The sequence below is a fragment of the Typha angustifolia genome, chromosome 14 (assembly GCF_048772165.1).
Source record: "Typha angustifolia cultivar Huaian chromosome 14, ASM4877216v1, whole genome shotgun sequence".
Taxonomy (NCBI): Eukaryota; Viridiplantae; Streptophyta; class Magnoliopsida; order Poales; family Typhaceae; genus Typha; species Typha angustifolia.
The window spans coordinates 6,865,439-6,937,527 of record NC_133252.1 but is presented as its reverse complement, the minus strand read 5'-3'; the positions used below and the strand labels follow the sequence as shown (position 1 = coordinate 6,937,527).

Genomic DNA, 72,089 nt, shown 5'->3' with positions numbered 1-72,089 from the left:
TGGTGGTGACAGGTGGAGTGGATGTTAGAGTTATAAATGATAATGGAGATGAGGGTAGATGGTTAATATTGTTTAAGAGATAAAGACAAAGGGGAATAAGTGGTCGAGATCTCAAGGAAGAGGGAGGACTCGATAGATGAGGAAGATTAGAAGTTAGGAGAAATCTTACCAACAGTAGAGGTGGTAAGTTGGTGAAGAATGAGGAGAGAGATTATGATAGAGAGAATAGAGAGAAGATAGGAGGTAAGAAATCAATAATCTAATAGCATAATGAATTTAGCTGCCATCCATACCTTTATAGTGGCTAGCCAACAAGCCCTAATAATAATAATTAACCCTAATCCTAGTGGAATCCTACCGATTACGTTTGAACGTACAAAAGACGTTCTCTGTATGTGCGAACGCGATGCATGTGTTTAAATACACCCGACCACGTTCGAATGCACATTTTGCATTCTCTGTTTTTGCAAACCTGATGCAGGCGTTCGCAAGGGTATTTGAATGCGACCCTTTCTACGTTCAAACGCAACCTACAAGAATTTTATTTTAATGAAAGTAAACAACTAATATAATAAGAAAAGACCCTGACTAAATGTATCAATAGGGCAAGCTGGAAGTGTGAATAATATAACGACAACATTGTATATAAAATCAGAAGAAAGAAACATTGTATTTAAAAAGATTATTTTATGTTTTCAACCACAATAAATTTTGGCTTAAGAATTATAGATTCAAATTTCAGTATTTAAATTTTCTCTTAAAGACTCCAATATGTCTAAAAGGCCTATGTCAAAATAGTCAAACATATATGAATTTAACTATTCGAAGAAACCTGTGATGTTGGAACAATATAGAATATTAATCTTGAAGCCACATCCGAGGGAATGAACATGATTTGTGCTCTCATTTTGTACCAGCCATACCATTAAGTTTCCACAAGATACCGTACCAGAATTGTAGACACTACTTCAGGGATGGATACCAGTACAAGTTGAGCTGAGTAAATTGAAGGAACATTCAAGCGACATTCAAGCATGGTAATGATGCTTGATCGTACTTCTTTCTCTTTTCTTCTTTCGAAGAGGTCAAAAGGAAGCATGTACAACAATATATGGATGGAGTGGATCTAACAAAGGAAATTCAACAAAATGAAATTATATAGATTTCAATAATAAAGAAAACGGCAAATTACAATTTATCCGCTGTAGTTTAAGCCAAATTTTAATTCATCACTATGTACTTTAAACTTAAGTACTTAACTCATTTGTGATTTAAATTAAATTATAATTATTAAATTTTTCATCTAGAACTAGTGATAGTTTAGTGGCTTAATGATAGGTTACAGAATGATTCTTTTAAGATCTAGATTGAACGTAAAAATCAGTTCGTGTAATTAAGAGAAAATATTCGTCAAATATTCTTCTATAGTTAGAAAATTACAAAACAAAGGTTGATTGATCCGTTACTTCTCGATCGACGTTTTTTGTATTTATGCCCTTCGCAGATTGAAACTACAACTAGGACAAAAATATGATATAGTGAGGATGATGGTGGTGATGGGTGGAGTGGATGTTAGAGTTATGAATGATAATAGAGATAAGAGTGGATTGTTGATATAGTTAAGGGATACGGACGAAGGGGAAGAAGTGGTCGAGATCCCAAAGAGGAAGGAGGACTTGATAGACGAGAGAGATTAGAAGTTAAACGAACCTTGCTAATGGTAGATGTGGCTAGTTAGTGAAGAGGGAGAAGGGAGATTAGGGTAGAGAGACTAGAGAGAGGATCGAGAAGGACAGATATTAATATTCATTTATCATAATAATTTTGGCTGTCATCTACATTTTTATAGAGGTTAGCCAACAAGCCAAAATAACAATTATTAATCCTAATTCTAGTGGACTCCCGCCGATCGCGTTCGAATACACAAAAGATGTTCTGTGTGGATGCGAACTGATGTAGGCATTTGCACGCGGATGTTCGAACGTACCCGATCGCATTCGAACGCACATTTCATATTCTTTATTTTTGCGAAATGATGCACGCGTTCACAAAAGATTTGAACGTACGTGACCTATAGAAAATTTATTTTAATAAAAATAAATAATTAATATAATAAGAAAATACTTCTAGCAAGGTGTATTACTTAAATATTTCTCACAATAAGTAAGATGCAAAATAATTAACTTCCCCAAATGTTCTCAAATTAGAATATATTTCTAATGGATAATTAAATCCTTTTACTCCCCAATTAAAATTTGGCTAACTATTGGTTTGGACCATCGGGGCCTAAGTGCTAAATATAAAGTAAGGGAGATAAGTTGAAATCCAATCAAACCACGAAAGGTAAATTATAAATTCCCTTAAAAATGGAAAATAGATGAAAAAAATGAGAAAATATCAGAAAATAAAAGCTTTAGATCTGAAATTTGACAAAATGATATTTGTAGGGATTACAACAGTACCACCTCGTAAATTGTGATTTTGTGCAGTGAAGGAAACACAAAAACAGAAAACGTGAAGAAATTGACAGATAAAAGGGATGATAGTGTATATGAGAAAAAAAAAATAATAAGAGGAGATAAAAGGTTTCCTAATATGATGTTTTCCAAGCGAGGACTAGTAATGTTCAAATCATTTGTCATGACATACCGTTCCATTACTCTGACGCCACGTCATTATAGGAATCTGCATGTCAGGTGCAAATGGATCACCAAATAAAAAATCAGGAACTGCCACGAAAAAGCCAGCTGAGGCTACTTTATCCGGTAGTTTCCTTCAAAATCAATATGACAATTTATTTTTATCAAGCAAGATCAAGACTAAGAAAGAGTACCACTTAACATCAACGAGGAACATTTTATAATGATATTAGAGGAAAAATGATATACATATTTACATCTAAAAAGAGCTAGAACCGTTCCAAGAGATTACTCCAAAAGATAGAATGCATTCATTTTAATTACAACACTGAATCGTGCTAGATATTTCCAGGTCACTTAAATGTGTTATATGGACAAACATGCCATTTATTCTCTTTTCTTAGTAGAGATTGGAATATCAAAAAGGGCGACTCGTCTCAAGAAAGACCGGACTAAGCATGTCTTAGATCACTATCTTAGCAGCAAGGACTGAGACAAAATTAAATGTCAATAGTATTTGCATTTATATTGAGTGATTTAACCATAATTTATCGATAATTCTTTCACAGGAAACAAGCTAATTATATCAAGTAGAAAATATGACTTTGATTCTGGAGCAGAAGAAGTTCTAAATTTACTTGTAGTTTCAGTCCAATAAAAATATTCTTAAATTGCATGCAATAAATAAATCCTGGAAAACCTTACAAAATATTATACAAAGTGATCAGAGTAAATTGGAGCTTGTGCACCTTTTAGGTTAACAGTAGGATTTTATTCCCTTCTCTTTATTTAATTATTATCTTTTTTCTCTTTCTTTTTAATGATGAAGTCTCAAATTCAGGTCAGATGGTCTTTTCTTTATTTGAAATTTTTTTTTGACAGATGATATTTGTCAAAAATTAATGAAACCTTTGAGAAAATATAAATCACTTATGTCTGTTGTTACAACACATGGTTTGCAAAGTCCGAGAGTTGCATCATGTGAAATAAGTTTGACAAGATAGCTTGAAGCATTAAACCATCTTAAGTAAATTTTACTTTTAGATTGATGAATGTGATAATCACTCTATAGTATATCTGTTTTGCAAATACCCAAATAGGTGAAGGAAGAGTAAGCAAAACATTCACTCCCAAATATGACGAAGAGGAATAGTGATGGAAAACTAATCCAAGTTTCGGAAAGAACTTCCATGAAATGTTAATGGTGATAGAATAGCAATAAACAAGTTCTAATCACGGATTAAATACCCTAATGTAAGTAATCTCTAAAATGGAAGTAATAAAGACAATAGAGAGAGGAGACAACATTTATGTGTTTCGGCGATGTGCTTACATCCACAAGCGGAGCAATTTTTTTTACTATGCAAATCCCTTCTAATCACGGATTAAATACCCTAATGCAAGTAATCTCTAAAATGGAAGTAATAAAGACAATAGAGAGAGAAAGGAGACAACATTTATATGTTTCGGCGATGTGCTTACATCTACGAGCGGAGCAATTTTCTTTACTATGCAAATCCCTCACTTACAAAGAGTTTAGCAACTCTAATCACTCTAACATAATAGTGGCTCACCCTCATAAATGTTCTTCTTACTATTTATAGGCAATTTTAAATTTGGGGTTTTTCCATGTCGCGTTCAAACGCATCAATATAGCAAAACTCAAGTGGCGTTTAAACGTAGGAGGGTTTGATTCGAACACTTGCATCACAGTTGCTGTCGGGTTGAGATTCGCATTCGAATGTGACTGGGTCGTTCGAACGCCTGCATCAAAGCTACTCTCGGGTTGAGATTTGCGTTAAAACGTCTGCATCACACAGTATTTGTCTAGGACCCACATTCCAACGCCTCTAGGGCCCGTTTGAAAGCACTTGCATAGAAAATGCTAATATATGCTGAAAACTAAATTTAAGCCATTTTTTAATAATTCTCCACCTTAGCAAAATGCTCATAATTTCAACAAATCACTCTTCACCATCCCAAAGTGACTTAATCCTCCAAAGGGTGCTTCGTGATACGATTCGGACTTCACCGACATCGTCTCGAGTTTGGATTTACCTTAGGATAAGATTGAGTTTTAGGATAAGATTGAGTTTTAGGATAAGATTGAGTTTTAGGATAAGATTGTGTTTTAGGATAAGATTGAGTTGTTGGTTAGCCTATAAAAGTATGTGTAGGGCAACCAAAATTATTATTGATTATTGAGAATTGAGTTTGCCTTGCCTCCTTCATCTTCTTCGCTCTCGTTCCCTCAATCTCCCCGGCAACGCCGCTTCTAATCTCCCTCGACAGGCCAATCACCCTAGTCCCTTAGGAGTGGCCCTCTTCTCCCCCTTCTTCCAATTTATCCATCGCTATCCCTAACCTTTCCATCATCCATAACCCTTCCACCATCACTTTTACACCGATGCCACCCCATCAACACCGGCCCTCCACAATCCACCATTACCTAGGATTTCGTGCCTTCATCCACGGAATCCAAAAACAGAGTATCCTGACGTTCGTCCACTAAACGAACGATATTTCGAGATCCCCATCTCCGATTCGCCTGAAACTAGATCCGTTGGAAAGCTCTTTTCCGGGCCTACAACATATCAAAATTTCACAGCGATCCAACGGCGGGATATTTCGGGATCTGATCTCAAAGTTCCGTGCAAGATCGTATAAATCTTGAATCAAAGCCATAGCACCAAAAGAGGGTTCGTATCAATCTGGTATCAGAGCCTATAGCCGAGGAAGGATCGTATCAAGCTGGTATCAGAGCCACCGTTCCTCGGACAAGCGCTTCCAATGACGACCACCAGATCCATGGCTGCACGGCGTGATGATGAAGAAGAGATTCTCCCAATAGAGGAGGAAGAGACGATTGCGGGGACTTCCACCCGCGGAACCATCCGATCTAATCGGAATACGGAAGAGCCTAGCGTTCTATCCATGTTGGGGTCTATTTCAGAGCAGATTGCCATCAACAACCAGATGATGATGGAGATGATGCGGGAACTACGGGCGTCAAGGGAAGCAATGTCTAACGGGAAGGCACCATCGACCCCACGACGCGAGTCCACCCCCTTGAATCAATCCTCACCGGTTCAGCCTTTGCAACCACAAGAGCCGCTGCTACCACCACCCTATGGGCAGAGGCAAGCAAGGATGGTTACACCAGGTCCAGTTGCAGGTGAACCCATCCGACGAGCGAATCACCATGGAGACCACATTGGAGATCAAGATCCATGGGCGGGCCGATACGATCCGGAACCACGGCGAGTTGATCTAAACCGAAGGAGGGATCATCAACCCTTCATGGTGCATCCTCCGCCGGTTAGACAAGGAGTTGGGCATGATCCGGAACGAGACAACGGCATTCGTGGACAAGTCGTGCGTCTCGAATTCCCCAAGTTCAAAGGTGGCGATCCAATTGATTGGTTGTATAGGGCGGAGCAATTCTTTGCATACCAAGGTACGGCGGAAGAATACAAGGTGACGCTTGCAAGCTTCCACCTTGAGGATGCGGCGCTTCATTGGTTTCGATCAGCCAATGCCATTGAGGCCATCGAAACTTGGGCTGAATTTTGCGCCGATATCACACGGCGATTTGGAGTATCGGGCTATGAAGACTTTGATGCTCTCCTCTCAAAGACGGTTTAGAAGACCACGGTTGGGTCATACCAAGAAGAATTTGAGAGGATTAGTAGCCGATATCATCCACCATGGACGGATCAGCAACTTCGCAGCACCTTCATCTCCGGGCTACGGGGTGACATACAAGCCGATGTGAGGGCTTTAAGGCCTAGAACCTTAAAGGAGGCCTTCCAAGATGCGGTGCTTATGGAAGATAAGCATAGGGCCATGAAGATACACTTGAAGCAGAGTTGGATAAGCCAAGGAAGCCGCAATCAAGCTCTATCAAACATAGCGGCAGAAAATACTAGTGGAGTAACAAGAGTTGCTGCTGCATTGATACCTCCTCGAGCACCCTTGAAGCCATCCCAAGATGTGAAGTACGCACCTAGAGGTCCGGGGCGAGCACTCACACCTGCCCAAGTAGAAGAAAGAAGAGCCAAGGGCTTATGCTTCCGTTGTGATGAGAAGTTTGTACCAGGGCATCGTTGTGCTAAACCGATGGGATCGGTGATGCTCATCGATGGATTGGAGGAAGCGGAGGATGAGCTTGCAGCTGAAAGCGCAGATGTGGCTGGACATCGAGGAGAAGAAGTTGAGGAGCAAAACGTGGAGGACGTGATAGCTGAAATCTCCCTCCACGCCTATTCGGGGACGGCGGCGCCAAAGACATTGCGGGTGAACGGAGTAGTCAAGAAGACCACAGTGAGAATCTTGATTGACACCGGGTCCACCCACAACTTCATTGACAAGAGGCTCCTTAGGGAGATTGGGCTCGAGTCGGAACCCACGGAAGGGTTCGATGTGACGATTGGAGATGGCACCACCTTGCGAGCAGATTTTATTTGTGGAGGTGTGGTATTGAAGGTGCAAGGCCAAAGTTTCACATTGGATCTTTATCCATTGGCCTTGCGAGGAGCTGATATTGTTTTGGGAACTCAATGGCTTCAAAGCTTGGGGCCCGTAACATTTGATTTCTCAAACCTCACACTGACCTTTCGGAGGAATGGAAGAAAGGTACTGCTGGATGGAAATCAACCGCGGCAAGGACCAACATTGCAACCACTTGTAGGCTTTCCTAGTGCAGGGGACCGAGCTCTACTATTGCAAATGGCTGTTGCTGAACCAGAACATCCCTCACCAAGGAGAATAGCCGCTGACTTGCAAGAGCTGCTGCATGAGTTCCAGGATCTCTTCGAGGAACCCCGAGGACTGCCGCCGAACCGTCGCCAGGACCATCGCGCCCAGATCGGGCCTAACCATGTAGTGGGTTCGACCTTACCCGAACCAATGGAGGAAGATGGCTCCAATGAGCCGGTTCGAGTCCTAAGTCGTAGGAGAAGACGCCAAGGATCCAGATTAGGGACTGAAGTGCTGATTGAGTGGCTGGGCAAACCTACTGACGAGTCTACATGGGAGCTAGAGGCAGACATCATGGATCGCTTCCCAAATTTCAAACCTTGAGGACAAGGTTGCGGAAGCGTGGTGGATTGATACGATTCGGACTTCACCGACATCGTCTCGAGTTTGGATTTACCTTAGGATAAGATTGAGTTTTAGGATAAGATTGAGTTTTAGGATAAGATTGAGTTTTAGGATAAGATTGTGTTTTAGGATAAGATTGAGTTGTTGGTTAGCCTATAAAAGTATGTGTAGGGCAACCAAAATTATTATTGATTATTGAGAATTGAGTTTGCCTTGCCTCCTTCATCTTCTTCGCTCTCGTTCCCTCAATCTCCCCGGCAACGCCGCTTCTAATCTCCCTCGACAGGCCAATCACCCTAGTCCCTTAGGAGTGGCCCTCTTCTCCCCCTTCTTCCAATTTATCCATCGCTATCCCTAACCTTTCCATCATCCATAACCCTTCCACCATCACTTTTACACCGGTGCCACCCCATCAACACCGGCCCTCCACAATCCACCATTACCTAGGATTTCGTGCCTTCATCCACGGAATCCAAAAACAGAGTATCCTGACGTTCGTCCACTAAACGAACGATATTTCGAGATCCCCATCTCCGATTCGCCTGAAACTAGATCCGTTGGAAAGCTCTTTTCCGGGCCTACAACATATCAAAATTTCACAGCGATCCAACGGCGGGATATTTCGGGATCTGATCTCAAAGTTCCGTGCAAGATCGTATAAATCTTGAATCAAAGCCATAGCACCAAAAGAGGGTTCGTATCAATCTGGTATCAGAGCCTATAGCCGAGGAAGGATCGTATCACTTCGCCTGCAAATTTGCGTCCTAAGACGCCAAACCAAACTTGGTTAATAGTGAGTGACATTGATCAAATATAAACAATGTTGAAATTTAATTTTGGTCACTACTTTTGTCAACATATCAGTCGGATTATCTACAGTTCCAATCTTGCAATGTGAAATATCCTTTTCTTCCAAGATTTCTCTCACAAAATGAATTTGGTTATTTGCCAAAGAAATTGCACTTTGGCTATCATAATTTACCTCCACCTTCTCTTGGTATACACCCAAGTCATGTGTTAGACCAACTAACCAAATAACCTCCTTTATAGACTCCGTCACTATCATATACTTAGCCTTTGTGGTAGATAGAGCAATAGTTGACTGTAAGGTAGACCTCCAATACACTGGTGATACGATCTCCCCTTTTAGGCCAAGACTCGATCTATTCCGATTTTCAGATCTATACAAGATCTGACACGGAACTTGAAAAATAGATCCCAAAAGGTTCTGATGTCAGATCTACGTGAGATTTTGATATGTTGTAGACCCGTTTTCAACAAATTAAGTTTCAGGCGAATCGGATGTAGGAATCTCGAGCTATCGTCTGATTAGTGGATGAACGTCAGGGGGTCTATCTTAGGATTTGTAGATAGAGGCACGAGATCCTAGATATTGGTGGATAGTGGTGGACCGGCGTTAATGGGGTGACACCAGTGAATAAGTGGTGGTGGAAGGGTTAGGGCTAGTGTTAGATAGATTGAAAGAAGGGGGAGGAGTGGACCGCCCCTAAGGGACTAGGGTGATTGGCCAGTCGAGGGAGGTTAGAAGCGGCGTCGCTGGGGATCAAGAGAACGGGAGAGAAGAAGACGAAGGAGACAAGGCAAAATACTCAATCCATCACTAATGACTCTATGATTGCTATCCACATCCTTTAGAGGCTAACCAAACAATTTAAGAATAACCCTAAACAGTACATTTTTGTTGACAGCGTCCGAATGCGCTTGATTGCTTTCGAAACGCACCTATTTCTCACTTCTCTGGATTTGCGAACGCAATATAGGTATTCGAATGCACGTCCGAACACATCTATTTCTCACTTCTTTGGATTTGCAAACGTGATGCAGGCGTTCGCAGCGCATTCAAACGCTGCGTTTGAATGCACAATTCACATTCTTTAGATATGCGAACGTGATGCAGGCGTTCACAACCCTGTTCGAACGCACTCCACCCACGTTCGAATGCAACATACAGAAAACTTATTTTTTAAGAATTAAACATTAAAACAAGAAACAAAGATACCCTTAAAGTGAATCCATGCTAGAGACAACATTGGTGAAGTTTGAATCGTATCAATCCACCATGCTTCTGCAACCTTGTCCTCAAGGTTTGAAATTAGAGAAGCGATCTTTGAACTTTGACTCAAGATTCTCCATGATTTGATCCTCTGTATTGGTTCCCCACATATCTAAAAATAGAGAAAAGGTTGGTGCTGAAAAAGAGGCAAGCTCACTTGTGTCCGGTTGGTGCGAAAGGGCATCGGCCGCTCAGTTCTCAATCCCCTTTTTGTAGACTAGTTCGTAGTCTTACCCAAGGAGTTTCGTGACCCACCATTGCTGTGGCGGGGTGTGCACACATTGCTCCATGAAGTAGGGTAAGCTATGCTGGTCTGTGTGGATAGTAAACAGTTGGCCAATCAAGTAGGGTCGCCATTTGGTGACGATGTGTAGAATTGCTAGCATTTTGCGCTCATAGGTGGATAGTAGTCGCAACCAGTTTGACAATGCCTTGCTCATATATGCCACGGGTCTACCCTCTTGCATTAAAACTGCTCCAATGGCCTCACTCGAAGTGTCGCATTCCACCATAAAGGGCTAGCTGAAATTCGGTAATGCTAGAACCGGAGCGGTTGACATAGCTATCTTCAAGCCTCAAGGCTTTGAAGGCCTCCGTCGCCTTACTTATCCATTGAAACCCACCTTTTCTGAGTAAGGAGGTTAGTGGGACAGAAATTTTGCCGTAGTTGGCAACGAATTGCCGGTAGTACCCGGTCAACCCAAGGAATCCCCTCAATTTCGGCTGATTAGTGGGAATCGGCCAGTTCACCATATTCTTGATCTTGCTTGGATCGGCTTCCATTCCTCTTGCTAAGATTTTATGTCCCAAGTACCCCACTCGTGGCTCTCCCTAAAGATATTTGCTCATCTTGACTTTTAACTAGTTTTGTCGTAAGATAGTCAACACCTCATGCACATGCCACAAGTGCTCACTCCACTTCCTGCTATACATTAGAATATCGTGAAAGAAGATGAGCATGTACCGACGCAAGAGCGGGCGGAAAATGTCATTCATTAGCCCTTGGAAGGTGGCTGGTGCAATGGTGAGCCCAAATGGCATGACTCGGAACTCATAGTGGCCATTGTGAGTTCGGAACGCTGTTTTGTGCACATCTTCCAAGTCGATGCTGATTTGATGGTACCCCGCTCTTAACTCAAGTTTGCTGAAGTAAGCCGACCAAATGAGTTCATCCAACAACTCCTCGATCACTAGTATTTGATACCGGTCTTTGACGATAATCGCATTCAAGGCTCAGTGGTGGACGCAAAATCACCAACTCCCGTCTCTTTTTCGAACCAGTAGCGTCGACGATGAGTAGGCACTTCTACTCGGTTGAATAATCCCTTGCTCGAGCATTTCCACCACCAATTTATTCATCTCTTCCTTTTGGACATGCGAGTACCGATAGGGCCGAACATTTGCCGGTTCAGCCCCTGGAATGATCTAGATGCGATGGTCGTGCCGACGGGTCGGCGGCAATCCTCGGGGTTCCTCGAAGAGATCATTGAATTCCTGCAGCAGCTTTTACATGTCAGCAGCTATTTCTCTTGGTGGTGGATGTTTTAGTTCAGTAACAGCCATTTGCAATAGTAGAGCTCGGTCCCCTGCACAAGGAAGGCCCAAAAATGGTTGCAATGTTGGTCCTTGTCGCGGTTGATTTCCATCCAGCAGCATCTTTCGACCATTCCTCCGAAATGTAAGTGTGAGGTTTGAGAAATTAAATGTTCTAGGCGCTAAGCTTTGAAGCCATTGGGTCCCAAGAATATGTCGACACCTCGCAAGGCCAACGGATAAAGATCCAATGTGAAAGTTTAGCCTTGCACCTTCAATTCCATATCTCCAATCATCACATCAAACCCTTCCGTGGGTTCCAACTCGAGCCCAATCTTCCTAAGAAGCCTTTTGTCAATGAAGTTGTGGGTGGACCTAGTGTCGATCAAGATTCTCACTGTGGTTTTCTTAACTACACCGTTCACCTGCAAAGTCTTTAGCACGGCTGTCCCTGAATAGGCTTGGAGGGAGATTTTGGCTATCATGTCCTCCACGGGTTGCTTCTCAACTACTTCTCCTCAATGTCCAGCCACACCTTCATTTTCAGCTGCAAACTCATCCTCCAATCCATCAATGAGCATCTCCGATCCCATCGATTTAGCGTAGCGATGCCCGAGTACAAACTTCTAATCACAATGAAAGCATAGACCTTTGGCCCTTCATTCGTCCACTTGAGTAGGTGTGAGTGCTCGTCCCAGACCTCTAGGTGCATACTTCACATCTTGGGATGGCTTCAGGGGTGCTCAAGGACGCACCATTGTAGCAACGATTTTTGGTACTCCGGTAACATTTCCTACTGCTATAGTTGGTTGAACCAAATTGCGACTTTCTTGGCTCGTCCAACTCTGTTTCAAGTGTAACTTCATGGCCCTGTGTTTGTCTTCCATGAGCATTGCATCTTCGAAGGCCTTCTTTAAAGTTCTAGGCCTTAAAGCCCTCACGTCGGCTTGTATGTCTCCTCGCAGTCCAAAGATGAAGGTACTACGAAGTTGCTGATCCGTCCATGGGAGATGACAGCAGCTATTTGTCCTTTGAAATTCTTCTTAGTATGCCCCAACCATGGCCTTTTGCACTGTCTTTGAGAGGAGAGCATCGAAGTCTTCATACCCCGACGCTCCAAATCGCCACGTGATATCGGCGCAAAAGTCAGCTCAAGTTTCGATAGCCTCATTGGCATTGGCTGCTCAAAACCAATGAAGCGCCGTATTTTCAAGGTGGAAGCTCAGAAGCGTTACCTTGTATTCTTCCGCCGTACCTTGGTATGCGAAGAATTGCTCCGCCCTATACAACCAACTAATTGGATCGCCACCTTTGAACTTGGGAAATTTGAGATGCATAATTTGCCCACGGATGCCATTGTCTCGATCCGGATCATGTCCAAGTCCTTGTCAAACCGGAGGAGGATGCACCATGAATGGTTGATGATCCTTCCTTTGATTTTGATTAACTCGTCGTGGTTTAGGTTCGTATTGCCCCGCCCATAAATCTAGATCTCCAAGGTGATCTCCATAGTGGTTAGCTCATCAGATGGGTTCACCTACAACTGGGCCTGGTGGAACCACCGTTGCTTGTCTTTGCCCATAGGGTGGTGGCAGCAGCGGCTCTTGTGGTTGCAAATTCTGAACCGGTTGCGGCAAGTTTATAGGAGTGGACTCGAGTCATGGGGTTGAGGGTGTGTTCCCGTTCACTATGGCTTCCCTTGTCGCCCGTAACCGTAATTCTCGCATCATTTCTATCATTATCTCGTTGTTGATGGCTATCTGTTCAGAAAGAGACCCCAACACGGCTTGAACACTAGGTTCTTCCATATTCTGATTTTATCGAGCGATTCCGCGGGTGGAAGTCCCCGCGATCGTTTCCCCCTCCTATATTGGGAGAATCTCTTCTTCCTCATCTCGTCGTGCAGCCATAGCTCTAGTGGTCGTCATAGGAAGCACGTGTCCGAGGAATGGTGGCTCTGATACCAGCTTGATACGATCTCTCCTTTTAGGCCAAGGCTCGATCTATTCTAATTTTCAAATCTGGATAAGATTTGATACGGAACTTGAAAAATAGATTTCGAAAGGTGCCGCCGTCGTATCTACGTGAGATTTTGATATGTTGTAGTTTCCAACAAATAAAGTTTTAGATGAATCAGATGTAGGGATGTCGAGATATCGTTCGATTAGTAGACAAACATCAGGGGGTCTATCTTAGGATTCGTGGATGGAGGCATGAGATCCTAGATATTGGTGAATGGTGGTGGATCGACGTTAATGGGGTGGCACCGATGAATAAGTGGTGGTGGAAGAGTTATGGGTAATGGAAGGGTTATGGCTAGTGTTGGATAGATTGGAAGAAGGGGGAGGAGTGGGCCGCCCTTAAGGGACTAGGGTGATTAGCTGGTTGAGGGAGGTTAGAAGCAGCGTCGCCGGGGATCGAGAGAATGGGAGCAAAGAAGACGACGGAGACAAGGCAAAATACTAAATTCATCAATAATGACTCCATGGTTGCCATCCACATCCTTTAGAGGCTAACCAAACAATTCAAGAATAACCCTAAACAGTACATTTTCGCCGACTACGATTGAACACGCCTGATCGCGTTCGAACGCACCTATTTCCCTCTTCTCTGGATTTGCGAATGCGATGCAGGCGTTCAAACGCGCGTTCGAATGCACCTATTTCCCACTTCTCTAGATTTGCGAACGCGATGCAGGTGTTTGCAGCACGTTCGAACGCACAATTCGCACTCTCTGGATGTGCAATGTGATGCAAGAGTTTATAACCACGTTCGAACGCACTCCACCCGCATTCGAATGCGACATACAGAAAACTTATTTTTTAAGAATTAAACATTAAAACAAGAAACAAAGACACCTCTAAAGTGAATCCATGCTCGAGACATCGGTGAAGTCCGAATCGTATTAACTAGCCTTCTAGCAAGTATGAAAACTTATCTTGTAGTGGATCTATGCTTATCCAAATCACCCGTATAGTCCGAATTCACATATTTAGTAAGATGTAGATCTGAATTTACAGCTTAGCAATGCCATTTTCCTAGAGCATGCATACATCTATTAACAATGCTAATGGCTTGTGAAATATCTAGCCTCGTGCACATCATTACATATATCAGGCTTTCGACTGCGCTTGCATATGGTACCTAGGACATAGACTCTTTCTCGGCATTTGAACTGGATGACATAGCTGCACTGAGCCTAAAATCAGGTGGCAATGATGAGCTCACTGACTTTGTTTTGCTATCAACCCCAAACTATTGTAATACCTTCTTCAAATACTGCTTCTGAGTTAAGCATATTGTCCCCATTTTTTTGTCTCTTTTATTTCCATGCCAAGTATCTTCTTAGCTTCTCCTAGATCCTTCATTTCAAATTTCTTATTTAATTGGAGCTTCAATTTATCAATCTCCACTTTGCTTTTAGATGCTATCAATATATCATTAACATATAAAAGCAAACAGATAAATGATCCATCTTGAAGCTTTCTAAAGTACACACACAATGATCATAGTGACTTCTCTTGTATCTTTGCCTCTGTATAAACTGGTCAAACCATTTATACTATTGCCTATGAGACTGCTTTAGGCCATACATGGATTTTTTCAATTTGCAAACTAAATCCTCTTTCTCACCAATTTTGAACCCTTCTGACCGTGTCATATAGATGTCCTCCTCCAAATCACTGTGTAAGAAGGCAGTCTTCACATCCATCTGGGTTAGTTGTAGATCAAATTGAGCCACCAAAGCTAGTAAAATGCGAATGGAGTATTTCACCACCGGAGAAAACACTTCATTGTAATCAATTCCCTCCTTTTGAGCATACTCTTTTGCCACCAATCTAGCTTTAAATCTAACTTCGCCTTTTGATTGAGGATCTTCCTTCTTGGCATATATCTACTTGCATTTAATTGCTTTCTTCCTCTTAGGGAGCTCCACCAAATCCCAAGTTTTATTTTTCTCAAGGGCCTTCATTTCATCGGTTATTGCCCCTTTCCAATTAGCTCTTTCGATGTTCTTCATAGCTTCTTTGAAGGTAGTGGGAAAGTCTTCATTAATCACTGGAAGAGCATAAGCCAACATATCAGAATAGCATGCCGGCCTTCTGATTTCTCTCCTTGGCCTTCTAACTGCTATGGAGTCTTGTTTATCAGTTTCTGGCTCCACAATGTCATCCTCTTGCAAATTTGAATCTTCTTCTTCATTTGTCCTTTCTAAAAGTGTATCTTGTGGTGGACTTGAATCTGCTTTAAACTCCACATGTCGTGGGATATCTTTCGCATTATCACCAACTAAGCTATCTCACACTTAACTATACTTCAGCATGGATGATTCATCAAATGTAATATCCTTACTGATGATTAATTTCCTCAATTTCAACCTCCAAACCCGAAATCCTTTCACACTAGTGCTAAAGCCCAAGAACATGCTCTTCTTGGCTCTAGGATCCAACTTGCTATTTTTGACATGTTAGTATGCAGGACAACCAAAAATATGTGAGGAATCATAATCTGAAATGGGTTTGCCAGATCATACCTCCAATTGAGGAATCATATGTGAGGAATCATAATCTGAAATGGGCTCCTCCCATTATTTACAAATGAAGGTAGCCAGTTAATGAGATGACTGCATAGTTGATTGCCTCAGCCCAAAACTCCTTGCCTAATCCAGCATTGGACAACATATACTGAACCTTCTCCAGTAAGGTTCGGTTTAAAATGTTCTGCCACGCCATTTTGCTGAGATGTCTCTCTAATAGTAAAGTGCCTTTCAATCCCTTCTGCCTTGCATAATCTCATGAATGAATCTGAAGTGTACTCTCCACCGTTATCTGATTTAAGCTTCTTGATCTTCTTGCTAGTCCAATTCTCAATCATCTTCTTCCTATTTTAAAATATTTCAAGCACTTGGTTCTTGTGGTGCATAGTGTACACCCAAGACCTTCTAGAGTAGTCATCTACAAAGGTCACAAACTAATGCTTTCTTCCTAAAGAGGCCTTCCGGATAGGCCCTCAAATATCTATGTGAATATAGTCCAAGATCCCCTTAGTCTGATGTACTGCAGTGGAAAATTGAACTCTAGTTTGTTTGCCCAAAACACAGTGTTTGCAAAATTCCACCCCTTGACATTGAGAAGGATTTGCCTTTCTTCACAAATTTTCTATTTTTAGATCTACCCCTTACCATCAATGCATTAGATGATAACTCATGAGTAGCTTGTTTGTCAAATTTTCGATACTCATCGTTAATCAATGCATTTGCAACATCATCATAATGAATTGAATCCTTTCGATAAAGTAAGGTAGTAGTGAAGCGGCCATTGGTATTCGGCAAAGAATTCAACAACACCAATGCCTTGTCTTCATTCGAAATCTCAACATCCAAGTTTTGTAAGTCTGCAAGTAACTTGTTGAAGGCATTCAAATGCTTAGCAATAGGTGTTCTAATCTTGTATCAAAATATGAAAAATTTCTTCAAATAAAGCCGAATAATGCTACAAGCTTGCCAGTTCAATTTCTCCCATTCCTTTTCAGATACATCTTTGAGCTTCTCTTCCAAAGTGATGTCCAATTCTTGTTGGAACAAAACATCTATTAGTTCACATTGCCACATTCCAAAATTGTTGGTGTCATCAAACTTCTCAACTTCAAACTTTACATTTTGAGACAAGTTTTCTCAATTTGGATGATTCCCTTGGTTTGCCAAAAAAAAATTTTCCTTCAAATCCTCACTATTACTAAGTCCAATAGCCTTGGTTTGAAACCTTGAAACTCTGATACCATTTTGTTGTGCAAATACCTAAAAGGAAGCGGAAGCAAAACCTTCACCCCCAAATAGGACAAAGAGGAACACTAATGGAAAACCAATCCAAGTTTTGGGAAAAACTCCAGTGAGGTGTTAATAGTGATTAAATAACAATAAATAAGTTTAATCACGGATTAAACACCCTAATGTAAGTAATCTCTAGAATGGAAGTAATAGAGACAATAGAGAGAGAGGGAAACAGTATTTACGTGGTTCAGCGATGTGCCTACATCCACAAGGGGAGTAAATCACTCATTTACAAAGAGTTTAGAAACTCTAATCACTCTCAATACAATGGCGGCTCACTCTCATAAATGTTTTTCTAATTCTTTAGCCCTAAAAACACACTTTAGTATTTATAGGCAGGTTTAGATTTGAGGCTTTTTCATATTGCGTTTGTACGCCCTCGAGGCATGTTCAAACACGCCCAATAACAATATAACAGAACTCAAGTGACATTCGAACACAGGAGGGTCCTGTTTGAACGCATCACGGCTGCTCTCAAGTTGAGATTCATATTTGAACGTGGCTAGGCTGTTCGAACGCCTATATCAAAGTTGCTCTCGGGTTGATATTTGCGTTCAAACGCTTGCATCACACAATCTCTATCTAGAACCCGCGTTCGAACACCCCTAAGGCCCATTCGAACGCACTAGCATAGAAATGCTGATATATATTGAAATTTGTTGAAAATTAAATTTGAGACAATTTTTAACAATATCCTAACTTGTTAGGTTGCTTGCCCTTCTTGCTAACTCAAATCAAAATTCTCCTCATGAGTTCTTGTGAACTACTCCATGAGGCACTTCTAAGTCGATGGATTATCATGCTCCACAAACGTGCCAACCTCAAAATGTTATAAATAGGTCTTAGGGCATCTTGATAAAGGGCTTAAGAGCTTCAAGTTATCTACAGTAATTGCAGTATATCTCAATGGAACGTGGCAGATCATTCTTGAAGGTATTTTCTCATTTCTGTTATGTTCTTCAAAATTGTGATGCACTATATTTGACTTGTTCCAGCTTCATTCCCTTATTTTATTCTCTTTTTCCAAGCGTAGATAAATTATTTTTCCCTTCTGGCATTGCATTATTACTTGGTTCTTACACCTATATTGTGATCAAGTATGCAGCAATACTCCACATCCTAGTGCACCTACTTGATGAAAAGTGCATACTAGCGCATAAGGTTCCTGCCATTGCGGAGTCTAGGGTGGGAGACCAACACAACCTCATAAATAAAGAGGGTTCTTTTCCATGATTTGAACCAATGACTACAATGACTACCTCGATACAAACCATAAGCCTTGCTACCATATCAAGTAATCCCTCTCAATAAGAACCAAGAAATTTGGTATTTTTAGATTTTTTGAATTATTTGCAGCTGAAAATAGATTTAAACTTTTAGACTGTTCGCAACACCACTATTCCCACACTTTTGTTAGTTCTATGCATCTCTCTTTTCCTTATCTGACGAGAAACACCGCAGAGACATTAGTTTTGTGCCAAGTAACACAAAGCACACCATCCAGTTTATCTTGTGCCGCCACTAGTAGCAAGTTTCCACTACTTGCAAGTTATAATAGAACTTGTCTAACGATCAAAACTCGACCACTTTAGTTCGGCAAAACACATCATTTAGTTAATCTCGTGCCACCCAATTTCCACTGTGATAATGGAAGTATGGAACTTGTATAGGTGATAATGGAACTAGGGAACTTGTATGAAGATCAAAACTCAATTGTTTCAGTTTTTCATTTTATATTAATTATTAGTATTTTGTTTAATGTTTAAAAGCTATCAAAAGTGAAACTCCCAAAATGTTTGTGTAAGGATCTAAAACAAAATTGAAGAAAAGTTATAAATTTTCTGATCAATAATTTTATTTGTTGCTTCTCTAGAAGCATTTTCACTTCCTTCCCATTAATTATATCTTTTATTCGTCTGCAAGTTGCTGCTAGACATTGTTTTCAATTGGTCATCAGTTGTTGCCTAATGGCATTATTCTTCATGGATCCAAAAATTGGCCGATCCACAGGTGGGTATTGATCGTATCAACCAATACCTAACGAGAGAGAGAGAGAGAGGCTCATGAGTGTGCAGAGGAGGTGTTTCTCCTCCTCATTTTTCTCTTCTTCTTCTTCTCTTATTCTTCCGCTTCTAATTCTCTTTTCTTTTTTTCTTCTCTATGTTGGGAACCTAATCCTAGAGAGTGGGTGCAGGTCACCTCTCACTTAGGTTGTCATTCTCTCTCTCTCTCTTTATATAGTCAATTTGTGATTTTTGTTGCTGTTATGGAGGAAAATTATTATTAAAAGTTTTATATATGCTATACTAGTATAAATTTACATATTTTACTATTAATTTGAGTAAGTAAATACTTTTTTAAATTTAATTAGTTTTTAGGCTTTTTATGTGTTGTGACTGATCCATTCATTATGATGAGTTACCTCAAGAGTCTAGCATATGGCTTCCTGTAGGCTAGAATTTAAACTGTTTTAAAATTTGTGTCCATCTGCAAAATTGATTGAAAAGACACATTTTTCTCTTATAATTTCTACATCCAAAAGTTTGTCGGATATACTGGTATTATTCCCACAGCAATCAGAAGGCCATATTAAACTTAGATGATTAATGTTGTGTGTTTTATCATCTAAGCAAAGAAAGCACCAGCTTCATAGATTGCCAGGTCTAGAGATAAATTTCAATCCTTCATAGATTGCAAGCAATTAATTTTGAGGATAAAGTAAACATCATCATACATGTAGCAATTGTCTAACGATCTTAATTGTCTCACTGGACTGAATAAATTTTGAAATAATCCTTAATTATAAATCTAAATTTATGAAAATAGGATCTGATACCAATGTGGTGCAGATCTGATCAGATTCACCACCAGCTTGGAATCTGAAGAGTGAATTGGAACAAGATCCTAGGAGTATTTTCAACATCAGTTAGGGAATTTCTTGATCTATCCCGAATCAATGAGTTTCCATCTTTAGTTAAATGTAACATTTTATTGATAACATCACAGCACAAAATGGATAGTCAAAATGTCAAACAATTGCAAGTTTTCAATAATATAAATTAGCAAGTGTTCTAAAAGGTACTAGCATAAAGATCATTAATAACTGCCAAAAATTGTGAAATATCAACAGAGAATTAAAATTTTATATTAAAGAAAAAAAACAAGAGAAAATTAGTTAGGTCAACACTAAAAGATTGTGTCAATGGCAGAAAGCCAACTCAAGATAATATCTATGATACATTTAGTTAGGATCTTTTCCTATTCCATTAGTTGTTTATTTTTATTAAAATAAAATTTCTGTAGATCGCGTTCGAACGCGGAAGGGGTCACATTCGAATGCCCTTGCGAACCTGCATCAAGTGAGCAAAAACAAAGAATGCAAAATGTGTGTTCCAATGCGATCGGGCGCGTTCGTACGCCTGCATTACGTTCGCACATACAAAGAACATTTTTTTGTGCGTTTGAATACGATTGGCAAGAATCTTCTAGAATTATGGTTAATAATTTTATTTTGGCTTGTTGGCTATAGCCTCTATTAAGGTGTGGATAGCAGCCAAAATCATTATGCTATTAGATTATTAATTTCTGCCTCCTATCTTCTCTCTATTCTCTCTACCTTAATCTCCCTGCTTCTTCACCAACCTACCATCTCTATCGTTAGCAAGGTCTCTCCTAACTTCTAATCTCCCTCGTTTGTTGAGTCCTCCCTCTTCCTTGGGATCTCGACCACTTCTTCCCCTTTGTCTTTATCCCTTAACAATATCCACCATCCACCCTCATCTCCATTATCATCCATAACCCTAACATCTATTTCACCCGTCATCACCACCATCATCCGCACTAAGTCATAATTTAGTCTCTATTATAGTTCGAATCTACGAAGGGCATAAATATGAAAAGCGTAGATCAAGAAGTTACAAATTGATCCTACTTAGTTTTGTAATTTTTTGACTATGGGAGATTATTTGGGAAATATTTTTCCTTTGTTGCACGGACTGCTTCCTACAATAAATTCAGATCTTGAAGGAATCATTCTGTGACTTATCATTGGCATTAGAGCCAAGTGAACCTCAGACCTCCATTAATGGTTGAAACAAGAAAGATGACGTCGACAAGGAGACCAATAGAGAGCACCCTGACAAGGGAAGACTCAATTCACAATAACCATAACCGTGAGGCCGATTCCTTTGGAGCAACCACGGCAGGACCGAGTCAACCAACATCCATGGGTGTGAATATAGGCTTGGCGGATGAACTTAGGGGGTATGTTCCAAACATTGCTACATAGAGTTGACACAATGCAGAATGATCATAATACTTTGAAGGAATATGTCATGAATCGATTGGCTTCGTCATCTCCTCGACGAAGATTGGTGCCTTAAGAACGACCAGCGGTGGGACCATACCAAATCGATACCCCATAGGTTCTGGTGCGACATGTTAGCATCAATGATCCTCTTTTATCTATGTCTATACATCATTCCCCCACCTCTATTACAAAACCCAAGACCGGTGGTGGTGGAACCCAAGCCAGTGCACTTTGTCGATGAGAAGGATTGGCACTTTGAGGGTGAGGTTGATCCCTTCAGAGATGGTGATGGATGTGCTCGAGGATTTAGAGAAGGAGATCAACATGCACAAAGGTTTAGATCTAAACTAAAGATCTTTCGCGAACCCGACAATGCTATTCAAGGGAGAACTGCACGCTTGGACTTTCCAAAATTCCAAGGCGGTGATCCAACGAATTGGGTGTTTTAAGTGGAGCAATACTTTGATTGTCAAGGGATAGCAGAGGACACAAAGGTCCAGATGACAATCTCTCACCTCCAAGGAACGGCATTGCATTGGTATTGATCAATTATTCGTGGTGGAGGATTTATTGGTTGGGCTAACTTTTGTAGGAGGATTACACATAGTTTCGAGACAGTGACATATAAAGATTTTGCTGCCATATTAAGCAAGATGGTTTAGAGGACGACCATATTAGAGTACCAAGTAGAATTTGAAAGAGTTAGTAGTCGTTTTGAGCCATCTTGGCCCGAACCGACATTGATAAGCACATTTATTTCTAGGCTGCAGAATGAGATACAACCGGATGTTAGTGCTCTTTGTCCTACCACTCTTGAGGAGGTCTTTGAGAAGGCCGTGAGGATGGAGCAAAAGCATATAAGGCTCACAAGATTCTAGTGAAAACAAGTTGGGGCAACCGTGATGGACGGTTTACGCCTAGAATGCCAACTGAAAATTCTATGGATTCATAAACAGCGGCTGTGAGTACTAGATCACGACTACCTTTGAGACCTTCTTCCGATGTTAGAGGAGGCACTAGACCCCCCATTCGAACTCTCACACCTGCCTAGGTGGAGGAGCGTAGAGCGAAGGGCCTTTGCTTTTGATGCGATGAACATTTCATTTCCGGTCATCAGTGTTCCAAACTGATCGGGAGTGTGATACTCATCGACGGTCTCGAGGAGGACGATGAGGTTGTCGGTGATGGAGAATGTTCCAAGGAGGTCAATGAGGAAGCCGTTGAGGAGTGTGCAAAGGAAGATATCTAAGCTAAAATATCGATGCATGCGTATTCGGGTACTTCTGCGCCGAGGACGTTACGAGTAGACAGACTCGTTGTGTGCACATTCTCAATGATTCTGGGAGTACACACAACTTTCCAAACGAGAGGTTAGTGAGGAGATTGGGCTTGGATGTTGAACCAACCATGGGGTTTGACATTGCTATTGGAGACGATACAAAGCTTAAGGTGGAGAACTTGTGTTGCTGGGTCGATATTCGGGTGCAAGAATACGACATCATTGTGGACTTGTATTCATTGGCACTACGAGGAGCGGACATTGTCCTTGGAACTTAGTGGTTACAAAGCTTAGGACCTATCATTTTTTATTTCCAGAGCATGTGGATGAAATTTGAGTAAGGAAACAAAGATGTGCGGCTTGATGGAGTTCGATCTCCATCGATTCTTGCGATGCAGCCGATGGTAGGGCTGCCATGTGCGAGTGATTTGGCCTATCTTCTTCAATTAAGACCAGTAAAAGATGAGCCTCAAATGAGTCAAGATACTACTATCGAGTTGTCTAATTTATTAGACAAATTTGTTGGACTGTTTGAGGAACCAAAAGAGTTGCCACCAAGGAGAACAGTGGACCATCGCATAGAGATTATGCCTAGGGCTGCACCGATGAATGTGAGGCCATATTAATATCCACATGTGCAAAAGGAAGTTATCTGCAATATGGTAGTCGAGATGTTGGAGCAAGGCCTCATACAACCAAGTCATAGCTCTTACTCATCGCCCGTGCTATTGGTGAGAAAGAAGGACGGGACTTGGCGTTTTTGTGTCGACTACGGAGCACTAAACGCTATCACTATCAAGGACCGGTATTCCATTTTGGTTATAGAGGAGCTGCTAGACAAGCTTACAGGGGCGACCATATTTAGTAAGCTTGACTTGAGGGCCGGGTACCATCAAATTAAAGTTCACCCGATGGATGTGCACAAGACTGTATTTCGGACTTCGGATGGGCTTTACGAGTTCCAAGTGATGCCTTTTGGTCTCACCAATGCTCCAGCGACTTTTCAAGGCCTCATGAATGATATATTTTGGCCTCTATTGCAAAGGTATGTTTTGGTATTCTTTGACGACATTTTGGTGTATAGTAGGACCGAATTGGAGCAATGGCGGCATTTCGAAGATGTGCTGAATTTGTTGAAGCAAAATCAACTGAAGATCAAGAAGTCCAAGTGCCTATGAGGAGTACCACAAGTAGAGTATTTATGCCACATCATCTCAGCGGAAGGTATAGCGGCGGATCCTCAAAAGGTAGCATGTATGACCCGCTTGGCCGATTCCTACTACCACCACAGGATTACAAGGATTTTAGGGTTGACTAGATATTATCACCATTTCATCGCCAGGTATGGCAAGATCGCTGCTCCTCTCATATCTTTGTTGAAGAAGGACTCTTTTAGATGCATAGATGAAGCCATTACAGCCTTTAAAAAATTGAAAATAGCAATAACGACGGCTCCCTTTTTTAGCACTACCGGACTTTATTAAAGAGTTCATTATAAAATGTGATGCGTCGGGAGTTGGCATAGGAGCTATACTAATGCAAGGAGGACATCCCATAACCTTACTTAGTAAGGGTTTATCACAAAAATCTCAGCAATTATCAACTTACGAAAGAGAGATGTTGGCAATTCTGCATCTAGTGACGAAGTAGAGGCCTTATTTGATCGGTAGGTGATTCATTATCCGAACCAACCAAAGGAACCTTCCATACTTTATGGGACAGCACATTCACACTCTAGCATAGCAGAGATGGGTCACAAAATTGTTGGGGTATGATTATGAAATCCAACATAAGAAAGAAATGAAAAATTGAGTGGCGAATGCATTATCATGCCAACCCGACACTACCGAGCTTGTAGCCTATTCTTCTCCCACTTTTTATTTTCTTGATGAGTTGAGGTATGCATGTACATCTGACCCAGATATTTTGAGATTGTTACAGGAGGTGATGAATGATTCGGAGTGTCATCCAGAGTTTGAGAACCGAGGCGGTTTGCTGCTAGACCGCAGATGCGTTTCGGTGCCCGCAAATGATGGGTTGCGGTAAAAATTGTTGGAGCACTTCCACCAAACTCCAGAGGTTAATCCTGAGGGTGTCTTGAGGACTTATAGGAGGATATTTTAGAGTTGCACATGGCTAAGATTGGGGTGGAATATGAGGAGTTTTGTTCGTGTTTGTGAAGTCTGTCAAAGCGCTAAGGCAACCACATTGAAACCGGCCGGATTACTACAACTTTTACCTATACTGGACCGTTTTTGGGAAGATATTTCTATAAATTTCATAGAGGGTCTTCCCCTGGTACGTGGTTATTCTATTATCTTTGCGGTGGTTGACAAATTGAGCAAGTATGCACAGTTTTCGGCATTGTCACATTTATTTTCAACCAAGTCAGTGGCTAAAATTTTTGTGAGAGATATTACTCAGTTACATGGCATGCCACACACGATTGTCTCTAATTGTGATCGTGTATTTATGAGCAACTTTTGGACTTCACATTACAGAGGACTCGATTGAACTTCAGTTCGGCTTACCATCCATAGACTAACGGTCAAACCGAGGTGGTCAATCGAGTCATTGAGCAGTACTTGAGGTGCTTTGTTGGAGAGATGTTGAGATGATGATTAGAGTACTTACCGTGGGAGGAGTAGTCTTACAATACCACCTACCATAGTAGCATTGACATGACTCTATTAGTTGGGTGTTCGTGAGGGTGCAACCGTATTAATAAGTGACTTTGCATCTGATGCAAAATCAGAAGTTAGTACAGCGCTACTTCGGTCCGTTTCGAGTGTTAGAGCGTATTGGTCCGGTTGCATATTGTTCAGAGCTACTGGAGGGGTCAAGAGTGCATCATGTCTTCCATGCTTCATTGCTGAGGGAGCGGATTGAAGATCATGAGCTGTTAGAGGAGATAGAGATCGTAGAGCCAATTCATGCACTTGATAGATGCCGATGACGACATGGTACTAGATTAGAGATTCTAGTCGAGTGGCTTGACAAGCCATCCGATGAGACGACATGGGAGTTGGAGACTGATATTTTGGAGTGTTTCCCTAACTTTTTACCTTAAGGACAACGTGGGGGAAGCGTGGTGGGCTGATCACGTTAGAACGTGGAAGGGGATGCATTCGAACGCCCTTGCGAACGCCTAAATCAGGTTTGCAAAAATAGAGAACACAAAATGTGCGTTCAAACGCGATTGGGCGTGTTCGAACACGATCGGCGGGAATCTTCTAGAATTAGGGTTAATAATTATTATTTTGTCTTGTTAGCTATGAAAAAACCCCTAGACACACGTATGTATCTAACCTCTAGGCAATGATATCGTTCGTTCGCTTAAGTAAAAGTCGGAAGAAATATTAAGAACGAAAGCAGAGATGAACGCCAAGATTTTAATGTGGAAAAACCCAAAACGGGAAAAAAAACCACGGATCCAAACTCGGATCAAAACCAATCACTATGATAGTAGTAGTTACAAGACTGACTCACAAAACAACCCGTCGATCCAAACGACTTTGTTCCTCTCAGTCTTGATCGCTAGAACCCACGATTCACTACTTCTTGTGATTGAAGTCCAATCTCAGTAGCCCTCGAGATTGATCTTTCGTCTAGATAGCCCTTAAGACGAAAGATTAAATTCTTGTAGATGAGAAGAACCTTGTTCGTTGAAGAACTGATGTACCTCCAAAAAATCTCCTTCAATAATGCTTCTTCAACTACCCTAGAGATAGGGCATCATAATCCTTATATATGATGTTCAAGATAGAGCCAAATCCAAGTCTTATCCGTACTCACGAAAATCCAATAAATTGCATACTTCATAGGTGCGTTCGAACGCGGCCCGGGTGCGTTCGAACGGTCTGACTTAATCTCAGGTGCGTTCGAACGGGCCTAAGTGCGTTCGAGCGCAACAGCTTGAATTATTCAGGTTGCATTAGAACGCGTTTGTGAACACTGCTCTCGGTCTGAGTGAACGCAGTACCCGCGTTCGAACGTGTTTATCAATGCGGCTCTCTGTCTGTGTGAACGCAGTACCCACGTTCGAACGCGTTTATAAATGCGGTGTGAACTCAACAGCTTTTCACCACTAATCTTGCAATTCTTCAAACCAGAGATATTCTAGACTTGTGTAAAGCTCATATACATGAAAAAATACACTTAGAATATTGTGTACATAATTGCTAACAAATAAAAACCTAACAATCTCCCCCTTTGACAATTTGTGACAAAACACCTAGGTTACAAGATATTACAAAGACTTCAAACTAAGCAATCAACAAGTCTAGAATATTTTGTGCATCAATCCCTGCAAATAAACATATACCAATCCAAAATCAAGTGAAAATAACTTAAAATGAATAAACAACCAAACACAAGTTATCAATGGAACATAAGTTCAAAAGTATTTAAGCAGACAAAATTCACAGACAAAGTTCACAGTTACTTCAAGCAAAGTTATAAACAAAGTTTTAAAGACTCTAAAGACACTCATAAACTCCGACTCTAATAAACTCCCCCTATGCCCATACTCCTCCTACACACCTAGACACCTAGACACTCTCCCCCTTTTTGACACAAAGCCAAAGACTAGGAACTCTGAGGAAACTGACGATGAAGAATCGTCAATACAGAGTCAAGTACAGTCCCCTGACGAGCTTGCTCAGTTCGAAAATCATTCACTGCCGAATGGAGATCCTGCACTTGAGTACTAAGCTGATCGAAACGGTCAGAGTACAATTGTAACTCCCCCTCAGTGTGAGATGAGTCATCGTCAGAGCTATCATCAGAACTATCGAGGTGCAATGAACGACCAGCGGCGGAAGAGGATGGCTTAAGAGGAGACGACTGGTCGTGAGCTCGACTCCGCTTAAGAGTAATCCGATCCAACGGTTTTTGCGAAGTAAGGGAAGGTTCCGAGACATCCACACGCACCCCACTCTGAGTGCACAAATTTGTAATAAAGATACCAAACGGTAACCCCTCACAAGGTGCTTCTTTTTGTGCAGTTGTAAGAATCGAATCATAAATCACGGCAGCCAAATCAATAGAGACTCCAGATAACATCCCATGAAGAAGGAATGCACGATCCAGACTAATACTAGAATGTCGAGTCTTAGGGGTGATATTGTACAAACAAAAAAGGTGAAGCATGCGAGCCACGGATGTCAGCTTCGCATGCGGCATCATGTTTCCCTTCCAACGTTCCCCTTTGATCAGTACAGTACCAGCATATTCATTGACATCAGGAAGTGGAGCAGACGTTAGATACTGGAACTCACCATCAGGAAGACGAAGTTCAGTGCGAATAACATCTGATGATACGAACCTCCCTTTTGGCTACGGCTCTGATACCAGCTTGTTACGATCCTTCCTCGGCTATAGGCTCTGATACCAGATTGATACGAACCCTCTTTTGGTGCTATGACTCTGATTCAAGATTAATACGATCTTGCACGGAACTTTGAGATCAGATCCCGAAATATCCCGCCGTTGGATCGCTGTGAAATTTTGATATGTTGTAGGCCCGGAAAAGAGCTTTCCAACGGATCTAGTTTCAGGCGAATCGGAGATGGGGATCGCGAAATATCGTTCGTTTAGTGGACGAACGTCAGGATACTCTGTTTTTGGATTCCGTGGATGAAGGCACGAAATCCTGGGTAATGGTGGATTGTGGAGGGCCGGTGTTGATGGGGTGGCACCGGTGTAAAAGTGATGGTGGAAGGGTTATGGATGATGGAAAGGTTAGGGATAGCGATGGATAAATTGGAAGAAGGGGGAGAAGAGGGCCACTCCTAAGGGACTAGGGTGATTGGCCTGTCGAGGGAGATTAGAAGCGGCGTCGCCGGGGAGATTGAGGGAACGGGAGCGAAGAAGATGAAGGAGGCAAGGCAAACTCAATTCTCAATAATCAATAATAATTTTGGTTGCCCTACACATACTTTTATAGGCTAACCAACAACTCAATCTTATCCTAAAACACAATCTTATCCTAAAACTCAATCTTATCCTAAAACTCAATCTTATCCTAAAACTCAATCTTATCCTAAGGTAAATCCAAACTCGAGACGATGTCGGTGAAGTCCGAATCGTATCAATCCACCACGCTTCCGCAACCTTGTCCTCAAGGTTTGAAATTTGGGAAGCGATCCATGATGTCTGCCTCTAGCTCCCATGTAGACTCGTCAGTAGGTTTGCCCAACCACTCAATCAGCACTTCAGTCTCTAATCTGGATCCTTGGCGTCTTCTCCTACGACTTAGGACTCGAACCGGCTCAGTGGAGCCATCTTCCTCCATTTGTTCGGGTAAGGTCGAACCCACTACATGGTTAGGCCCGATCTGGGCCTTCAATGCCGAGACATGGAAGACGGGATGTATCCTGGTTCCTTCAGGTAGGTCCAATCGGTAAGCTACTGGACCGATTCGTTGTAGCACTCGGTACGGACCATAGTACTTGTATCCCAACTTTTGGTTCAAAATTGGCCTCAATGTGGATTGTCGATACGGTTGAGCTCGAACGAACACCAATTGATCCACCTCAAATTCTCGCTCACGTCTGCCTTTGTCATGCGTTTGCTTCATGTGGTTTTGTGCTGTGGCTAGGTGAGTCTTGAGCCGTCTCAATGTTTCATCTCGATCAGCAAGCTCCAAGTCAAGCTCAGTCCTATCCGTCGCCGCGAGTCTATCGTAGGCACGCAAGACAGGGGGAGTGCGCCCATAAACCGCCTCAAATGGGGTCATGCCAATGCTTGAGTGATGAGCGGTATTGTATGACCACTCAGCCCAGGGAAGAAATTTGACCCAATCCTTTGGTCGATCCGCCACAAAGCATCGCAAGTATTGCTCTAGTCCACGATTCACCACCTCGGTTTGGCCATCCGTCTCGGGGTGATAAGCTGAACTAAGATTGATTTGAGTCCCTTGCAATCTGAAGAACTCGGACCAAAACTCACTTATGAAGATGCGATCCCGGTCTGACACGATCGTCCTAGGCATCCCATGCAAGCGTGCCACTTCCCGAACAAAAATTTCAGCAACCCTTTTTGCTGAAAACGGGTGAGACAATGTTATGAAATGTGCATACTTGCTCAGTCTATCCACCACAACAAACACCACCGATTGTCCTCGAACTTCCGGCAGCCCCTCGATGAAGTCCATGGAGATATCCTCCCAAATACGCTCTGGTATCGGTAGTGGTTGCAGTAGCCCGCTAGGCTTGAGTGCCTCCGATTTGACTCGTTGGCAGATTTGACATTCACGCACATACTTCTTCACGTCCGTCTTCATCCCAGTCCAAGTACAGTTTTGGGCCAGCCGCTTGTAAGTACGTAATACCCCTTCATGACCTGCTATAGGAGTATCATGGAAGTGTGCCATCAATAGCCTCCGTAGCTCTTCGTTTCGGGGTACCTTGATTCGCCCGTGCTCTAGTACTAACCCATTGCGCTCCTCGTGCTCGGGGTTGCTTGAGGGGTTCTCTCTCAACTCCTCCATGAGTCGGACCAGATCACTATCCTCTGCACTGGCTCTTCGTAGATCTGAAAAGAAAGGAAAAGTGGGTGCCGAGAAAGAAGCGAGCTCCCTTTCTTTTGAAAGTTTAAGCAGCGGTTTACTTCCATCCAACAACACTCTCTGATCATCTCTCCAAAAGGTCAATGTGAGGCTTATAAAATCAAAGGTCACGGGCCCCAAGCTCCGAAGCCATTGGGTCCCCAAAACAATATCGGCACCTTGCAAGGCCAACGGATAAAGATCCAATGTGAAAGTTTGGCCTTGCACCTTCAATTTTGCACCTCCACAAATAGAATCTGCTCGCAAAGTGGTGCCATCTCCAATAGTCACATCGAACCCTTCCGTGGGTTCCGACTCGAGCCCAATCTTCCTAAGGAGCCTCTTGTCAATGAAGTTGTGGGTGGACCCAGTGTCAATCAAGATTCTTACTGTGGTCTTCTTGACTACTCCGTTCACCCGCAATGTCTTTGGTGCCGCCGTCCCCGAATAGGCGTGGAGGGAGATTTTGGCCATCGTGTCCTCCGCGTGATGTTGCTCCTCAACTTCTTCTCCTCGATGTCCAGCCACATCTGCACTTTCAGCTGCCATGGGTGGAAGATCGTGGCCTTCTCCTTTGAGTGGTAGCTTGGCAGGGAGCTGCAACGTCATCGCTGGTGATGAAGCTGTCGTGGTCGACTGTCGATTGACCGAGGAGAATGGTAGAAGATCGCTGGAGGCCATATGCGATTTCTTCTTAGTTGCCGACTCACTATGGTTGCAAAGGGAGCTAGTGAAAGGCGGCCCAAGTGTCGAAATTCGCGATTTCGGATCATCTCCTTCACCACTGATGAGGATTCCTGATGAGGGATATCCAGCGACCAGGTGTGGGGTAGCCAGCACTTCGCGGTTTGTCGACGAGGTCTCCGGTGCATGGGAAGATGTGGAGGTTCCGAGGGCTGCTACAATGGTTGCAGATCTCATTGTAGTTGGTGGCAGTTCGTTGCGGCTGACCATAGGTCGAGGTGTAGAATCTCGCTCTTGCTGGATAGCCGAACTTTCCCCTATTTTTGTGATGAACGGGGAGGCCGTGGAGGATGTTGGGTATGTTGTGGAGGGTTCCCCATGCTGTCTTGTGATTGCCTTTCTTGTTGAAAAAGGTTTCGTCCATGCCCGTATTTCCTGCATCATCTCCATCATTATTTGCTTGTTGATGGCAATCTGTTTGGAAATAGACCCCAACATGGATAGAACGCTAGGTTCTTCCGTATTCCTATTAGATCGAGTGATCGTCATTGGAAGCGCTTGTCCGAGGAACGGTGGCTCTGATACCAGCTTGATACGAACCTCCCTTTTGGCTACGGCTCTGATACCAGCTTGTTACGATCCTTCCTCGGCTATAGGCTCTGATACCAGATTGATACGAACCCTCTTTTGGTGCTATGACTCTGATTCAAGATTAATACGATCTTGCACGGAACTTTGAGATCAGATCCCGAAATATCCCGCCGTTGGATCGCTGTGAAATTTTGATATGTTGTAGGCCCGGAAAAGAGCTTTCCAACGGATCTAGTTTCAGGCGAATCGGAGATGGGGATCTCGAAATATCGTTCGTTTAGTGGACGAACGTCAGGATACTCTGTTTTTGGATTCCGTGGATGAAGGCACGAAATCCTGGGTAATGGTGGATTGTGGAGGGCCGGTGTTGATGGGGTGGCACCGGTGTAAAAGTGATGGTGGAAGGGTTATGGATGATGGAAAGGTTAGGGATAGCGATGGATAAATTGGAAGAAGGGGGAGAAGAGGGCCACTCCTAAGGGACTAGGGTGATTGGCCTGTCGAGGGAGATTAGAAGCGGCGTCGCCGGGGAGATTGAGGGAACGGGAGCGAAGAAGATGAAGGAGGCAAGGCAAACTCAATTCTCAATAATCAATAATAATTTTGGTTGCCCTACACATATTTTTATAGGCTAACCAACAACTCAATCTTATCCTAAAACACAATCTTATCCTAAAACTCAATCTTATCCTAAAACTCAATCTTATCCTAAAACTCAATCTTATCCTAAGGTAAATCCAAACTCGAGACGATGTCGGTGAAGTCCGAATCGTATCATCTGAGTCCAAGTATACAGACACACCACGAACAGTAGAACGTATACAGCGATCTAAAACTGTGGCATACTAAAAAATTCTTGAACAACATCCACATAAGCAGTCCCGCTCATCCGACACACAGATCACCATCCACCCTCAGTAAAGATTTGTTCCATCCCCAATTCATAAAAATCAGAAATAACCACGAGTCTTTCACAGATAACAGGACGAGAGCCAAAATTATGTTTGTAGCGCCCGGCAGCCGTTGATGAAGAAAATTTTGGAGCCGAAGACGGTGACGAAGGCGACCTTGGCTTCTTGGTCACTGTCACTTTTTTAGGCATTCTTGAGAAAGAAACAAGTTGCAAGATTAAATACATGCCCAAAGCAACCAAAAAAAATAGCAAGAATTTTAAAAAATTTTAGAAATCATGAAGGCCCTAAATGAAACCCATCTTTCGCTTGAAAACTCAAATATCACGTTCAATCTCACAAGAAACATCAAGGTGTTAACATTAACGTGATCAAAACTGAAAAAACCCCAGACACACGTATGTATCTAAACACTAGGCAATAATATCGCTCGTTCGCTTAAGTAAAAGATCGAAGAAATATTAAGAACGAAAGCAGAGATGAACGCCAAGATTTTAACGTGGAAAAACCCAAAACGGGAAAAAAACCACGGATCCAAACTCGGATCAAAACCAATCACTATGATAGTAGCAGTTACAAGACTGACTCACAAAACAACCCGTCGATCCAAACGACTTTGTTCTCTTAGTCTTGATCGTTAGAACCCACGATTCACTACTTCTTGTGATTGAAGTCCAATCTCAGTAGCCCTCGAGATTGATCTTTCGTCTAGATAGCCCTTAAGACGAAAGATTAAGATTTGTAGATGCAAAGGACCTTGTTTGTTGAAGAACCGATGTAGCCTCGAAAAGTCTCCTTGAATAATCTCCTTCAACTGACTAGAGTTAGGGTTTCACAATCCTTATATATGATCTTCAAGATAGAGTCAAATCTGAGTCTTATCCGTACTCACAAAAATCCAATCAATTGTAAACTTCATAGGTGCGTTCGAACGCGACCCGGGTGCGTTCAAACGGCCTGACTTAATCTCAGTTCGTTCGAACGGGCCCAAGTGCGTTCGAACGCGACAGCTTGAATTCTTCAGGTTGCGTTCGAACGTGTTTGTGAACGCTGCTCTCGGTCTGTGTCAATGCAGTACCCGCGTTCGAATGCGTTTGTGAACGCGGCTCTCTATCTGTGTGAACGCAGTGCCCGCGTTCCAACGCGTTTGTGAACGCGTCTCTCTGTCTGTGTGAACGCAGATTTTGCGTTCGAACGCGTTTGTGAACGCGGTGAGAACGCAACGGCTTTTCTCCAATGATCTTGCAATTCTTCACACTAGTGATATTCTAGACTTCTGTAAAGCTCATATACATGAAAAAATACACTTGAATATTTTGTACAAAATTGCTAACAAATAAAAAACCTAACAATCTACCCCTTTGGCAATTTGTGACAAAACACCTAGGTTACAAGATATTACAATGATTTCAAACTAAGCAATCAACAAGTTTAGAATATTTTGCACATCAATCCTTGCAAGGAAACATATACCAATCCAAGATCAAGTGAAAATAACTTGAAATAAAAAAAATCAAAACACAAGTTATCACAAGAGCAAAAATTTAAACAGACAAAGATTAAATACACGTTATCACAATTACTTCAAGTTAAGTTCAAATGCCAACGACACTAAGACAAAGCAAAGTTCAACCATCAAGTAAACTCCACTAAACTCCCCCTATGCCCATACTCCCCCTACACACCTAGACACCTAAACACTAAGACACTCTCCCCCTTTTTGGCACAAATGCCAAAGACTAGGAACTCGGAGGAAACTGACGATGAAGAATCGTCAACACGGAATCAAGTACAGTTCCCTGACGGACTTGCTCAGTACGTAAATCATTCACCGTTGAATGGAGATCCTGCACTTGAGTACTAAGTTGATTGAACCGGTCCGAGTACTGTGGTAACTTCCCCTCAGTGGGAGAGGAGTCATCGGCAGAGCTATCATCAGAACTGTCGAGGTGCGATGACCGACCAGCGGCGGAAGAGGATGGTTTGAGAGGAGACGACTGGTCGTGAGCTTGACTCCGCTTTAGAGTAATCCGATCCAATGGTTTCTGCGAAGTAAGAGAAGGTTCCGAAGCATCTACTCGCACCCCACTCTGAGTGCACATATTTGTAAGAAAAATGCCAAATGGTAATCCCTCACGAGGTGCTTCTTTCTGTGCAGCTGAGAGAATCAAATCATAGAGATTCCCGATAACATGGCATGAAGAAGAAATGCACGATCCAAACTAATACTGGAATGTCGAGTCTTGGGGGTAACATTGTACAGACAAAAGAGGTGAAGCATGCGAGCCACAGATGTCAGCCTTGCATGCGGCATCATGTTACCTTTCCAACGTTCCCCTTTGATCAGGACTGTACCGACATATTCATTGACATCAGGAAGTGGAGCAGACGTCGGATACTGGAACTCACCATCAGGCAGACTCAGTTCAGCACGAATAACATCGGAATCTAGGTATATAGATACACCACGAACAATAGAACGTATACAGTGATCGAAAATCGTGGCATTACTAAAAAATTCTCGAACAACTTCCACATAAGCAGTCCCGCTCATCCGACACACTGATAACCACCCTCGTTCAGTAAAGATCTGTTCAATCCCCAATTCAGAAAAATCAGATATAACCACGGGTCTTTCACAGATAACAGGACGGGTGCCAAAATTATGTTTGTAGCGACCTGCAACCGTTGTTGAAGAAAACTTGGGAGCCGAGGATGGCGACGAAGGCGGCCTTGGTTTCTTGGTCACTGTCATTTTTTTAGGCATTCTTGAAAAGAAAACAGGTTGCAATATTCAATACATGTCCAAAGCAACCAAAAAATAGCAAGAATTTCAAAAAAAAATAAGGTAGAAACCATGAAGCCCCAAAAGGAAAAACATCTTTCACTTGAAAAACGCTAAGATATCACGTTCAATCTCACAAGAACCATCAAGAGTTTAACATTAACGTGATCAAAAGTTGAGAACACACAAAATCACTCAAGATCAAGCATGTTTATTGAATAAAAAACTAGGAAAATAATGGATGATCATACCTTGCAAATGTGAGGAGAAACTCAAAGATTTGGTTGAAAGACACTAGATCCGGAGGAGATCTACCCCCAAAAAGGATTTGAAGTGAAAAATTCGATGAAAAACACCAAGATCTTGAAGATTTGAGAAGGGGAAAATGAAGGGTTTTTAGGGATTGGAAAATGGAAGATGAAACCCTTGGGTTCGGACGCAATATTTAAAGAAACCACGAGTGCGTTCGAACGCACCAGTCCGCGCGTTCGAACGCGCCGCGTTCGAACTCAAGAATTCTCGTTCGAACGCTCTTTTTTTATTATTATTATTATTATTTTTTTTTAAACTAAAAACAAGTTAAAAATCTTTTTGGAGATGCACTTCTAGAATTCCAAAATATATTCAAGACATAGAATATGACAATAAAATGAAATAAGTCATACAAGATCAATCAAATCATCAAAAGCATATTATAATCAATTCGAATGCATCACTCAAAATTACATTAATCTTGATTGATCATAACGATACGCATATGCAAGATGAGCATAGATAACATGAACCAATCTTCTTAAACAAACTTTACTATATAAACAATGATGCAACACAGTAGTCAAACCGACTTAGTATAGAAATTTTGTACTTTTTGACTTATTCTCCATAACACAACAGGAATTTTTCCTGTATTTTTTTTTAACTGAAACATATATGTGCAATGATGGCTTTCACACATGAGTAGGTAGCCATTTTCTTATAGTATAAATCAAACGATGTGCAAGAAGAAATTCACATATATCATTTTTTTTTAAATTTGCAAATAATGTTCTGAGTCAAACTGGACTCGAAACAAGACGGCTTTCACACTAACTCATTGTAGCCCTTTTCATTGATCTTTTATAAAAATATATTTGATAACTAAGCATGACGTCAAACTGTGCAAATCAAAGTTAATAGAGAGCTATTTAAAAAAATAATTCATGATATCATGCTCACTCAAGAATACACATACGTTATGAGTGCATTAAATTTGGTTTCATTAGAATAGAAGTCGAGGGAGTGACAAAATCAAAATTGATACAATATACTACAAGATAACAAGATTGACTATAATAACTCATAATCAAGAGAAAAATCATATTTTTATGTCAAGAGTATATTATTGAATCTAGGAGTGCATCAATTTTATTTTATGACAAAAACTCTCGACAAATCTGAAACTAAAACCAAAAAAAATTTCAGAGTAAAAGAAAACCTAAAAAGAAAACGAAACGAAAGAAACTCGCAAACTAAAAAGAACTCAAATCCCAATAAAATCAGTCCAAAGCACAAATCTCTAAAAAAGTATGAAGATACTCAAATCTCTGTAAATCCAAAGGTTTTGTAAACAAATCACCCAACTGTTTCTCCATCTCAACATGTTGTAGTGCTATTGTTTTGTCTTCAACTAACTCGCGTATAAAATGATGTCGGATATCAATATGTTTTGTACGCGAGTGTTGAACACGATTTTTCGATATATTAATAGCACTCATGTTGTCATAATAAAGCACCATAGTATTTTGTTCAATGCCATAATCCTTGATCATCTGTTTTATCCATAGTAACTGAGAACAACAACTCCCTACTGCAATGTACTCGGCATCCGCAGTAGATAAAGATATCAAGTTTTGTTTTTTGCTGTGCCAAGCAACCAGATTGTTTCCAACATAAAAACATCCACCTGAAGTACTTTTTCTAACATCACATGAACCTGCCCAATCAGAATCCGTATATCCCGATATGATAGCGCCCGAGTCATTAGTAAACCAGATACCTAAATCAACTGTTCCACTGACATATTTTATGATACGTTTCACAGCAAACAAATGTGACTCCTTAGGTTCAGACTGAAACCTAGCACACACACCGACACTAAATGCAATGTCAGGTCTACTAGCAGTTAAGTACAAAAGGCTATCAATCATGCTCCTATACACTGTTTGATCAACACTTTTTCTGGACATGTCCTTACCTAGTTTGGTAGTTGTACTCATAGGAGTTCTAGCATGTTTTTCATTTTCTAAACCAAATTTAGTCACAAGATCCTTATCATACTTGGTTTGAGCGATAAAAATCCCTCTCTCCAATTGAGTAATTTGAAGGCCTAAAAAGAACTTCAACTCACCCATCATGCTCATCTCAAAATGACTGTGCATGAGATCTGCAAACTCCTTAGCTAATAATTGACTCGACGCCCCGAAAACAATGTCATCCACATATATTTGTGCCACAACTAAACTCTTGTTTTCACGATACAGGTGGTAGTATATCAAGATCATCTGTACTATTAGTATCATCAACAGAGTCAGTATTAAGCAGAGAAGAGGCAAAGGCTACAAAGTTTTCTTCGTCATTTTCAGAATCATCATTAGATTCATCTGAATCATCCCAAGTAACTTTCATAGCTTTACCCTTTCTCTTAAGATGATTAGGGCATTCTTGTGTGATGTGTCCAAAACCAGAACATTCAAAACATTGAACTTTATTCTCAGAATTCTTATTTTTCTGTTTGACTTTGTTGTTGCTACCACCTGTATTCGAACTCACAGTATTCTTCTTTTTCACAAAAGCTTTGCTTTTTTCAAATTTTTCCGCATTCAACTTGTTTGGCTTCCGAAAGAATTTATTGAACTTTTTGACAAACATAGCCAACATCTCAACATCTAAATCACCTTCATCTTCAGACTCCTCTAAATTTTGTTCAATAGTGGATAGAGCCATCCCTTTGGACTTCCTTGGTTTTGAAAGACTAGACTCAAATGTTTGTAGATTTCCTACCAATTGTTCAACTTTCATAGAGTCGATGTCCTTACTTTCCTCAATAGCTGTAACTTTCGCCTGAAACCTTTCTGGAAGAGACCTAACGATCTTACGGACAATTCTATTTTCAGGAATTTTCTCTCCTAGATTGAAACTGGAGTTGACTATATCACTCAACTTTGCATAGAACTCATCAAATGTTTCATTCTCCTCCATACGTAGGGTTTCAAAATTAGTAGTCAACCTCTGAAGTTTCGAAAGTTTTACAGCCATAGTACCTTCATGAGTTGTTTCTAAGATTGTCCAAGCTTCTTTTGCTATTTCACAAGTAGAAATTCTTTTAAATTCTTCCGAGGAAACACAACTAAAAATTGCATTTATTGCTTTGCTATTCCAACCAACTTTTTCATAATCTGTTTTATCCCATGACTCAATCGGTTTCTCAACTAACTCATCATTCACCATGTACATTGGTGGACTCCAACCGTTCATAATGGCCATCCATACTCTCTCATCTATAGACTTCAAATAAGCTCTCATCCTAGCTTTCCAATATCCATAATTTGATCCATCTAGAATAGGAGGTCTAATAGATGAGGGTCCATCTCTATGAAAATTCATGCCTATTTGATCTCTCTAAAAGGGTGAGAGAACCTGCTCTGATACTAATTGAAAAAACTCCTAGACACACGTATGTATCTAACCTCTAGGCAATGATATTTCTCGTTCGCTTAAGTAAAAGTCAGAAGAAATATTAAAAACGAAAGTAGAGATGAACGCCAAGATTTTAACGTGGAAAACCCAAACGGAAAAAATTCACGGATCAAAACTCGGATCAAAACCAATCACTATGATAGTAGCAGTTATAAGACTGACTCACAAAACAACCCGTCGATCCAAACGACTTTGTTCCTCTCAGTCTTGCTCGCTAGAACCCACAATTCACTACTTCTTGTGATTGAAGTCCAATCTTAGTAGCCCTCGAGATTGATCTTTCGTCTAGATAGCCCTTAAGACGAAAGATTAAGATTTGTAGATGCAAAGGACCTTATTTGTTGAAGAACCGATGTAGCCTCCAAAAAGTCTCCTTGAATAATCTCCTTCAACTGACTAGAGTTAGGGTTTCACAATCCTTATATATGATCTTCAAGATAGAGTCAAATCTGAGTCTTATCCGTACTCACGAAAATCCAATAAATTGCAAACTTCATAGGTGCGTTCGAACACGGCCCGGGTGCGTTCGAACGGCCTGACTTAATCTCAGGTGCGTTCGAATGGGCCCAAGTGCGTTCGAACGCGACAGCTTGAATTCTTTAGGTTGCGTTCGAACGTGTTTGTAAACGCTGCTCTCGGTCTGTGTCAACGCAGTACCCACGTTCGAACGCGTTTGTGAACGCGGCTCTCTGTCTGTGTGAACGCCGTACCCGCATTCCAACACGTTTGTGAACGCGGCTCTCTGTCTATGTGAACGCAGATTTCGCGTTCGAACGCGTTTGTGAACGCGGTGAGAACACAATAGCTTTTCTCCAATGATCTTGCAATTCTTCACACTAGTGATATTCTAGACTTGTGTAAAGCTCATATATATGAAAAAAGACACTTAGAATATTTTGTACAAAATTACCAACAAATAAAAAACCTAACAAAAACGTGAAAACACACGAAATCAATCGAGATCAAGCATGTTTATTGAATAAAAAATAGGAAAAATGATGGATGATCATACCTTGCAAAAGTGAAGAAAAACTCAAAGATTTGGTCGAAAGATGCTAGATCCGGAGGAGAACTACCCTCTAAAAGGATTTGAAGTGAAAAATTCGATGAAAAACACCAAGATCTTAAAGATTTGAGAAGGGGAAAATGAAGGGTTTTTAGGGTTTGGAAAATGGAAGATGAAACCCTTGGGTTCGGACGCAGTATTTAAAGAACCCATGAGTGCGTTCGAACGCACCAATCTGTGTGTTCAAACGCGCCAGTCATCGCGTTCGAACTCAAAAATCTGCGTTTGAACGCCCACTTTTTTTTTTTATTTTAAACTAAAAAAATCAAAAATCTTTTTTGGAGATACACTTCTAGAATTTCAAAATATATTCAAGATATAGAATATGATAATCAAATGAAATAAGTCATACAAAGATGAATCAAATCATCAAAAGCATATTATAATCAATTCGAATGCATCACTCAAAATTAAATTAATCTTGATTGATCATAATGATATACATATGCAAGATGAGCATAGATAACATGAACCAATCTTCTTAAACAAACTTTACTATATAAACAATGATGCAACACAGTAGTCAAACCGACTTATTCTCCATAACATAACAGGAACTTTTCCTGTATTTTTTTTTTATACTGAAACATATATGTGCAATGATGGCTTTCACACATGAGTAAGTAGCCCTTTTCTTGTATTACAAATCAAACAATGTGCAAGAAGAAATTCACATATGTCATTTTTTTTTTAATTTTGCAAATAATGTACTGAGTCAAACAAGACTCTAAACAAGACGGCTTTCACACTAACTCATTGTAGCCCTTTTCATTGATCTTTTATGAACAAATTTTTGATGACTAAGCATGAGGTCAAACTGTGCAAATCAAGGTTAATAGTGAGTTATTTAAAAAAAAAATATTCATGCTATCATGGTCACTCAAGAATACACATACGTTATTAGTGCATTAAATTTAGTTTCATTATAATAGAAGTCGAGGGAGTGACAAAATCAAAATTGATACAATATACTACAAGATGACAAAATTGACTATAATAACTCATAATCAAGAGAAAAATCATAATTTTATGTCAAGAGTATATTATTGAATCTAGGAGTGCATCAATTTTTTTATGACAAAAACTCTCGGCAAATCTGAAACATAAAACCAAAAAAAATTTCAGAGTAAAAGAAAACCTAAAAAAAAACGAAACGAAAGAAACTCGCAAACTAAAAAGAACACAAATCCCAATAAAATCAGTCCAAAGCACAAATCCCTAAAGAAGTACGAAGATACTCAAATCTCTGTAAATCCAAAGGTTTTGTAAACAAATCACCCAACTGTTTCTCCGTCTCAACATGTTCTAGTGCTATTGTTTTGTCTTCAACTAACTCGCGTATAAAATGATGTCAGATATCAATATGTTTTGTACGCGAGTGTTGAACAAGATTTTTCGATATATTAATAGCACTCATGTTGTCACAATAAAGCACCATAGTATCTTGTTCAATGCCATAATCCTTGACCATCTGTTTCATCCATAGTAACTGAGAACAATAATTCTCTGCTGCAATGTACTCGGCCTCCGCAGTAGATAAAGATATCGAGTTTTGTTTCTTACTATGCTAAGCAACCAGATTGTTTCCAACATAAACACATCCACCTGAAGTACTTTTTCTATCATCACACGAACCTATCCAATCAGAATCCGTGTATCCCGATATGATAGCACTCGAGTCATAAGTAAACCAAATACCTAAATCAACTGTGCCACTGACATATTTTATGATACGTTTCACAGTAAACAAATGTGACTCCTTAGGTTCAGACTGAAACCTAGCACACACTGCAACACTAAATGCAATGTCAGGTCTACTAGTAGTTAAGTACAAAAGACTATCAATCATGCTCCTATATAGTGTCTCATCAATAATTTTTCCTAACATGTCCTTACCTAGTTTGATAGTTGTACTCATAGGAGTTCTAGCATGTTTTGCATTGTTATATTTCAGATTATGTGAAGTTCTAACAACATAGCAATTATCAGATGTTCTAGATCCAAAACATATAACATTACCATCATGATCTAGAATGGTACAATCATTTTTGGAGAATTTTACCTCATAACCTTCATCACAAAATTGACTGATGCTTAGTAGGTTTACTTTCATGCCCTCAACATAAAGAATATTTTCAAGAATAGAAATACCTGGAGTACTTATCTTTCCTTTACCTATTACCTTGGATGAATTACCATCTCCAAATGTCACAACTCCCCCTTCATTTTCTTCGAGATTAGAAAATAAGGATTTGTCGCCTGACATATGTTGAACAGCCACTGTCTAAATACCACAAGTCAGAATTTAAAGCTTTCAAGGCAGTATGTACAACATAACATTTCAAGTCACTTTTCTTGACCCATATGGCTTTTGTTTTCATCTCATAAATAAAATCACTTCTAGGTTTTGCAAAAATTTGCAATGGGGTTGAATATGCCCTAGAATGCCGTAATGAAAGCATGTTAGAACAAACCCTTTTCTACTCACCTTTTGTCGAGGAGTGTGACTAGAGTTTACCTTTGGTACCGTCGAAGATTCACCAGTTTGTAGTTTCAACTTCAGTTTAGAAGCATTCATCCAGGACTGCAGAAACAAATACAGTTTTGTTATTTTTTGAATTACTAGTGTATCCAACACCATACCTGTCTTTCCAGAGATCTGAGCTTTTAGAATCTCGTCCAGTTTGTTCTTCCCTTTTAGAAATATAACTTCCTTATGCAATCGCTCTAGTTCAATTTCATCAGTCTTCATTTTATTTTTCACATTGTCAAGTTGTTTAGAAAGGTCTTTAACATGTTCAAGCTCCAATTTATACTTCTCCTCAAATTGAATTCTTTCTGGTTCAATTACCTTGAGTCGTTGAACTAGTCTAAGATTGCTTTTCTTGAGTTTAAACGACTCTAGGTACAAGTCATTATATGCCTTTTGAATTTCAGATTCATCTTCCTCAGCTGGTAGCATATCAAAATCATCTATACTATCAATATCAACAATAGAGTCAGTATTAAGTAGAGAAGAGACAAAGGCTACAAAGTTTTCTTCGTCATTTTCAGAATCATTATTAGATTCATCTGAGTCATCCCAAGTAACTTGCATAGCTTTGCCCTTCCTCTTAAGATGATTAGGGCATTCTTGTGCGATGTGTCCAAAACCAGAACATTCAAAACATTGAACTTTATTCTCAGAATTCTTATTTTTCTGTTTGACATTGTTGTTGCTCACACCTGTATTCGAACTCACAGAATTCTTCATTTTCATAAAAGCTTTGCTTTTTTCCAAATTTTTCAGCATTCAACTTGTTTGGCTTCCGAAAGAATTTATTGAACTTTTTGACAAACATAGCCAACATCTCAACATCTAAATCACCTTCATCATCAAACTCCTCTAAAGTTTGTTCAATAGTGGATAGAGCCATCCCTTTGGACTTTCTCGGTTTTGAAAGACTAGACTCAAATGTTTATAGATTTCCTACCAATTATTCAATTTTCATAGAGTCGATGTCCTTACTTTCCTCAATAACTGTAACTTTCGCTTGAAACCTTTCTGGAAAAGACCTAAGGATCTTACGGACAATTCTGTTTTCAGGAATTTTCTCTCCTAGGTTGAAACTGGAGTTGACTATATCACTCAGCTTTGTATAGAACTCATCAAATGTTTCATTCTCCTCCATACGTAGGGTTTCAAAACTAGTAGTCAACCTCTGAAGTTTTGAAAGTTTTACAGCCATAGTTCTTTCATGAGTTGTTTCTAAGATCGTCGAGGCTTCTTTTGCTATTTCACAAGTAAAAATTCTTCTAAATTCTTCCGAGGAAACACAACTAAAAATTGCATTTATTGCTTTGCTATTCCAGCCAACTTTTTCATAATCTGTCTTATCCCACGACTCAATCGGTTTCTTAATAAACTCATCATTCACCATGTTCATTGGTGGATTCCAACCGTTCACAATGGCCATCCATACTCGCTCATCTATAGACTTCAAATAAGCTCTCATCCTAGCTTTCCAATATCCATAATTTGATCCATCTAGAATAGGAGGTCTAATAGATGATGGTCCATCTCTATAAAAATCCATGCCTATCTGATCTCTCTCAAAGGGTGAGAGAACCTACTCTGATACCAATTGAAAAAATCACTAGACACACATATGTATCTAACCTCTAGGCAATGATATCGTTCGTTCGCTTAAATAAAAGTCAGAAGAAATATTAAGAACGAAAGCAGAGAAATCACTACTTCTTGTGATTGAAGTTGTGATTGAAGTCCAATCTCAGTAGCCCTCGAGATTAATCTTTCGTCTAGATAGCCCTTAAGACGAAAGATTAAATTCTTGTAGATGAGAAGAACCTTGTTCGTTGAAAAACCGATATACCTTCAAAAAATCTCCTTCAATAATGCTTCTTCAACTACCCTAGAGATAGGGCATCACAATCTTTATATATGATCTTCAAGATAGAGCCAAATCCAAGTCTTATCCGTACTCACGAAAATCCAATAAATTGCAAACTTCATAGGTGCGTTCGAACGCGGCCCGAGTGCGTTCGAACGGCCTGACTTAATCTTAGGTTTGTTCGAACGGGCCCAAGTGCATTCGAACGCGATAGCTTGAATTATTCATGTTGCGTTCAAATACGTTTGTGAACACTGCTCTCGGTCTGTGTGAACTGATACGATTTGGACTTCACCGACATCGTCTCAAGCTTGGATTTACCTTAGGATAAGATTGAGTTTTAGGATAAGATTGAGTTTTAGGATAAGATTGAGTTTTAGGATAAGATTGAGTTGTTGGTTAGCCTATAAAAGTATGTGTAGGGCAACCAAAATTATTATTGATTATTGAGAATTGAGTTTGCCTTGCCTCCTTCATCTTCTTCGCTCCCGTTCCCTCAATCTCCCCGGCGACGCCGCTTCTAATCTCCCTCGACAGGCCAATCACCCTAGTCCCTTAGGAGTGGCCCTCTTCTCCCCCTTCTTCCAATTTATCCATCGCTATCCCTAACCTTTCCATCATCCATAACCCTTCCACCATCACTTTTACACCGGTGCCACCCCATCAACACCGGCCCTCCACAATCCACCATTACCTAGGATTTCGTGCCTTCATCCACAGAATCCAAAAACAGAGTATCCTGACGTTCGTCCACTAAACGAACGATATCTCGAGATCCCCAACTCCGATTCGCCTGAAACTAGATCCGTTGGAAAGCTCTTTTCCGGGCCTACAACATATCACAATTTCACAGCGATCCAACGGCGGGATATTTCGGGATCTGATCTCAAAGTTCCGTGCAAGATCGTATTAATCTTGAATCAGAGCCTATAGCCGAGGAAGGATCGTAACAAGCTGGTATTAGAGCCATAGCACCAAAAGAGGGTTCGTAACAAGCTGGTATCAGAGCCACCGTTCCTCGGACAAGTGCTTCCAATGACGATCACTCGATCTAATAGGAATACAGAAGAACCTAGCGTTCTATCCATGTTGGGGTCTATTTCCAAACAGATTGCCATCAACAAGCAAATAATGATGGAGATGATGCAGGAAATACGGGCATGGACGAAACCTTTTTCAACAAGCAAGGCAATCACAAGACAGCATTGGGAACCCTCCACAACATACCCAACATCCTCCACGGCCTCCCCGTTCATCACAAAAATAGGGGAAAGTTCGGCTATCCAGCAAGATCGAGATTCTACACCTCGACCCATGGTCAGCCGCAACGAACTGCCACCGGCTACAATGAGATCCTCAACCATTGTAGCAGCCCTCGGAACCTCCACATCTTCCCATGCACCGGAGACCTTGTCGACAAATCGCGAAGTGCTGGCTACGCCACACCTGGTCGCTGGATATCCCTCATCAGGAATCCTCATCGGTGGTGAAGGAGATGATCCGAAACCGCGAATTTCGACACTTGGGCTGCCTTTCACCAGCTCCCTTTGCAACCACCGTGAGTCGGCAACTAAGAAGAAATCGCATATGGCCTCCAGCGATCTTCTACCATTCTCCTCGGTCAATCGACAGTCGACCACGACAGCTTCGTCACCGGTGATGACGTTGCAGCTCCCTGCCAAGCTACAACTCAAAGGAGAAGGCCACGATCTTCCACCCATGGCAGCTGAAGGTGCAGATGTGGCTGGACATCGAGGAGAAGAAGTTGAGGAGCAACAACACGTGGAGGACACGAAGGCCGAAATCTCCCTCGACGCCTATTCGGGGACAGCTGCACCAAAGACCTTGCGGGTGAACGGTGTAATCAAGAAAACCACAGTGAGAATCTTGATTGACACCGGGTCCACCCACAACTTCATTGACATGAGGCTCCTTAGGAAGATTGGGCTCGAGTCGGAACCCACGGAAGGGTTCGATGTGACGATTGGAGATGGCACCACCTTGCGAGCAGATTCTATTTGTGGAGGTGCAGAATTGAAGGTGCAAGACCAAATTTTCACATTGGATCTTTATCCATTGGCCTTGCAAGGTGCCGATATTGTTTTAGGGACCCAATGGCTTCGGAGCTTGGGGCCCGTGACCTTTGATTTTACAAGCCTCACATTGACCTTTTGGAGAGATGATCAGAGAGTGTTGTTGGATGGAAGTAAACCGCTGCTTGAACTTTCAAAAGAAAGGGAGCTCGCTTCTTTCTCGGCACCCACTTTTCCTTTCTTTTCAGATCTACGAAGAGCCAGTGCAGAGGATAGTGATCTGGTCCGACTCATGGAGGAGTTGAGAGCGAACCCCTCAAGCAACCCCGAGCACGAGGAGCGCAATGGGTTAGTACTAGAGCACGGGCGAATCAAGGTACCCCGAAACGAAGAGCTACGGAGGCTATTGATGGCACACTTCCATGATACTCCTATAGCAGGTCATGAAGGGGTATTACGTACTTACAAGCGGCTGGCCCAAAACTGTACTTGGACTGGGATGAAGACGGACGTGAAGAAGTATGTGCGTGAATGTCAAATCTGCCAACGAGCCAAATCGGAGGCACTCAAGCCTAGCGGGCTACTGCAACCACTACCGATACCAGAGCGTATTTGGGAGGATATCTCCATGGACTTCATCGAGGGGCTGCCGGAGGTTCGAGGACAATCGGTGGTGTTTGTTGTGGTGGATAGATTGAGCAAGTATGCACATTTCATAACATTGTCTCACCCGTTTTCAGCAAAAAGGGTTGCTGAAATTTTTGTTCGGGAAGTGGCACGCTTGCATGGGATGCCTAGGACGATCGTGTCAGACCGGGATCGCATCTTCATAAGTGAGTTTTGGTCCGAGTTCTTCAGATTGCAAGGGACTCAAATCAATCTTAGTTCAGCTTATCACCCCGAGACGGATGGCCAAACCGAGGTGGTGAATCGTGGACTAGAGCAATACTTGCGATGCTTTGTGGCGGATCGACCAAAGGATTGGGTCAAATTTCTTCCCTGGGCTGAGTGGTCATACAATACCGCTCATCACTCAAGCATTGGCATGACCCCATTTGAGGCGGTTTATGGGCGCACTCCCCCTGTCTTGCGTGCCTACGATAGACTCGCGGCGACGGATAGGACTGAGCTTGACTTGGAGCTTGCTGATCGAGATGAAACATTGAGACGGCTCAAGACTCACCTAGCCACAGCACAAAACCGCATGAAGCAAACGCATGACAAAGGCCGACGTGAGCGAGAATTTGAGGTGGATCAATTGGTGTTCGTTCGAGCTCAACCGTATCGACAATCCACATTGAGACCCATTTTGAACCAAAAGTTGGGATACAAGTACTATGGTCCGTACCGAGTGCTACAACGAATCGGTCCAGTAGCTTACCGATTGGACCTACCTGAAGGAACCAGGATACATCCCGTCTTCCATGTCTCGGCATTGAAGGCCAAGATCGGGCCTAACCATGTAGTGGGTTCGACCTTACCCGAACCAATGGAGGAAGATGGCTCCACTGAGCCGGTTCGAGTCCTAAGTCGTAGGAGAAGACGCCAAGGATCCAGATTAGAGACTGAAGTGCTGATTGAGTGGTTGGGCAAACCTACTGACGAGTCTACATGGGAGCTAGAGGCAGACATCATGGATCGCTTCCCAAATTTCAAACCTTGAGGACAAGGTTGCGGAAGCGTGGTGGATTGATACGATTCGGACTTCACCGACATCGTCTCAAGCTTGGATTTACCTTAGGATAAGATTGAGTTTTAGGATAAGATTGAGTTTTAGGATAAGATTGAGTTGTTGGTTAGCCTATAAAAGTATGTGTAGGGCAACCAAAATTATTATTGATTATTGAGAATTGAGTTTGCCTTGCCTCCTTCATCTTCTTCGCTCCCGTTCCCTCAATCTCCCCGGCGACGCCGCTTCTAATCTCCCTCGACAGGCCAATCACCCTAGTCCCTTAGGAGTGGCCCTCTTCTCCCCCTTCTTCCAATTTATCCATCGCTATCCCTAACCTTTCCATCATCCATAACCCTTCCACCATCACTTTTACACCGGTGCCACCCCATCAACACCGGCCCTCCACAATCCACCATTACCTAGGATTTCGTGCCTTCATCCACAGAATCCAAAAACAGAGTATCCTGACGTTCGTCCACTAAACGAACGATATCTCGAGATCCCCAACTCCGATTCGCCTGAAACTAGATCCGTTGGAAAGCTCTTTTCCGGGCCTACAACATATCACAATTTCACAGCGATCCAACGGCGGGATATTTCGGGATCTGATCTCAAAGTTCCGTGCAAGATCGTATTAATCTTGAATCAGAGCCTATAGCCGAGGAAGGATCGTAACAAGCTGGTATTAGAGCCATAGCACCAAAAGAGGGTTCGTAACATGAACATAGCACCCACGTTCAAATGCGTTTGTGAACGCGGCTCTCTGTCTGTGTGAACGCGGCTCTCTGTCTGTGTGAACGCAGTACCCGCGTTCGAACGTGTTTTTAAACGCACCGTGTTCGAACGCGTTTGTGAACGCGGTGTGAACTCAACAGCTTTTCACCACTACTCTTACAATTCTTCAAATCAGAGATATTCTAGACTTGTGTAAAGCTCATATACATGAAAAAATACACTTAGAATATTTTGTACACAATTGCCAACAAATAAAAACCTAACAAGCTAGCTTCTATAAAGGTGTGGATGGCAGCCAAAATTGTTATGCTATTAGATTATTAATTTCTTGTCTCCTATCTTCTCTCTATTCTCTCTACTCTAATCTCCCTTCTCCCTCTTCACCAACCTACCACCTCTACCGTTGGCAAGGTCTCTCCTAACTTCTAATCTCCCTCATCTGTCGAGTTCTCCCTCTTCCTTGGGATCTCAACGACTTCTTCCCCTTCGTCTTTATCCCTTAACAACATCCACCATCCACCCTTATCTCCATTATCATCCATAACCCTAACATCCACTTCACTTGTAACCACCACCATCATCCGTACTAAATTATAATTTCATCCCTGTTGTAGTTTGAATCTGCAAAGGGCATAAATATAAAAAAAACATAAATCAGGAAGTTACGAATCTATTCCACTTAGTTTCATAATTTTTCGACTATGAGAGAATATTTGATGAATATTTTCCCTCGGCGCGAACTACTTCCTGCAATAAATCTAGATCTTGAAGGAATCGTTCCGTGACTTATCAGTCTACATAACTCAAGTTAGAAAATTCAAATCCTACGAAGCAACATAAATATTAGAATAAACATTTAGACCATTAGACTAATAACTAAAAGTCTCTAATAGTTATAAGGAACTTGAAGGTTAAAGACACTTATTGTAATCAGATAGCAAAGTAAGAAAGTTTTAGGTCATTTTAGTAATAGCAAATTACAATAGACATGTTATGTACAATGTATGTTATATTATATGGCTTATTATAGTTTACCCTCTTAAACCTACTTGTAAATCACACCAAGTTCTTATTGTTAGATTTTCCATCCAAAATTATTTGTACAATCATGGGCACCAATATTTCCATAAGTAAGGTGTCACGACTAGAAATTGGAATCATGACTAGTCATATACCTCAATACGCTTGAGATACACGAAACCTAACTAATACTTCCTAAGTATACAATGCAAGAATAAATAAAAGAAAAAAATTGCTTTATTTGATTTAAACTAATTGTAATGAAAATAAAGTAATGTCATTGCTACTAAATCCCTAAATGAATTTAGAAGTCTCATATTGTTGGCCTCATGTAGTAAATGTTCACCTTTGGAGCCCTCGTGGCTCTGGTCGCCATCGACCATGGTTGGAAGACCTCCCACCGTCGGTTGCAGACTGTTAGCAACAGAGACCGCCGATGTCTCTCTCTCTCTCCCCCTCTCTTTTTCTCTCTCATTAGTCCCTTCGAGATGAAGGAGTTCGAGATGAAGGAGGCAAACTTGGGTAACCTGAGTCTCACCTTCATCCCTTAAGTGTTGGATTTGGGTCTGGCTAGATTTGAATCCAAGGGAATTGACCCGATTTAGTTAAGTTAATTGGATTGGGCCTTTAGCTCAATGCTCAACTCGCTTACACTCCTACAAGCGAGCTTGGGGTGAAAGAGAAAGGAGAAAATGCACACTCGGTCAAATGCAGTGAATATTTTCATCTTCAGAGCGCATCCTCATCCCAACAAATTGAGCTAAGAGTGAAGCTCTCATGGTTATTTGCAATTGAATTGCAGTTTTTTTTAACCCATTTGCAACTTTGGGTTAAAAGTTATTGTATTGGCAAAATCAATCACTAAAATTCTCTTCCCCTCCTCTTCACCTCCTCATCTCCACAAATCCGTCGACTTTGGCCACTCGAGAATAGACCTGGAGCTCTAAGTCATCATCAACCAAAAAGCCTCCAAAGCCCCAAAATCCTTTTCTCCTTCTTTTCTCTCTTCTTCTCCATCTCTCACAAATTATCTTCTACAATCATGGCACCACTTATTTTTTACCACTAGGATCAAGAATTCTACCTCATAGTCAATCATATCTAAATTTGTCAATGAGAAGATGGTATTTAATGTTATTGTGCAAAACTGTGTGGTAATCTGATGATTGGACTTATAGACATTGCTTCTAATACTTATCACATTTTGGTTGGAGTATTTTTTAGTTAGTCTTATCTTTATTGATACTAAACCTTAATAAAAAGAGAGGCTAGATTGGCCAGGGTAGGGACGAGGAAAAATGATTGAAAGATTAGAAGTTTGATACGATCTCCCCTTTGAGCTAAGGTTCGATCTCTTCCTAATTCTCAGATTTGGACTAGAATTGGCACAGAACTTTATAAATAGATCCCAATATATGCCAGTGTCGGATCGACATAAAATTTTGATATATTGTAGCCCCAGAAAAGAGCTTTCCAACAAATCAAGTTTCAAGTGAATCGGACATAGGGATCTTGATATATCGTTCGATTAGTGAACAAACATCAGGGTCTAATCAGGATCCGTGAATGGAGGCACAAGATCCTAGATGATAATGGTTGGAGGTGGACTGGCATTAATAGGGTGGCACCGGTGAAAAGTGGTGGTGGAAGGGTTATAATTGATGGAAGGGTTAGGGCAAGTGTTAGATAGATTGGAAAAAGGGGGAGGAGAGGGCCACCCCTAAGGGACTAGGGTGATCGGCCGGTTGAGGGAGGTTAGAAGCGGCGTTGCCAGGGATCGAGAGAACAAGGCAAGGCAAAAACTCAATTAATTAATAATGACTCTATGGTTGCCATCCACATCCTTTAGCGGCTAACCAAACAATTCAAAAATAACCCTAAATAGTACATTTTCACCGACCGCGTTCGAACGCGCCTGATCGCGTTCGAATGCATCTATTTTTCTCTTCTCTGGATTTGCGAACACGATGCAAGTATTCGAATGCGCGTCCGAATGCAACTGTTTCCCATTTCTCTGGATTTGCGAATGTGATGCAAGCGTTCATAGCGCGTTCGAATGCATAATTCACACTCTCTAGATGTGCGAACGTGATACAGGCGTTCACAACCGCGTTCGAACGCACTCCACTTGTGTTCGAACGCGACTTACGGAAAACATATTTTCTTATGAATTAAACACTAAAACAAGAAACAAAGACACCCCCAAAGTGTATGCGTGCTCGAGACGACATCAGTGAAGTCCAAATCATATCAATCCACCACGTTTCCACAACCTTGTCCTCAAGGTTTGAAATTTGGGAAGCGATCCATAATATCTGACTCTAGCTCCCAAGTAGACTCGTCAGTTGGTTTGCCCAGCACTTCAGTCTCCAATCTGGATCCATGACGTCTTCTCTTGCAGCCTAAGACTCGGACTGATTCAATTGGGCCATCTTCTTCCATTGGTTCGGGCAAGGCCAAACCCACTACATGGTTAGGCCCGATCTAGGCCTTCAATGCCGATACATGGAAGACCGGATGTATCCTAGTTCCGTCAGGTAGGTCCCACAGGTAAGCTACTAGACCGATTTGTTGTAGCACTCGGTACGGATCATAGTACTTGTAACCCAACATCTGGTTAAAAATTGGCCTCAATATGGTTTGTCGGTATGGTTGAGCTCGAACGAACACCCATTGATCCACCTCAATGTGGTTTGTTGCTAGGTGAATCTTAAGCCGTCTCAATGTGTCATCTCGATCTGCAAGTTCCAAGTCGAGCTCTGTTCTATCTCCTGCTACGAGTCTATCCGGGGGAGTGCACCCATAAACTGCCTCAAAGTGGGTTATGCTGATGCTAGAGTAATGAGCGGTATTGTATGACCACTCGGCCCATGGAAGGAATTTGACCCAATCCTTTGATCGGTCCGCCAAAGAGCATCGCAAGTATTGCTCCAGTCCGCGATTCACCACCTCGGTTTGGCCATCCGTCTCGGGGTGATAAGCTGAACTAAGGTTGATTCGAGTCCCTTGCAATCTGAAGAATTCAGACCAAAATTCGCTTATGAAGATGCGATCTCGATTTGACATGATCGTCCTAGGTATCCCATGCAAGCGCGCCACTTCCCTAACAAAAATTTCAGTAACCTTTTTCGCTGAAAACGGATGAGACAATGCTATGAAATGAGCATATTTGCTCAGCCTATCCACCACAACAAATACCACTGATTGCCCTCAGACCTCCGACAGCCCTTTGATGAAGTCCATGGAGATGTCTTCCCAAATATGCTTCGGTATAGGAAGTGGTTGCAACAGCCCGCTAGGTTTGAGCATCTCCGATTTGACTCGTTGGCAGATTTGGCATTCACGCACATATTTCATCATGTCCGACTTCATCATTGTCCATGTACAGTTTTGGGCCAGCCGCTTGTAGGTACGTAAGACCCCTTCATGGCCTGCTATAGGAGTATCATGGAAGTGTGCCATCAATAGTCTCCGTAGCTCTTCGTCCGCGGGTACCTTGATCCGCCCGCGCTTGAGTACCAACCCGTTGCGCTCCTCGTGCTCGGGTGGCTTAATGGGTTCTCTCTCAGCTCCTCCATGAGTTGGACCAGTTCACTATCCCTTACACTAGCTCTCCGCAGATCTGAGAAAAAAAGGAAAAGTGGGTGCTGAGAAAGAGAATGTGAAAGTTCAATGAGCTGTTGATTTCCATCCAGTAGCACTCTCTGGTCATTCCTCCAAAATGTCAATGAGAGGTTTGTAAAGTCAAATGTCACGGGCCCCAAGCTTCGAAACCATTGAGTCCATAAAATAATGTCGACACCTCGTAAGGCCAACGGATAAAGATCCAATGTGAAAGTTTGGCCTTGCACCTTCAATTCCACACTTTCATAAATATAATCCGCTCGCAATGTGGTGCCATCTCCAATCGTCATATTGAACCCTTCCATGGGTTTCGACTCGAGCCTAATCTTCCTAAGGAGCCTCTTGTCAATGAAGTTCTGGGTGGACCCGGTGTCAATCAAGATTTTCATTGTGGTTTTCTTGACTACACTATTCACCCGCAATGTCTTTGGTGTAGCTGTCCTCGAATAGGCCTGGAGGGAGATTTTAGCTATCATGTCCTCCACGAGTTGCTCCTCAGCTACTTCTCCTTGATGTCCTACACACCTTCATTTTCAGCTACAAATTCGTCCTCCACATCCTCCAATCCATCTATTAGCATCACCGATCCCATTGGTTTAGCGTAGTGATGCCCGGGTACAAACTTCTCATCAGAATGGAAGCATAGGCCTTTGGCTCTTCGTTCCTCCACTTGAGCAAGTGTGAGTGCTTGTCCTAGACCTCTAGGTGCGTACTTCACATCTTGGGATGGCTTCACGGGTGCTCGAGGAGGCACCATTGCAGCAATAGTTCTTGGTACTCCAGTAATATTTCCTACCGCTATGGTTGGTTGATCTTGGTTGCGACTTCCTTGGCTTGACAAATTCTATTTTAGGAGTAATTTCATGGCCATGTGTTTGTCTTCCATGAGCACCGAATCTTTAAAGGCCTCCTTTAAGGTTCTAGGCCTTAAAGCCCTCACATCGGCTTGTATATCTCCCCGCAGCTCGGAGATGAAGGTCCTGTGAAGTTGCTGATCCGTCCATCGGGATGACATTTGGTACTTATCCTCTCAAATTCTTCTTGGTATGCCCTAACCGTGGTCTTTTGCACCGTCTTTGAAAGGAGAGCATCGAAGTCTTCATACCTCGACACTCCAAATCGCTGTGTGATATCAGCACAAAATTCATTCCAAGTTTCGATAGCCTTATTGGCATTGGCTGCTCGAAATGAAGCGCCGCATCTTCAAGGTGGAAGCTCGCAAGCGTCACCTTATATTCTTCCGTTGTACCTTGGTATGCGAAGAATTGCTCTATCCTATATAACCAATCGATCGGATCGCCACCTTTGAACTTGGGAAATTCGAGACGTACGATTTGTACACGGATGCCGTTGTCTCGTTCTGGATCATGTCCAAGTCCTTGTCTAACCGGAGGAGGATGCACCATGAATGGTTGATGATCTCTCCTTCGATTTTGATTAACTCGCTGTGGTTGCGGGTCGTATTGACCCGCCCACGGATCTTGATCTCCAAGGTGATCTCCATAGTGGTTCGCTTGTCGGATGGGTTCACCTACAATTGGGCCTGGTGGAACCATCCTTGCTTGCCTTTGCCCATACGGTGGTGGCAGCAGCGGCTCTTGTGGTTGCAAATTATGAACCGGTGGCGGTGGGTTCATGGAAGTGGACTCACGTCGTGGGGTCGATAGTGCGTTCCCGATCACAATGGCTTCCCTCGTCGCCCGTAATTCCCACATCATCTCCATCATCATCTGGTTATTGATGGCCATTTGTTCGAAAAGAAACCCCAACACGGCTTGAGCACTAGGTTCTTCCGTATTCCGATTAGACTGGGCGATTCCGTGGGTGAAAGTACCCACCACCATTTCCCCCTCCTCTATTGGGAGAATCTCTTCTTAATCATCTCGCCGTGTAGCCATGGCTCTAGTTGTCATCATAGGAACCACGTGCCCGAGGAACGATGGCTCTAATACCAGCTTGATACGATCTCCCTTTTGAGCTAAGGTTCGATCTCTTCCTAATTCTCATATCTGGACTAGAATTGGCATGGAACTTTGTAAATAGATTCAGAAATATGCCGCTATCAGATGTATGTGAAATTTTGATATGTTGTAGCCCTAGAAAAGAGCTTTCCAGCAAATTAAGTTTTAGGCGAATCGAATGTAGGGATCTCGAGATATTGTCCGATTAGTGGACAAACATCAGGGGCTCTGATTATGATCCGTGGATGGAGGTACGAGATTCTAGATGATGGTGGTTGGAGGTGGACCAGCGTTAATGGGGTGGCACCGGTGAAAAGTGGTGGTGGAAGGGTTATGGTTGATGGAAGGGTTAGGGCAAGTGTTGGATAGATTGGAAGAAGGGGGAGGAGAGGTTCACCCCTAAGGGACTAGGGTGATCGGCCGATCGAGGGAGGTTAGAAGCGGCATCGCCGAGGATCGAGAGAACGAGAGCGAAGAAGACGAAGGAGGCAAGGCAAAAACTCAATTCATCAATAATGACTCTATGGTTGCCATCCACATCCTTTAGAGGCTAACCAAACAATTCAAAAATAATCCCGATCATGTTCGAACGCACCTATTTCTCTCTTCTCTGGATTTGCGAACGCGATGCAGTCGTTCGAATGCGTGTCCGAATGCACCTGTTTCCCACTAACTGGATTTGCGAATGTGATGCAGGCGTTCATAACGCGTTCGAATGCGGCGTTCGAACACACAATTCACACTCTCTGGATGTGCGAACGTGATGTAGGCGTTTACAACCGCGTTCGAACGCACTCCACTTGCGTTCAAATGCGACTTACAAAAAACTTATTTTCTTAAGAATTGAGCATTAAAATAAGAAACAAAGATACTCCTAAAGTGTATCCGTGCTTGAGACGACATCGGTGAAGTCCGAATCATATCAAAGTTGGAGAAGAGTTTTATCAACACCAAAATCAGATTAAAGATCTGAAATTCAGTAAAATATTGTAAAAAGATAAAAAGTTGGCCCAAAGAAATAAGAAAAATATAACTATTTTAACAAATGCCTTAACCAACAATTGCAGATTTCATTAGGAATATTTATCCTATTATCATCCACCACAAGAAGTTACTAAATGATCTATACGAAAGCAATCCATGTTTCATTTAATGGTACAAGCCCAAGTATCAATGAAATTTGGTACAACCTTACCTTTTGATCCATTTGTCCAAACTTCCAAACTTCATAAAATTTGATATACAAACTCTTGATTATTACCACATAGATACCTTTGAGTTCGAAGTTCAGATCATGTTGTTAGCCGCAAATGTCCTATATTTCATAAAAAGTCAGCAAAATTTAGTATATAAATTCTGATTTATAGCAGCTATATTTTCCAAACCATAAAACCAAACGCAATGAAACCACACTTAGAAGGCCTTCTAAAGTTCTAAACCACTGACATTCATAAAAATGTCTGTATTGCTCTATGCATGCATCCTAATTTGGCATATTTTTGTGAATTCTACTATTCTGACAGTGTATTTGTGGTATACAACTCATATATCTAAGTCTTACTGATCCACATATATTGAAATTTTTATCACATGAGGATGTTGGAGACGCCAAAGGTAATATGGTAGCTGCGTTGAAAAGAAATAATCACATAAATATAGTTTCATAGAACATTTCAATCTTAGAATTAGTGCTCAGTAGTTAGCAATATTCTATGTCGTCAGAGATATAATTTACATATAAATGATAGATGTCTGGCATTCTTGGGGAAGAAAAATAGGAACAAAAGATAGAATTCAATTTGTATCTACTACGCTTTTATCTTTAGCTCGAAGTACTGCTCCAGCACTAGATTTTCTATGATTTCCTTTTCAGGGTGCACAAATTAATGCTTAATGCAATGATTCGCTAAATGCAAATCAAAGACTCTGCCATCACATGACTCACATTAAAAGCAAAATATTTGATCTAATTTGATCAAAATAAAATATATCTAATTTGTAATTTTGACTATTTTTATTTGTTGAATTGGTTGCACTTTTTAAATTTCCATGAATTAGTTTGTGATTAACTTGTCCATGGATTATCAATCAATTAATGTACCTCATATTCTCTCTCATGATCTCTTTTGCATACTTGTTTATTATGAATATATTATATACTATTCTTGTATATTATATTATGTACTACTACATAAGTTTGTTATTTTTTTCAACGTAACTTCATTCCTTCATAAATATCAAAAATTTTGTTTTAGTACTTTAGTTGGTTTTTAATGTCTGATTACTTCACCAGCTCTTATTTGGTGGCATGAGAGTCTCACAGTGTATAAGTATTTCTTATTGTTAAATCTTTTATAGAGACAAAAGTAGGTCTTGTAAGTCAATCTTTTATTTTACTTATGGTTTATATCTAAAATTCTCGTTCTATATGTTCTATTCTCATCTAGCCAGTAGAAATATTTTATTAGTTTCTTTGTATATAGATATGATACTTAGAATTAGATTATCTTTTCTTTATCAGCTTTTTAATATAGTTGATACATTCTTTATCATATATATCTTTTTAGTGATCAAATATTATAATATGTGTAAATACATATTATGTTTTCCAATACAGGCATAGAAATTTTCTTATCATTATTGATTCTTTGCAATATATACCAATGTTGTAGATAATCTGAAAAAAAGATGACTTCTATGAAGATTTCTAAGAGAAAAACTACTACTGTAATGAGTGGTAAGAGATCCCAATTAATATTACAAGTTCAAAGCAAAGCCACTAAATGTTCGCTCTAAAATTATGTAAATGGAAAGCCCAAGCCTAAGAAAATAAAGGAAGAAATGAGAAATAATGAGAATGTAGAGCATGTTGTTAAACTCGTATCACGGTGCTATACTAGAGGTTTCATGGAGGCAACACATAAATATATTAGAGAACCTCATATAGAGATTCTCTCTCAGACATCATTTGCTCAGCTTATTGAATTTCTTAGCGTGAATGTTAACATGCCATTAGTTGAAGAACTAGTCTTTTCTTAGAAGCCTAACAAGTATTTTAGAGTTAGGCATCTTCTTCTTGAGCTCACAAAAGAAGATATGGCGGTAATCACTGGACTACCAATTGTGGAGGCATCTTTTAAATTTGATTACAATGGGACTGATGTATCTCCCGACTTTGTGAGTTATCATTTTCCAGGTAGGGGCAAGCTACAACATGCAGCCATTGAAAACGCTCTTCAGAAATTATCCCCAAGTGAAAACATTGAAGATGTTAAGGATTTTGTTTGTTTTTGAATACTATATTTGTTTACCACTATCTTATTTTAGAGAAGTAATTATACATGCCCTTCAGACCTTACTCACTATATAGAAGATATAGATGGTCTCTTAAAGTTTTCCTAGGTGGTGGCAATGCATGAATTTTTATTATGGTCAATTTCTGAGACAAATAAAAGGGTAAAGGAATTTAAGAGCAAAAAGAGTGGAAAAGTTTGATATGATTCGGACTTCATCGATGTCGTCTCGAGCATAGATTTACTTTAGGGGTGTCTTTGCTTCTTGTCTTAATGTTTAATTCTTAACAAAATAAGTTTTCTGTATGTTGCGTTCGAACGCGGGTGGAGTTTATTCGAACACGGTTGTGAACGTCTGCATCACGTTCGCATATCCAAAGAGTGCGAATTGTGCGCTAGAACGCACTACGAATGCCTGTATCGCGTTCGCAAATCCAGAGAAGTGGGAAATAGGTGCGTTCGAACATGATTGGGCGCGTTTGAACATAGTCGATGAAAATGTACTGTTTAGGGTTATTTTTGAATTGTTTGGTTAGCCTCTAAAGGATGTGGATGGCAACCATGGAGTGATTATTGATGAATTGAGTATTTTGCCTCGACTCCTTCGTCTTCTTCTCTCCCGTTCTCTCGATCCCCGATGACGCCGCTTCTAACCTCCCTCGACCGACCAATCACCCAAGTCCTTTCGGAGCGGCCCACTCCTCCCCCTTCTTCCAATCTATCCAACACTTTCCCTAACCTTTCCATAACCACTTGTTCACCGGTGCCACCCCATTAACGTCGGTCCACCACCAACCACCATCATCAAGGATCTCGTGCCTCCATTCACGGATCCTAAGACAGACCCCCTGATGTTTATCTACTAATCAGATGATATCTTTAGATCTCTACACTTGATGCACCTGAAACTTGATATGTTGGAAAGCTCTTTTTCGGGGCTACAACATATCAAAATGTCAAGTCGATCTAACGGCAGAATCTTTTGGGATCTATTTTCAAAGTTCCATGTCAGATCCTATCCAGATCTAAAAATCGAAATAGATCAAACCTTAGCCTAAAGGGGAGATCTTATCAAGCTGATATCAGAGCCACCGTTCCTCGGACATGTGCTTCCTATGATGACCCCTAGAGCTATGGCTGCATGGCGAGATGAGGAAGAAGAGATTCTCCCAATAGAGGAGGGAGCAACGATCATAGGGACTTCCACCCGCGAAACCATGCGACCAAATCGGAATATGAAAGAACCTAGTGTTCAAGCCGTGTTAGGGTCTCTTTCCGAACAAATGGCCATCAACAACCAAATGATGATGGAGATGATGCAGGTATTACGGGCGACAAGGGAAGCCATGGCGAACGGGAACACACTATCGACCCCATGACGTGAGTCCACTCCCATGAACCCGCCGCAATCGATTCAAAATTTGCAACCACAAGAGCTGCTGCTACCACCACCGTATTGTTACGATCCTTCCTCGGCTATAGGCTCTGATACCAGATTGATACGAACCCTCTTTTGGTGCTATGGCTCTGATACCAGATTGTTACGATCTTGCACGGAACTTTGAGATAAGATCCCTAAATATCCCGCCGTTGGATCGCTGTGAAATTTTGATATGTTGTAGGCCCTGAAAAGAGCTTTCCAACGGATCTAGTTTCAGGCGAATCGGAGATGGGGATCTCGAAATATCGTTCGTTTAGTGGACGAACGTCAGGATACTCTGTTTTGGATTCCGTGGATGAAGGCACGAAATCCTAGGTAATGGTGGATTGTGGAGGGCCGGTGTTGATGGGGTGGCACCGGTGTAAAAGTGATGGTGGAAGGGTTATGGATGATGGAAAGGTTAGGGATAGCGATGGATAAATTGGAAGAAGGGGGAGAAGAGGGCCACTCCTAAGGGACTAGGGTGATTGGCCTGTCGAGGGAGATTAGAAGCGGCGTCGCCGGGGAGATTGAGGGAACGAGAGCGAAGAAGATGAAGGAGGCAAGGCAAACTCAATTCTCAATAATCAATAATAATTTTGGTTGCCCTACACATACTTTTATAGGCTAACCAACAACTCAATCTTATCCTAAAACACAATCTTATCCTAAAACACAATCTTATCCTAAAACTCAATCTTATCCTAAAACTCAATCCAAACTCGAGACGACGTCGGTGAAGTCCGAATCGTATCAATCCACCACGCTTCCGCAACCTTGTCCTCAAGGTTTGAAATTTGGGAAGCGATCCATGATGTCTGCCTCTAGCTCCCATGTAGACTCGTCAGTAGGTTTGCCCAACCACTCAATCAGCACTTCAGTCCCTAATCTGGATCCTTGGCGTCTTCTCCTACGACTTAGGACTCGAACCGGCTCATTGGAGCCATCTTCCTCCATTGGTTCGGGTAAGGTCGAACCCACTACATGGTTAGGCCCGATCTGGGCCTTCAATGCCGAGACATGGAAGACGGGATGTATCCTGGTTCCTTCAGGTAGGTCCAATCGGTAAGCTATTGGACCGATTCGTTGTAGCACTCGGTACGGACCATAGTACTTGTATCCCAACTTTTGGTTCAAAATTGGCCTCAATGTGGATTGTCGATACGGTTGAGCTCGAACGAACACCAATTGATCCACCTCAAATTCTCGCTCACGTCTGCCTTTGTCATGCGTTTGCTTCATGCGGTTTTGTGCTGTGGCTAGGTGAGTCTTGAGCCGTCTCAATGTTTCATCTCGATCAGCAAGCTCCAAGTCAAGCTCAGTCCTATCCGTCGCCGCGAGTCTATCGTAGGCACGCAAGACAGGGGGAGTGCGCCCATAAACCGCCTCAAATGGGGTCATGCCAATGCTTGAGTGATGAGCGGTATTGTATGACCACTCAGCCCAGGGAAGAAATTTGACCCAATCCTTTGGTCGATCCGCCACAAAGCATCGCAAGTATTGCTCTAGTCCACGATTCACCACCTCGGTTTGGCCATCCGTCTCGGGGTGATAAGCTGAACTAAGATTGATTTGAGTCCCTTGCAATCTGAAAAACTCGGACCAAAACTCACTTATGAAGATGCGATCCCGGTCTGACACGATCGTCCTAGGCATCCCATGCAAGCGTGCCACTTCCCGAACAAAAATTTCAGCAACCCTTTTTGCTGAAAACGGGTGAGACAATGTTATGAAATGTGCGTACTTGCTCAGTCTATCCACCACAACAAACACCACCGATTGTCCTCGAACTTCCGGCAGCCCCTCGATGAAGTCCATGGAGATATCCTCCCAAATACGCTCTGGTATCGGTAGTGGTTGCAGTAGCCCGCTAGGCTTGAGTGCCTCCGATTTGACTCGTTGGCAGATTTGACATTCACGCACATACTTCTTCACGTCCGTCTTCATCCCAGTCCAAGTACAGTTTTGGGCCAGCCGCTTGTAAGTACGTAATACCCCTTCATGACCTGCTATAGGAGTATCATGGAAGTGTGCCATCAATAGCCTCCGTAGCTCTTCGTTTCGAGGTACCTTAATTCGCCCGTGCTCTAGTACTAACCCATTGCGCTCCTCGTGCTCGGGGTTGCTTGAGGGGTTCTCTCTCAACTCCTCCATGAGTCGGACCAGATCACTATCCTCTGCACTGGCTCTTCGTAGATCTGAAAAGAAAGGAAAAGTGGGTGCCGAGAAAGAAGCGAGCTCCCTTTCTTTTGAAAGTTCAAGCAGCGGTTTACTTCCATCCAACAACACTCTCTGATCATCTCTCCAAAAGGTCAATGTGAGGCTTATAAAATCAAAGGTCACGGGCCCCAAGCTCCGAAGCCATTGGGTCCCTAAAACAATATCGGCACCTTGCAAGGCCAATGGATAAAGATCCAATGTGAAAGTTTGGCCTTGCACCTTCAATTCTGCACCTCCACAAATAGAATCTGCTCGCAAGGTGGTGCCATCTCCAATCGTCACATCGAACCCTTCCGTGGGTTCCGACTCGAGCCCAATCTTCCTAAGGAGCCTCATGTCAATGAAGTTGTGGGTGGACCCAGTGTCAATCAAGATTCTCACTGTGGTTTTCTTGATTACACCGTTCACCCGCAAGGTCTTTGGCGCGGCTGTCCCCGAATAGGCGTCGAGGGAGATTTCGGCCTTCGTGTCCTCCACGTGTTGTTGCTCCTCAACTTCTTCTCCTCGATGTCCAGCCACATCTGCACCTTCAGCTGCCATGGGTGGAAGATCGTGGCCTTTTCCTTTGAGTTGTAGCTTGGCAGGGAGCTGCAACGTCATCACCGGTGACGAAGCTGTCGTGGTCGACTGTCGATTGACCGAGGAGAATGGTAGAAGATCGCTGGAGGCCATATGCGATTTCTTCTTAGTTGCCGACTCACGGTGGTTGCAAAGGGAGCTGGTGAAAGGCCGCCCAAGTGTCGAAATTCGCGGTTTCGGATCATCTCCTTCACCACCGATGAGGATTCCTGATGAGGGATATCCAGCGACCAGGTGTGGCGTAGCCAGCACTTCGCGGTTTGTCGACGAGGTCTCCGGTGCATGGGAAGATGTGGAGGTTCCGAGGGCTGCTACAATGGTTGAGGATCTCATTGTAGCCGGTGGCAGTTCGTTGCGGCTGACCATAGGTCGAGGTGTAGAATCTCGCTCTTGCTGGATAGCCGAACTTTCCCCTATTTTTGTGATGAACGGGGAGGCCGTGGAGGATGTTGGGTATGTTGTGGAGGGTTCCCAATGCTGTCTTGTGATTGCCTTGCTTGTTGAAAAAGGTTTCGTCCATGCCCGTATTTCCTGCATCATCTCCATCATTATTTGCTTGTTGATGGCAATCTGTTTGGAAATAGACCCCAACATGGATAGAACGCTAGGTTCTTCCGTATTCCTATTAGATCGAGTGATCGTCATTGGAAGCGCTTGTCCGAGGAACGGTGGCTCTGATACCAACTTGTTACGATCCTTCCTCGGCTATAGGCTCTGATACCAGATTGATACGAACCCTCTTTTGGTGCTATGGCTCTGATACCAGATTGTTACGATCTTGCACGGAACTTTGAGATAAGATCCCTAAATATCCCGCCGTTGGATCGCTGTGAAATTTTGATATGTTGTAGGCCCTGAAAAGAGCTTTCCAACGGATCTAGTTTCAGGCGAATCGGAGATGGGGATCTCGAAATATCGTTCGTTTAGTGGACGAACGTCAGGATAAGCGAAGAAGATGAAGGAGGCAAGGCAAACTCAATTCTCAATAATCAATAATAATTTTGGTTGCCCTACACATACTTTTATAGGCTAACCAACAACTCAATCTTATCCTAAAACACAATCTTATCCTAAAACACAATCTTATCCTAAAACTCAATCTTATCCTAAAACTCAATCCAAACTCGAGACGACGTCGGTGAAGTCCGAATCGTATCACGTATGGGCAAAGACAAGCAAGGATGGTTCCACCAAGCCCAGTTGCAGGTGAGCCTATCCGACGAGCTAACCACTATGGAGATCACCTTGGAGATTTAGATCCGTGAGCAGGGCAATACGAACCTGAACCATGGCGAGATAATCAAAATTGAAGGAGGGATCATCAACCATTCATGGTGCATCCTCCTCCGGTTAGACAAGGACTTGGACATGATACGGATCGAGACAACGACATTCGTGGGCAAATTGTGCGTCTCGAATTTTCTAAGTTCAAAGGTGGTGATCCAATTGATTGGTTGTATAGGCCGGAGCAATTCTTTGCATAACAAGGTACGGCGAAAGAATACAAGGTGACGCTTACGAGCTTCCACTTTAAAGATGCGGCGCTTCATTTGTTTCGAGCAGCCAATGCCAATGAGGCTATCGAAACTTGGGCTGACTTTTGCACCGATATCACGCGGCGATTTAGAGCGTTGGGGTATGAAGACTTCAATACTCTTCTCTCAAAGACGATGCAAAATACCACAGTTAGGGCATACCAAGAATAATCTGAGAGGTTAAGTAGCCGATGTCATCCCCCATGGACGGATTAGCAACTTCGTAGCATCTTCATCTCCGGGTTGCTGGGAGACATACAAGCCGACGAGAGAGCTTTAAGGCCTAGAACTTTAAAGAAGGCCTTCGAAGATGTGGTACTCATGGAAGACAAACACAAGGCTATAAAGTTACACCTGAAATAGAGTTGGACAAGCCAAGGAAGCCGCAATTTGGTTCAACCAACCAAAGCGGTAGGAAATGTTACTGGAGTACCTAGAACCACTGATGCAATGGTGCCTCCTCGAGTACCCCTGAAGCCATCCCAAGATGTGAGATACGCACCTAGAGGTCCGAGACGAGCACTCATACTTGCTCAAGTGGAGGAACAAAGAGCCAAAGGCCTTTGCTTTTGTTGTGATGAGAAGTTTATAATCGGGCATCGCTACGCTAAACCAATGGGATCGGTGATACTAATAGATGGATTGGAGGATGTGGAGGATGAGTTTGTAGCTGAAAATAAAGGTGTCGCTAGACATCAAGGAGAAGTAGCTGAGGAGCCACCCGTGGAGACATGATAGCCGAAATCTCCCTCCACACCTATTCAAGGATAGCCGCGCTAAAGACTTTGTGGGTGAACGGTGTAGTCAAAAAAACCACAATGAGAATCTTGATCGACATCGGGTCCACCCACAACTTCATTGACAAGAGGCTCCTTAGGAAGATTGGGCTTGAGTCGGAACCCACGGAAATGTTCGATGTGACGATTAGAGATAACACCACATTGCGAGTGGATTTTATTTATGGAGGTGTGAAATTAAAGGTGTGGAATTGAAGGTGCAAGGCCAAACATTCACATTGGATCTTTATCCGTTGGCCTTGCGAGGTGCCGACATTGTGTTGGGGACCCAATGGCTTCAAAGCTTGGGGCCTGTAACATTTGATTTCTCAAACCTCACACTAACATTTCGGAGGAATGGTCAAAGGGTGCTGCTGGATGGAAATCAACCGCGGCAATGGCCGACATTGTAACCACTTTTGGGCCTTCCTTGTGTAGGGGACCGAGCTGTACTATTGCAAATGGCTGTTGTTGAACCAGAACATCCACCACTAAGGGAAATAGCCGCTAACATGTAAGAACTAAAGTAGGAATTCAAGGATCTCTTCGAGAAACCCTGAGGACTACCGCCGACCTGTCGGCACGACCATCGCATCTAGATCATTCCAGGGGCTAAACTAGCAAATGTTCGGCCCTATAGGTACCCGTATGTCTAGAAGGAAGAGATCAGTAAATTGGTGGTGGAAATGCTCGAGAAAGGGATTATTCAATTGAGTAGAAGTGCCTACTCGTCGCTTGTGGAGTTGGTTCAGAAGAAAGACAGGAGTTGGCAATTTTGCGTCGACTACCGAGCCTTGATTGCAATTATCGTGAAAGACCGGTATCTAATACCGATGATCGAGAAGTTACTAGATGAACTCACAGGGTCGGATTACTTTAGCAAACTTGACTTAAAAGCGGAGTAGCATCAAATCCGCATCGACCTGAAAGATGTCCACAAAACGGCGTTTCGAACTCAAGATGAATGGCCACTATGAGTTCCGAGTCATGCCGTTTGGGCTCACCAATGCACCGGCCACCTTCCAAGGGCTGATGAATGACCTTTTCCACCTGCTCTTGCGTCAGTACGTGCTCGTCTTCTTTGACGATATTCTAGTGTATAACAAGAATTGGAGCGAGCACTTACGGCATGTGCGTGAGGTGTTGAATATCTTGCAACAAAACCAGTTAAAAGTCAAGATGAGCAAGTGTCTTTGGGGAGAGCCACAAGTGGAGTACTTGGGACATATAATCTCAGCAAGAGGAGTGGAGGCCGATCCAAGCAAGATCAAGAATATGGTGGACTGGCCGATTCTCACTAATCAGCGAGAATTGAGGGGATTCTTTGGGTTGACCGGGTACTACCGGCGATTCGTTGCCCTACGGCAAAATTGCTGCCCCACTGACCTCCTTACTTAGAAAAGGTGGGTTTCAATGGACAGGCAAGGTGACGGAGGCCTTCGAAACCTTAAAGACAGCTATGTCTACCGCTTCGGTTCTAGCACTACCGAATTTCAGCAAGCTCTTTGTGGTGGAATACGACACTTCGGGTGAGGGCATTGGAGCAATTTTGATGCAAGAGGGCAGACCCGTGGCATATATGAGCAAGGCATTGTCAAACCAGTCATGACTACTATCCACCTATGAGCGCGAAATGCTAGCCATTCTACACGCCGTCACCAAATAGCGACCCTACTTGATTGGCCAACGGTTTACTATCCGCACGGATCAACGTAGCTTACCCTACTTCATGAAGCAATGTGTGCACACCCTCGCACAGCAATGGTGGGTCATGAAACTTCTTGGGTATGACTACGAACTAGTCTATAAAAAGGGGATCGAGAACCGAGTGGCTGATGCCCTTTAACGCTAACCGGACACAAGTGAGCACGCCTCTTTTTCAGCACCAACCTTTCCTCTATTTTCATATATGTGGGGAACCAATGCAGAGGATTAAATCATGGAGGAGCTTGACTTAGAGTTCAAAGATCACTTCCCTAATTTCAAACCTTAGGATTAAATCACGGAAGTGTGGTGGATTGATACAATTCAGACTTCACCGATGTCGTCTCGAGCATGGATTCACTTTAGGGGTGTTTTTGTTTCTTGTTTTAATATTTAATTCTTAAAAATATAAGTTTTTTGTATGTCGCGTTTGAACGCGGATTGAGTGCGTTCGAACATAGTTGTGAATGCCTGCATCACGTTCGCACATCTAGAGAGTGCGAATTGTGAGCTCGAACGCGCTGCGAACGCCTACATCACATTCACAAATCCAGAGAAGTAGGAAATAGGTGCGTTCAAATACGCGTTCGAACACCTGCATCGCGTTCGCAAATCCAGAGAAGAGGGAAATAGGTTCGTTCGAACACGATTGGGCGCGCTCAAACACGGTCAGTGAAAATGTACTGTTTAGGGTTATTTTTGAATTGTTTGGTTAGCCTCTAAAGGATGTGGATGGCAACCATGGAGTGATTATTGATGAATTGAGTATTTTGCCTCGTCTCCTTCACCTTGTTCTCTCCCATTCTCTCGATCCCCGGCGACGCCATTTCTAACCTCTCTCGACCGGCCGATCACCCAAGTCCCTTAGGGGCGACCCACTCCTTCCCCTTTTTTCAATCTATCCAACACTTGCCCTAACCCTTCCATCACCCATATCCCTTCCACCACCACTTATTCATCGATGCCACCCTATTAACGTCGGTCCACCACCAACCACCATCATCAAGGATCTCGTGCCTCCATCCACCGATCATAAGACAAACCCCCTGATGTTTGTCCACTAATCGGACGATATTTTGAGATCCCTATATCTGATTCACCTGAAACTTAATTTGTTGGAGAGCTCTTTTCTGGGGCAACAACATATCAAAATCTCAAGTTGATCCAATGGTAGAATCTTTCGAGATCTATTTTCAAAGTTCTGTGTCAGATCTTGTCCAAATCTAATAATCAGAATAGATTGAACCTTAGCCTAAAGGGGAGATTGTATCAAAGTTTGCTATATTAATGGAGCCATCGTTGTGCTTGCCGTTTGGTTTTACAAGCATGTAGATGACAAAACCATCGGACACACATGTTTTCCAAGACTATTTCGATGGGAGGGTAGTAGATTTACACATCGCATCACAATGTGAAAAGCTCTTGAGAAGGTTAAGTCGAACATGGTATTAGAATTATAAGTTCTTTTTTTACTTTTCTTTCACATCGATTTATTGCACTATGTTTAGCTTTTTTGTTAACTATTTGTAGGTTGGAAAGACTATTGCATTTACATCGGAGGACATGCATTTGCTTATTGGGGAGCATGCAGGATGTAATGATGTAATAAAAAAACGAAGGCAGTGATCCATCTGAGAAGTTGTTTAGAGAGTCTAAGGAAGAAGAAAAAGTGCCATCATAAGGCTGTGAGATGCACCAAAGAAGAATGGCACTGGAGGACAAAATATCAAAATGACTATGTATATATATATATATATATATATATAAATATAAGGTGTTAGTACGATCTTTTTACTAATTTTTCTATATTGTTTATATAGGAAGAGATAAAAACTATGGACTCTGAATTGGTGAAGGAAATTAAGTGTATTGTCATGGGACAAGAAGACCTAGCACATGCCATTATAGAACTTCAAGTTAGAATGAAATTGCTTATTGAGAAGGTTGAGAATCTCTCAAGGCATGAATCTATATCTACGGTGCGCAGTAGTAGTCATCCATTGGCGATTATCCATCATGATGTACAACCACCTTTAAAGCCAACAGAGTCAAATGCAGCAGGTGATGCTAGAGTGCTTGACTTGTCAATTAAGAAGGATAATAGTAAGAAGTGTGTTAGGTTCTCAAAAATGATTGAAAACATGTCTAACATTAAAATAATTGTTAGTAGGAAGTGAAGTACATATATGTTTTGAGAGAGATCATTATCAAAGAAATCGATAACCACATATAGAAGACCTCGAAAACAGAATACTAACATGAGCAAAGTAGACAGTGTCAAAAATAATGATAGATCATTAGCAATTATTTCTATAAGCTTCACAAAAATGTCTCTAGTGAAGAGAAGGATCACTAACATTGTAGATTACCCTTGTCACAAATTTATTAGTGAGGATGAGCAAAATTTACTTAGTCAGATGCTATAAACAGGAGATGAGAGCATAACTAACTATTTACTACTTGCATACAATTTGAAATTAAAACCTAATTTGATACAAAATTTTCTTCCAATGCTATAATAATATGGAGCAATGAATATAACAATGTCAGTCAGAGTCAAATAGTTAAGCTTATCAATCGAAGCATAATCAAAGGTGATATTATATGTGTTCGTCAACAGATGTTTCACAACTGATGGTTAGTAGACCCATTTTCCTATGCTACATGTCTATTCTTGAGAACTTGTAACATCCACCTCCAAATACACATGCTTCTCACATGGGTAGAACCCACGTGGTCTCCATGTGACCAGATGGTCAATGTTTGTATATAATATACAGGATAAACCCAATATTTTCACAAATAAAAATAAGCTAAATGGAGTTTAAATTATCACAGGCCACAACAAGCCCTAAAATATGTATCCATACACCTCATCAAGACAATGCCCACACAAGGGTTAAAATTTATATAACTTATTTTACAATACTCAAACAAATAAAGAAAAGTATAATCAAATCTTCACCAGCTTCTTCACAGACTCGGGGTCATCTACTGATCTGAAAATTATTTTTACCAAAAAGTGGTGAGCATGAAGCCTAGCAAGTATACATCTCTACAGTCTAAATATAGAATGACGAAAGATGTCAAATGATACATATGTGTGCCAACGTGATTATAGTAATGCATCCATGCAACATATTCATATCAATAGCACACATATATTAAATAAAGAACACATGATATGTATCATTTAAACTATCAAATTACTTATATTAAGCTTACAAATCATTTATACCAAGCTCACACTGAGCCATAGTCATAAGTATATAACATGCTTAAAGAGCTATCCACCATATAATAAACATAGACTCACACATCATCTCAAACATGCCTGGCTACGCTGTATATGACTAGTTGTCTGTGGCCACCAAACTAATAACTCAAGTCGAAGGCCCATCATTATCAGCATCATCACCGCTCTGGTAAATTATCGCATAGAGCAGAATCATTACTTGTAGCTGAATCATCGCACAAAGCAGAATCATTGCATACAACGGAAAAGAGCTCACAGCTCAATAGACACCTTGACCCTATGTCATCAAGTACCGTTAGGTCTACGACCCCTATCACTCAATCATAATTTCATATCACCTAATGTCTAGTCTCAGTAGTCGGTAGTGTCTCGCTTGCTCAAACTGGTGAACGTGGTGTTTGTTTGTCCCCTCATAATCTCACGATCCCAAGCATTGGCCGATATAAATATAGGTAAAAAATATACACTCTGCCCCCCTGACCATAGGCTGAGTAGGTAAACAAGCACTGCCAAAATGAAACTTAACTACAGGGTAATACGTGCAGGTGGTGTAGTGATTAACATCATCAATCAAACATGCATATCGAAGATTTCATAATCTGAAATGCTCCAATAATCTATGAATAACTATGAAGTAGTAAAATAAATATAATTATGCTAAATAGTGAATAAATATCTACCTATGTATGATATGAATCAGATATACTCATAAAGTAAAACATCACTTCATTACACTATTCCTAGACTACTGAGAATTCACTTGCCTAACATCGTGACATTGTTTAATGATTTCTCATCTCTCTCGAGATCATCATTACACAGCAGTGGATCTACCTATGAGATGATGCAATTGCAAAATGAGTAGCAACCTACTTTAGAGCTTAGGAAATAAATTAAATTGCATGCCAAGACTAAAGCTTTTTAGGTCAGTTTATCTATCTATATTTGTCATGCTTCGATAAGACAGAAAGTTGGTCCAAACCTCTTAACAGGAAGACATTAATTTATAGTATCATAAAAAAAGAAAATTAAGAAAGAAATGATCAACATTAAGAAAATAAATTTAAAAGAAAATAAAAATTACATTAATAAAGAAAACCTTTAGCATATTCTAGCGTCACATATTTATGTGGTTTAAAAGACTAATAATAATACTGAAATATTAGTAAGTTGATTCTGATTAATGGCCCAAGTCAATATCTGAACACAATTTCTCTATAATTATTTAAAATTAAAAAAAACTAAGGGTAGTAACACCAACCAAGGGATTATCTGATGAAAGAATTTATTCATAACAATTACAGTAGCTATTTAGTGAGAACTCAAAATAACTAATAAAATTAATGATGTAATGATACGATTTGAACTTCATCGATGTCGTCTCAAGAATAGATTCACTTTATGAGTGTTTTTGTTTCATGCTTTAGTGTTTAATTTCTATTAAAATATGTTTTCTGTAAGTCGCGTTCGAACACAGGTGGAGTGAGTTCGAACGCGGTTTGTGAACGGGGTTGTGAACGTGGGTGAAGAGAGTGCACTCTGCGTTCGAACGCACTGTGAACGCCTGTATCGCGTTCGCAAATACCGACAGGCGCGTTCGACCGCGCGTTCGAACGCCTGTAGCACGTTCGAACGCCTGAATCATGTTCACAAATCCAGAGGAATGAACTCGATGAGTTCCAACACAGTCGATCGGGCGAGTTCGAACGCGGTCGGCGAAAATTATATTGTTAGGGTTAATTTTGAGTTGTAGTTAGCCTCTAAAAGGATGTGGATGGCAAC

The 72,089-nt window shown here is 41.8% G+C and overlaps 2 protein-coding genes across 2 annotated transcripts; one reads left to right on the top strand and one right to left on the bottom strand.

Annotated features, from left to right (window-relative positions):
- Window positions 1-44,891: 44,891 nt before the first annotated feature.
- On the top strand, window positions 44,892-48,265 carry LOC140776333 (uncharacterized). The gene has a single exon (XM_073119998.1). It carries the CDS (start codon window positions 45,515-45,517, stop codon window positions 48,173-48,175), a length of 2,661 nt encoding a protein of 886 aa, XP_072976099.1. The 5' UTR covers window positions 44,892-45,514; the 3' UTR covers window positions 48,176-48,265.
- A 12,609-nt stretch (window positions 48,266-60,874) lies between these two features.
- Window positions 60,875-63,903, bottom strand: LOC140776286 (uncharacterized). Its single transcript, XM_073119945.1, has one exon. It carries the CDS (start codon window positions 63,679-63,681, stop codon window positions 61,021-61,023), a length of 2,661 nt encoding a protein of 886 aa, XP_072976046.1. The 5' UTR covers window positions 63,682-63,903; the 3' UTR covers window positions 60,875-61,020.
- Between the last annotated feature and the right edge of the window lie 8,186 nt (window positions 63,904-72,089).

Coding starts and splice junctions, on each gene's coding strand:
- LOC140776333 (XM_073119998.1), top strand. CDS start 45,515: ATGACGATCACTCGATCTAATAGGAATACAGAAGAACCTAGCGTTCTA.
- LOC140776286 (XM_073119945.1), bottom strand. CDS start 63,681: ATGACGATCACTCGATCTAATAGGAATACGGAAGAACCTAGCGTTCTA.